The following is a 70,993-nucleotide window of genomic DNA, read 5'->3' on the forward strand; positions in this document are numbered from 1 at the left end:
ACTTAAAAATCCTAGGATTGTTATTCTTCATGGGTTGATAGCGAGATAGTTCTATAAAATTATAGCCTTTGCTTCCTGTTTTGCAGGGTTATCTGAAATCAACTCCTCGGATATAGACCAGCTGCAAAACATGCGCTTGCATTAGCCGATTCAGGGCCCAGGGACAGGACTGGTCTGGTCAGGTGGCCCGGCTCCTGCGTGAATGCAGTTGCTGGACTGTGGGTCCCGCTGTGACCTGCCCAGGGCTGCGTCTCTGGCTCTGACGCAGAAGCTGACTCTCTCACTTGGACGGGAATGTCCCCCCTCCTTCCTTGACCATCCAAGTCTTTGCTTCTGACCCCTGGCCCATTTCTGGATGAAAATCTCAGACCAAGAGGCTGGGCATAAGCTGACCCCATGTTAGGGTCTACTCCTGACTCAGCCTGCCTGCTCCAACCCTGCAAACGTGACCCCCTGTGACTTGAGTCAGGAGGAGGAGCTGGTTCCTTGGATGCCTGCCCGGAGGAGGAGGCATTTCCTTTCCTCCGTCTCCTTTTTACCTACAGACTGCCCTGCCAGGTCCCAGCTCCGGGGGATTTGGTGGCCAGGCAGGAAGACTCAGGAAATCCTTGTCACTCCTCATCTCTATTATGTGGTCCATCTCCTTGGAAACACACTTGGTGTTGGACCAGATAAGCTGTCAGCCTCCAAGGGTCCTTTCACTGATGTGCATGGCCTCTCCCCTGTTTATTTAAGCCCGGCCCGATGGTCAGATTCTGTCAGACCCTGTGGTTCACAGGTTGTCTGCAGCCCCTGGTCATCCCCACCCCCTCAGGTGCATCCTTGAAAGAAATAATAAGGAAACACTCAGGGATGTGCAGGTTGGCTGACCTCAAAGCCAGACGGGAAGAAGGCTGTGCTGTCTGGGCCAGAGCTGTGGGGGGCGGTGTGGGGAGCCCACTGCCTCCTGGGGCCTGCTTTTTTCTGCAGATGGAGGAGGGCAACCACCATCTGGGAGAGAAGCAGGCCGTCTGCTGTGTTTACACAGAGAAGGGAGGCCCATGCAATGAGCACGGGTGTTAGGAGAGAGAAAGGTGCTTATAAACATCACAGCGGCGTCTCTGTGGTCTGGTAGTTTTTCCATTATAAACTCATTGTCAGGGGTTTAAAATCTGCTGTGAAGGCTCCAGGATAGAGCTCAGCATCGGGTGTACTGGGTGCAAAGCTCTCTCCTCCAGGTCTTTACAGCTGCACGTCTGCTCTGCCCGATACTGTCTGCTTCCTTGGGGAGCCGGGAGGCCAGGGGCCCCAGCAGAACCCTAGGGCAGGGATGAAGCTCTGGTCCCTGGGGAGGGGGAGTCCAGTCAGCAGTCCTGTACTGGGCATGCAGCTTGGTCTGCATATAACGCTTCCTCAGCTGGTGTAAGTGAAGCCTGGGATCCAGAGAGTAAGTCCAGACACCGCTGGACAGGGAAGCAGGTAGGAAAGTGCACTTAGCATTAAGACTGGTGTCTGAGAGCGGATGTGCTTTCAGGCCAGTGACTTCAAGCCCGTCACCAGCAAGGCTGCCATCCTGAGACTATGTTCAATGAGCAAAGCTTGTGGTTTCTCTTTGATCCAGAAAGTGACTGGTGAAAACAAAAGTGATCAGCAAATTCAGCTCGGGGTTACAGGAAGATAATCGAAATACAAGGAGAGAGTTTTCAGAATTAATCTGCAAACAATCTTAGGCTAACAAAGCCACTTTGGACGGAAATGCTTTCCTCTCATTTATTAATAGCACCAAGTGGGCAGTTTAACGGATGGGCTGTCTTTGATGGGTCTCAGCCTAAAGTGAGGACAAAATTGATGGTTAGCAAAGCTTTGGCCCATTGCCAGGGCCAGCCCTCCTCGGGGTAGGCCTGCAGGTGACCCACTGGGACCCCCCAGGGCTGCGTGAGGTGTGACCCACCTTCCCCTGTGATGTCAGCTCCTCTGGTCCCAGTGACTTCTGCTCTTTTGTCACTAAATCCTCCCCGATTCTGTCACATTCCTGAACAGCTACACATGACACCTGTCCCTGGAGTAACAGCCTGTCACCAGAGATATCCAAGTAGTTAAGGGAGAAGAAAGATGCTTCAGACAGTAGGCCAGGAAGCTTAACTGAGCCTGAGAAGTGTGTAAGAGGCCTCAGGGCTGAGAACATTTAAAATGAGAAGGAAAGACCACAATGAGCTGAAGGTTGTGCCCGGGGCTGGATGCTCTGGACTCCATTCACTCATCCAGCCGTCAGCGTGCATGGTCAAGGGCGAGTCCCAAGATTAAGGACCAGCCTTCAGTCCTCAGACATGGGTTGTTGGGCTGCAGCTAGTGTCGCCTCAGAGTCACTATCATTTCTACACTGGTCAGTCTTATCAAAGGAAGGATGGCTGGCAGTCACCACTAATTCAATGCTGTCAGGCATAGGGCTTGACGCATGTATAGGAGACTGACTGAGCTCCTTTAGGAAGTAGGTCACTGGGAACACTGGCCCTTCAGTCCCAGCTGAGGCCAGAGCCTCAGAAAGTAAGAAACCCAAGGTGAGTGTTCTCTCCATGGCCCTGGCCAGTGTGGGTCCTGGGGACTGAGGACTGGAGACTGTTTTAATGCACAGTTACCTTCCTCCCAGAGCCATGGGGGGAGCCCGTAAACCAGGGGAGGTTCGAAACGTCAACAGTGCAATTTACAGTTCCCTTCCCAGAACAAAGCTAGTGGAGGTGATGGAAGTCCAGTTGAGCTGTTTCAAATCATGAAAGATGATGCTGTGAAAGTGCTGCTCTCAATATGCCAGCAAACTTGGAAAACTCAGCAGTGGCCACAGGACTGGAAAAGGTCAGTTTTCATTCCAATCCCAAAGAAAGGCAATGCCAAAGAATGCTCCAACTACCACACAATTGCACTCATCTCACACGCTAGTAAAGGGATGCTCAAAATTCTCCAAGCCAGGCTTCAGCAATACGTGAACCGTGAACTCCCTGATGTTCAAGCTGGTTTTAGAAAAGGCAGAGGAACCAGAGATCAAATTGCCAACATTTGCTGGATCATCGAAAAAGCAAGAGAGTTCCAGAAAAACATCGATTTCTGCTTTATTGACTATGCCAAAGCCTTTGACTGTGTGGATCACAGTAAACTGTGGAAAATTCTGAAAGAGATGGGAATACCAGACCATCTAACCTGCCTCTTGAGAAATCTGTATGCAGGTCAGGAAGCAACAGCTGGAACTGGACATGGAACAACAGACTGGTTCCAAATAGGAAAGGGAGTATGTCAAGGCTGTATATTGTCACCCTGCTTATTTAACTTCTATGCAGAGTACATCATGAGAAACGCTGGACTGGAAGAAACACAAGCTGGAATCAAGATTGCCGGGAGAAATATCAATAACCTTAAATATGCAGATGACACTACCCTTATGGCAGAAAGTGAAGAGGAACTAAAAAGCCTCTTGATGAAAGTGAAAGAGGAGAGTGAAAAAGTTGGCTTAAAGCTCAACATTCAGAAAACGAAGATCATGGCATCTGGTCCCATCACTTCATGGCAAATAGATGGGGAAACAGTGGAAACAGTGTCAGACTTTATTTTTGGGGGCTCCAAAATTGCAGATGGTAACTGCAGCCATGAAATTAAAAGACACTTACTCCTTGGAAGAAAAGTTATGACCAACCTAGATAGTATATTCAAAAGCAGAGACATTACTTTGCCGATGAAGGTCTGTCTAGTCAAGGCTATGGTTTTTCCTGTGGTCGTGTATGGATGTGAGAGTTGGACTGTGAAGAAGGCTGAGTGCCGAAGAATTGATGCTTTTGAACTGTGGTGTTGGAGAAGACTCTTGAGAGTCCCTTGGATTGCAAGGAGATCCAACCAGTCCATTCTGAAGGAGATCAGCCCTGGGATTTCTTTGGAAGGAATGATGCTAAAGCTGAAGCTCCAGTACTTTGGCCGCCTCACGCGAAGAGTTGGAAAAGACTCTGATGCTTGGGGGCAGGAGGTGAAGGGGACGACAGAGGATGAGATGGCTGGATGGTATCATGGACTCGATGGACTTTAGTCTGAGTGAACTCTGGGAGATGGTGATGGACAGGGAGGCCTGGCGTGCTGCGATTCATGGGGTCGCAAATAGTCGGACACGACTGAGCGACTGAACTGAACTGAACTTCCCAGCCAGGGCATGATGTTTGGGTGGATCATAATACTTTAAAAGAAAACCAAGTGCCCTGAAACACCCTCGTTGTCTCATCTGGCACAAGGCTTTCTGGAGCAGTGAGACGCTGTCACTCACGTGAGTGACAAGAGGCTGGGCACTTGAGCAGTGGAGCGTCTGCTTAGTTTTGTTTGGGAGACACGTGGATACACAAGGGGAAACCTGGGGGCTTGCCGGACCCTCCTTTCGATGGCACCTCCTGCAAGGGTGCTTCTTCCTCGCCCGCTCTGCTTTGCGGCCCCCCGTCATCCCACAGGGACCACAGGCAGCGAGACCCATTACACGTGTATGTGCTCAGCTGCTCAGTCATGTTTGACTCTGCGACTCCATGGACTGCAGGCTCCTTTGTCCATGGGGACTCTCCAGGCAAGAATACTAGAATGGGTTGCCATGCCCTCCAGGGCATCTTCCCAACTCAGGGATTGAACCCAGGTCTCCTGCATTGCAGGCAGATTCTCTGCCATGTGAGACACCAGGGAAGCCCAAGAATACTGGCGTGGGTAGCCTTTCCCTTCTCTAGGGGATCTTCCCAACCGAGGAATCGAACTGGGGTCTCCTGCATTGCAAGCAGACTTTTTTAATCAGCTGAGCTGCCTGGGAAGCCAGCGAGACCTGTAAACACACATCAACTATTACTTTCAAGTGAAACAACAAGCCAATAAACAAGGAGATGCCTGCCCTCCCAGGCTGCACGCGGGCCGGGCACTTTACAGTCTGCACTGCTTCCTCCCATGGTGTCGGGGGCCTGGGACTGGAAGAGCCCCAAGAGTTTGAAGACCCTTCACTGACTTGGAGCCACAGATGGAAACACAGCATCACTGCACTTCCTTTATAATTAACACTCGTTTGAGAAGCTTGTTGCTCATTTTGAATGAATTCTCTTCAGGAGGCACACTTGAAATCTTTTACTTCATTTTGAAGTCTCACAGACTTATGTTGGCTCCTTGCAGCCGTTAATTCTTTTCTCCCAAATTAAACAGGACACGCAAGTTACTCAGCACAGCACCCAAGAATACAGAGTCCTCCTGTGAGCGGAGGTCGACACAGCTTTCAAACAAGCCTGCACTGACTTCTCCTCTTACTGTCGTTGCTGATTAAGCTCCTTCACTGTTGGTTTCTTTCTCTGTTCAACTTTGATCTTGAAGTGCCAGGGCCTCAGGCTGTCCACAGCGGGAGGATCCACTCAGGACAGTTTTTAGTACATTTTTTCTTGGTAAGTCGCCAAGTTGGGCACGAGGGGTTAGTTTTATCAGTGTGTAAATTTTTAGCAGTTGTACATCTGTGCACAGTCAGGAGTAATCACTTCTCTCCAAGTGGGTGATGGGGGTGGGGTGGGGGGAGCCCGCTGACTTTGGGCTTGGGTAAGATCACAGTTTTCACCTAAGAGTTGGGAGGGTGAGGAGGGGGTGGGTGGGACATCCCGTTGGTGACGGGAGGGGACTTGTGGGTGTCACAGAAGAACAGTTTTCTTACTCGAGGGTCACAGGAGATGATAAGAATTCTGTCGTTGGAAGACAAGACCATTGTTGCAGTAGTAACAATGGAAAAGTACACTTTTCTTACAGAAGTCATAAAAGCTGGAAAACTGCCAAGTACCTGTTAGCTGGGGAGGAAAGCTAACCTCGGGGCTCACTTCCTGCCCTCGTGCGTTTCCTGCAGAAAGAGAGTCGCTTCCCACCGCGGCCCCTGGGCTGCTGGGCGGCCGCGCTCGTCATTAAGACCAGCGCAGGAACTCGGATGAGGCTCTGTTTGTTGATTTCTCTTCATCAGCGATGGCCAGTGGCCAGAAGGCGGCCCTGGCGACGCACAGCAACACAGGACATGGTCTGTGTAAACACCTCCTGCCTGGCCCTGCTCAGACGTCAGCCCTGACTCGGGTATGTCTGAGACGCTCTGATGAACAAGCTGGGCAGTCTGAGATGCTCCGGGTCTGTCCCAGGAGTGTCACAAAAGTGAGTTCTTGTTTCTGTCACATTTAAAAAATTGATAACAAAATTTAAAACAGAACACCTACCTTAAAATAGACAGAAATTGGGGACTCCCCTGGCGATCCAGTGGTTAAGACTTTGCCTTTCAGTGAAGAGGTTGAGGGTTCAATCCCTGGATTGGGAGTTAAGATCTCACATGCCTTATGGCCAAACAACCAGAACATAAACAACAGTAGCAAACTGTAACAAATTCATTGAAGACTTCAAAAATGATCCACAACTCTTTAAAAAATATACAGAAATCATCCACAATTTCAACATTCCTTAACATTTTCCTTTTTTGTTTTTTAAAGAAACTTGAATGTCATATACGAAGTTCTGAAGACAAGAAGATAATAAAATAGCTCAATGTTGGAGAAAAATTGTGTAGATATCCTATGGACGTGGATACGGAAGGCCCAGAATAGGAGAGCTGCTAGCTTGAGCCGTGTTATGTCCTGCTCCTCCTTGGTGTCCTGGGCTGGCCAGGCAGCCGTCCTCCAAGCTCAGGTGTCGCTAGACTTCCCCAGGAGTCAGGGCCGTGATGGAGCAGGAATGAATACGGAGTCCTCGGGGGACGGAGAGCCACCCAGACCCAAGGTGGACTAAGGCTGATGGAGGCCACACAGCCAGCCTCAGCATCTGTCCCCGAGGATGCACAGACCACCTCCAACTAAAGGAATGGGGACAAGATCGAGCAGCTGGCACGTGGGTCTGACGAGTGACTTCCAAAGAGTGTAGCATGTATGGAGAAAAACTTGCACGTCTCTACTGAGGCTCAATAGTAATACTCTACACAACTGCCTTTCTTGTTGAGGCATGTGAAGAAATGGCTATTTTTCTTTACTGATTAGGGATCTGAAATTAAATGAGCCAATAGTTTTCAGGGGCAGGCGTATTATCTTGTGCTTCCTCCACTTTATCCTACCGGAAAGCCAGAACCCTTGAACAGATGTTGCTCAGATTTCCCCAACATGTGAATAAGTGACCCCTGGAGAAAGAGAAAATCCTAGCATGGGAAGTTTTCAGGGAAAATGCTTTGTTTTTCAGAAAACTGTACATAAAGAAAAATGAGATAAATGGGATTTAGGGAGAAAATATTTATGTGACTTTAACTGTTTTTTCCCAGTAGCAAGGTGATAGTAAGGATTTACCCTTTTGCAGTTTTTCCTTTTGTGATTTTCGTCATCAGAAGCTACTCTGTGTTCATTTGTTTCTGGCTTGACACTGCTTTTTTTGTACTAAAAGACTTAAAAGATCTCTTCCTTTTCACCATATTCCTGTTTCCATGACTACATAAGATTTCCTAAAAAGAAAAACAACCACAGTATTTCTAGAAGTTGTAGAGTGTTTTCAATAGCACACCTAGGAAGAAATTGGGCTTCCTTGGTGGCTCAGATGGTAAAGAATCAGCCTTTAGTGCACGAGACCCAGGTTCGATCCCTGGGTCATGAAGATCCCCTGGAGAAGGGCACGGCAACCCACTTCAGTATTCTTGCCTGGAGAATCCCATGGACAGAGGGGCCTGGCAGGCTACAGTTCATGGGGTCACAAAGAACCAGACACAACTGAGCGACTAACACTTTGACTTCAGGAAGAAATTATTATTTCGGGAGATGACTTGAGGCTTAACCTACCTTAATATTTGCCGTTAGACTTTTAAATATGATAATTCACTAAAAGCCTTAGATTTTATTTTCCCCATCCCACATATAATTTTACACTGTAGTCAAAATCTTATCCTCCATAACCTGCCGATGCACTTGGTCAGCATCTCACCTGTGAAGAGATGCCGGCTTGTAAAAACCTGGGAAGGAAATAGGAGTTTGGAAAGATGAGCAACAGTGAGCCACCCTCTGACCAATTTGTAACAAAGTGATTCTGGTGATCTGAGCAACTTGTATCTGTCCTCCCACTGCCCATCGGGCCACAAGGAGATGGAGATAGCGGGTCCAATTAGGAGATGGGAACTCTGCGCTCAACCCTGACCACACTGCCCTCGCTGTGGGTGGTGTGCGCCCCTCGGGGGTGGAGAGGGAGGGACGATGGGGAAGTAAAAGAGAGCAGCAGAGATATAAGAAGGGAGGAACCAGCACAGACGAGCAGGACGAACAAACCCAGTTCAGACCAAGTTGGCCGCCCTGGGTCTCGCTGACCTTGGCAGACTCAGAGGGTCATATTTTATGTGGACAAAGCTCGTCAACTCCTCCTACATCTCTGGAACAGGCAAATGTTTTCCCTTGATGCTTGTTCATTACATTCTTTATGTTTTATTGTATTGATAGATGTTTAGTAGTGTGTTTAGTTGAATTCATCCTGACACTGTATCTTTCATCCTTAAAGAAAAATGGATTTTTTGTTTTTTGTCCAGTTGATCCTCTGGCCTCTGCTGTTGAAGCCCCAGCCCCACCATGGTTTAGAAGCAGAACAACATAACTAATCGGTTTATGAGACACGTGAAGTCATTCTCATCAAATGCATCATTAAACTGGAGGGAGTGCCCTGGGCATCATTTTACTGTTGGACTCCTGCTGGGGGGTCAACCTGTGGTGAGCCCTCATATGCACAAGGCAAACATCACAGAGCTATCTCGTCCTGATCTCTGTTCCTTGCTGAGAGTTTTATTAATTTAGAAAAATACACTCAGATGGCGCTAAAGACAGGAGAAGGGAGTGGAAACGCTCTGCTCAGAACTTCTCTCGTGAGCAGGGGAAGGGTGGGACAGCTCCCCCGTGTCTGGTGGCCCTGGCCTCACCGTGCTGTCTCGGGAGCCGTGGTGGCATCACAGGGGTCCCTCTCGTCTGCCTTTCAGGCTGGGAGCTCTTTGCCCGACAGTGACAGGCAACACTCCTGATACAAACCCACTGACTCTCAAAGGATGCCTTTGCTGGCTCTGCTGGGACCTCGCAGCGGTGGACAGATGTGATGGTGGGCTGGTGTTTTCCTAGTGATACAGCATGGAGGCAGAGGAGAGATACGGGGTGGAGCCAGACTTCATTTGTCCTTGGATGGGACATGGCTTCTCTCCAGATGGAATGGCAGGCGGGCTGGGGGCAGTGGGCTTGCTGCATCACGGTGTGATGGCCACAGAAATGCGCGCCTTCAGGTCTCATTTGCAACATAAATGTTTTCTTCTTCTTTTCTTCACTTGGGACTCAAGCTCTGATCTGTGATGTTTGCTGTCGTCTATGGTGTCAGCACCCCAGCTCAGACCAGCTCATTCACCTACGAGATGTGAATGAGCTCAGGCAGGACTCCACATTCAGGAGCCTCTGACTTGCCACCTGCCGTGATCCACACGTGGCCTTAGGGATGCCAGACACAGTGAAACAGAGTGAATATTTAGGAAGTGGTGAGTTTTGAGTTCTTACCATTTTTACACTGAATATAATTTATTCAGGTGCAAGTTTATATAATTTAATATTCAATCATTTGAAATTTAACAAACAGCTAAAACATTCCTGAAGATCGAACACGGGAGTTTCTTTTGAGGCTCCCTGAGCTTATGAGAGACCACCTCTGCTCCTGGCAAAATGTGTGATCTCCGCAGATACGGCTAATCACCCAGCTGAGTCTGGTGATTGGTTCAACAATTAAAGTTAAATATAAGCTTAAAAGGCTTCCCAGATAGCACTAGTGGTAAAGAGCCTGCCTGCCAATGCAGGAGACGTAAGAGACGAGGGTTCGATCCCTGGGTCAGGAAGATCCCCTGGAGGAGGAAATGACAGCCACTCCTGTATTCTTGCCTGGAGAATCCCTTGGACAGAGGACTCCAGTCCATGGAGTGGCAGAGTCAGACACTACTGAACCTACTTAGCATGCACACATGCATACATTTAGAAAAACCTTTTAGAATAGAAATATTCTTTTTGCAGTGGCTCCTGAGCAGATCAGTCCCTTACACTCCTTTCATGGAATCACCTTTGAAACTCATGATGTATGTGGTGACTTAATTGAAAGAGATCAAAACAGGATACATATTACAATAGTGAGCCAGTAAATTGACCTATTATTAGATATTGGGAATTGCATATTGACAGTGAGCATGGTATTACTCAAAACATGGACTCTAAATCCATGAGTGTGGACTGGGCCCCTCTAAATTCTTATATAGTAGCAAGTATTATTCTGATCATTTGTATCTGAAATTAGTAGAGTCTATCACTAGGATAATGTGTTGCCCAGATTTATACCATGTAACAAAGGTAAAACCAATCCTGAGGTTAATATATAAGGTAGAACTTGGACCCACACAGCAATTACTGCATAAATACCAATCCCTGGGTGAATCTAGATATGAAGGCAGCACAGAATATGTCATTAGTGTGAAATCTTTGGGTCTCCAGGTCACTGCTCAAACTTTCTAGGGGATTTTCTATTCAAGTGAAACCAACACAAAATAATTCTTTCAACCTCTGCCTTTGTTCTGCCGCCACACAGATCTTTGCTGCCTGATGCTGAATCAGGACGACGTGTGCCCTGGTGCGAACACCCTGTGCGTAGCCCTGCCAGTTAGCACACGTCTGTGTGACTTTCCAGAAGACAGGAAGTCATAAATAAAGCATACAGAGCAGGTGAACCTCAGGAGGTGTGGCTAGAAAAGAGACAAAGGGGAACCCCGTGTGTGGGGCAGAGACTCCCAGCAGTCCTGGCCAGGGCCCTCACAGACTCCTTCCACGGCTTGGTGGGGGTCTGTGCCCTCGGCAGCTGGCTAGAGTGTCATTGCCTCGACCTAGCCACCCATGTCCTGCCCAGTGGGACTTAATGTCCATCTGACTGTTTAAGCAAAGATAAACAACTTTTTCCCTAACTCAAACCTGTTTTTCCCCACACAATTTACTTATATTTATAAAAGCGAATCTCATCTGTACCTGTGGCATGGGAAGCACTGGGCAGGCTTTCTCTGGGCTGGGGGGCCTCTTGGAAAACCTGGGACTGGAGCTGCCTCTTTGAACCCGAGGAACAAGGCTCTGTCACCAAGGTGACACAGGGGACAGTTGATGAACCCCTGGTGCCATCCACCTGCAGCTCCATCACCGAGAAGCCCACCCGCTCCCAAGCTGCCAGGGGTCCCCATCCCTCTGCTAAGGGTAGCAGCTCCCCTCCCTGCCTGGGCCTGCACGTGCACACAGCACACAGTCCAGTGATGGTCACGGGAGGGAAACACGGTGCCTCTGCGGGACTGGGGTCCTGACCTGGAGCCTGCGACTCCCAGACTATGGTCCCGATGCCAACCTCCCCTCCAGCCTGAGACAAAGCCCACACAACAAAATACTGGCACCCAAGCTCAGGCCCCGGCACACGCAGGTCCCTGCGGCCCTGCAGAATCATTAGCTATGCGATGGCCACGTTTCAACACACTTCATTTGATGACTGTGGTTTTTCAGTGGGACTAATAAAGAAAAAGTCTGATGACTTAAATTCAGGGCAAACATAGAATTAACAGCCTCCCCATGAAAACTGCATAAAGGTATAGGAACAGCATGTAAGGAGCTGAAACAGCAGAGAAAACGCATCAGGACACAATATGCTGATAACATCAGTGGTGATGCAGACAAGAGCTAATGCAGGCACTCTGCTAAGGGCACACAAACCAGGGCATCACTGACTCTTCCCTCAGAACAATCCTGGCAGCTCAGGCTCGTCTTCCCAGCCTGCAGACCGGCTTGTGCATGCGGCCCTCTTGAAGCCTGGATCACATCCACTGTATGAGTGAGCCATGCTTCTCTCTGCTGATGGGTGAGAGTCTGCTTCCACAATCAGCACCTGTCACCTTGTCACCCAGCTGCCTCCGGGTGATGAGCTGACATCGGGTCCACAGCAGGACCACGGCTGGGAGCCCCAAGTTTGGTGGAGGTGGAGGAAACTTTCAGTCTATCCTCCTCCAGGTCCCACTGTGGCTGTCCTGCTGCGGAAGCTGTCACATCTGCTCGCGGTTTGTTCAGAAGATGCAGGGGGAGCCCAGGGCTGGCCCTGCAGGTGGGGCTGAGGCGGGCTGTTCTCTGCATGGAATCATCCCCCCACCTTCCCCTCTCCCAGGACGGCAGGATCCCTCATCCACACCCTGCCCCTGGGTGCTGCGTGCTGCTGGGCAGGGGCTGAGGCTGGGTGACTGACGGGGCCACCCTGTGGGAGGTGTGACAGGTATAGACCCAAGACTCAGCAAGCAGACTGTCTTCCAACTGTGTCCAGACTGAGGCCACTATCCTGGGGCTGCGTGGTGCAGTTGCTGGGCTGGGTCAGACCACAGGCTGTTTCGGGGGACTGAGGTGGGGGGATTGTACTGCTGTGATGTTTATCTGCTGGATCTGACCTCAGGCTCCTTACCTGCAGAAACAGGTGATGACGGGACGTGTCTCTTTCCCGCCAGGCCCGTGGGCCTCAGCAGCTTGAAGCAAGGCCCTGTTCTCCTAACCCCAGACGACAGCTGGTGACGTCTTAGTGACCGTGACACGTGTGGAAGCACTGCTCGAGATCTTTTCTGGGTGTGTCACCCTCCAGTCTGCAGGAAGGGGCCGTGACGGCTGTCTTCTACCTCAGCTGGTGCAAAGCTGGCCCTGCCAACGTGCTTGTTGTTAATATTTGAACTGTTATTTAAATTTTTTGCTGTGTGTGCTTTTTTTTTTTTTAAATTGCTGTTCTTCCAGAGCCTTTTTGAGTTCTGCAGATTTTCTCAAGTTCCTGATAAGAACCAGGTCCTTGGATTCCACAGCTGCTGGAATTTCCCTTACATCTCCACACGGAAAGGAAGAATGAAGCACAGAAGTTCGGAGCCCCTCACCAAATGGGGCTCTCCATGACGTGCTGCTGTGGGGAACCCCTCCGTCCACTCCTAGGAGCCCCACGTGGCTGAGGGGGGGGCTCAACTCTATTCATACCGGGTCTGTGTCCACTCCTCCTCAATGATGGCAGGCTTGTTTTTCACTTAAAAGACGCTGGGTACCGTGTCTTGATGAAGTTTTGTGAGGGTGCCCTTTCTGAGGAGGTGGACATGAGAAGGGGAGCCGCGGATGCTGGCAGGACAGGGAGCAGAGTCTTCGTCAGGATGGTTTCCGCAGAGAAGGCTTGTCTTCACGGCCTCTCCTCCCAGCAGGTTGCTTATTAGACAGGTGTGTGTGTGCATGTGTGTGCACCTGCACAGGCATGCGTGTGTGTGCTGTATGAGTGTGCACGTGTGCAGGACACACACTGAGCTTTGGGGCCCCAGCTCCAGGAAGTCTCCTCACCCGCCGCAGCTGATGCAGAGGGAAAGGAGCCTCAAGGTCAGCTCTCTGGTGGACGCTCGCAGCCCTCAGTATCCGTGCTGGTGATAACGACGCAGCCAGCTCTTCAGCCTTTGAACTCTCCACATCCCTTTGTGTTTTCCTGGCCGCTCCTGGCGGGCGGGCGGGCGGGCGGAATTTGGGCAGGCTGGTGCCTGCTCCGGCCGCAGGTTTGAGCAATGGTTAGCCGCGTCGTCCAGCTTCTCGCTGTGTGTTTTTCCTGGTGGTGGCAGTGAGAAGTTGGACGAGTTTCTGGGTACATCTTGTTCTCCAGGCAAATGAATGATTTCCTTTCAGCTGGGTAGGTTTGCAGCGAGTTCCTGCCACAGGCTCCAAGTCCGCAGGGGAGCTGATGTCTATGTGAGGCTGGCAGTCCACCCTTCTGCTCTGTCTGGTCCCCTGGGAGCTGGCCACGCCCCAGGAGGGGGGCTCTCTGCCCTACTGCCCTGCCCTCGAGATGTCTCAGGTCACCTCTGCTCCGATGTCCTTGGACACGAGGGGGATGCTCCTGGCAGGAGCTGCTGCTGGATTTGACCTGTGTTAGGCCTGTGACCGGGCCTAGAGGGCCCGTAGCCAGAGATGCGACTTTGTAACATCGAGCATCACCTCTGCCAGGTGGAAGCTAAAGGTTGCATTAGGGTAATTAGGCCTTTGCACCAGAGCATGCAGCATGCCGTGAGAGCAAGCACAATGACCCAGAGCATGTTTCAAAGCCGCTTTCACTCTCAAAGCTGCCTTGCTGGGGAGGTTCCGTGTCTTCTGCGCTGGAGCCAGGCCTCTCGTGGCGCTGTCCGCGCTCTGATACATGCCGCCTGTGGATTCTGTTGATCCTGCAAAGCTGGGGTGACTTTGGGCTGGCGCTGGGACCCTGTCCATGGCACCGCCTGGTGAGCACCTTGCAGCTGAGGTCTGACCTCTCCCTGCCTCGGTTTGCTCACCATTAATCACCCTGTCTACCCGTCCACTTCCGGGACGGCTGTAAGATTTTATGAAGTCATGGGTATAAAAGTGATTTGCAAAGTATAAAAGTGCCACTCAAATAATAAAAACCCCGCAGGCACAGGGTCAGGGCACGGACACCAGGGAGCCAGCCCGCCAACTGTGACTCAGCGTGTGGCTCCTCACTGAACACTTCAGGGAATGGGCTCTGAGTCCTGGTGGCCGGGGGGCCTGTGTGAGGAGTGATGGGGCTGTGCTCTGGGGCTTCGGCATCCTCAAACTAGTGGTTGGTGCTCTCTCATTGCCAGCATCCATGGGACACCTGGTTTCTGGAGGGCAGGTGCCTGTCGGCGCTGAAACGCAAGGTTGCAGGAGCCTGTGGGGGTCGGGGGTGAGCTGCAGAGGTGTGCACGGCGTGGAAGGTCAAGTGCAGTGGGATGGGCTTGAGAGGCAGCCGCTCAGAAGGCCGTGTCTGGAGGGCAGAGTAGTCAAATGGAAGGTTCTGGAGGAGGGGGGTCCCACGGTGGCCAGGCTGTGGTGTGGCTGCTCCCAGAGGGCATGAGAGGCTGACAGAGATGGATAGCTGTCATTCTCAGGGCAGGAGATCTGAATTCTGGGATCTCTGGGGAATCACCAGAGTCCCCCTTAGAGTCAGCGAGTCTGGTCTGAGAACAGTTGTCACACATCCATCACCTGACTGAGGATGGTCACCTTCCAGACAGGGGCACTGCAATGAATTATGTGCCCCGGGCCCAGGGGAATCAGCTGAGGAGGGGGCAGGGTGGGGGTCGGGGCTGAACTCTCAGCAGACACCGGGGAGGTCTGCGGGTGGAGGACCAGCGGGAAGGGAGGAGGAAGAGGTGTGAGGCTGTGCAGACAGCAGGGGTGTCATCTCCAGGCCCCTTGTCGGTAACATGGAGCCAGGCAGCCAGGCAGCCTCTTGGAAGCATCAAGTTGCCAGAACACTTTCTAACAGGCCCAGACGGTGCCCATTTCTGAGCCTGTAACACACAGCTGTGGGGGAAGAGAGACTTCTCGGGATCATGACTTCTCCAGGTAGCTTTTTACCTTGTTGATCTGCGCATTCTCAGCCTTTAAAAGTTAAGATCTTGGTGCTGAATACACGTGAGTTTTGAAAACCTCAGTCTTATAATTTCACCCCAGTCTGGGTGGAACCCTGCAATGCCCACCTTCAGGGACTCAACTCAGGAATCAGAAAATATCTGACGTTTAAGTTTCATAAGGATGTCAGTTTCTTAGAAGACTGTCTTGGCTTGATCTAGCCTCATCAGCAGGACACTGTGTATTGAACTCCAACCATACTTACTCTGTGCTTCAAAAGGAGTCTGTTTACATTTGCTCCCTTTTTGAAGACATATTTGATGTGATAAATTTACTCTGTGAACTTCAAGTAAAGATGCTGAATCAGCCGTGGGCAGAGACCTACTCATGTCAGTGACTTTCCAGATACCCAAGTAGCCCTGGTTCACTGTTCTTTGTCTCAGAGGGACATTTTTAATTTCGTTTGGTGACCAACATAAAAGGTCAACACTGATGCACCTGAAATGATGGGTGGGTGAACTGCTGGCCAGGCTCCTCGTCTCCTGGTGAGCTGCACGCAGTCAGAACCTTGGGGAGCTGATCCTCCCACTTTGCTGGGCACCTGCTGTGGCCTGATAACTTTCTCAGGAGTCACCATTGCCCTGGGTGCACAGACTAAAACAGAAAGGGGTTTTCCCAAGACCCAGCCTTGGGATTCAGTCACCAACTCACCTAGCAAACATTTATAAGTGCCAAGTATGTGCAAAGGCAGGAGAATAAGAGTAAAAGTGGCCAGACCTATGTGTTTATGGACCTACGTTTGTGTAGAATAAAAAAAGCAGAGGCTGGCAGCAGGGTGATGGAGGCTGTGCTAAGCCCGCTTCCCTTGGGGTGAGGAGGGTTAGTCTTAGCGTGGCTGCAATAATGGGATGGTTATGAAATGCTGTCCTCCAGGACTCCAACCCTTAGCTTAGCACCACATCTCCTATCTCACAATGCAACTGATAGAAACAGTGAAACCAGTCTGAGGATCCAGGTCTTTGGAGGAAGCAGAGGGAGAATGTGTGTCAGGAACAAGGGACCCTGTCTGGTTTCTGAGGTCACACTGGGGAGGGGATCCCAAAATCCCAGGGGGCGGAGCAGTCCTTCAGCAAAGAACTGGGAGTCCCCTCCCCATGGTGGGTATGAACCTGCCAAGGAGACAGGCGGGAGCTGGAGACTCAGAGAGCCATGTGCCCAGGGATGGCCAAGGGTGGACAGACAGGGTGCTGGTGTGGGGGCAGAGGGGCAGCACTGAGTGTCCGGCAAGACCTCTGCAGAGATGGTTCCCTGGGAACCCCCTTGACCCACACCCACTCCCAGAGGTGTCCATGGGTGTCACCCTAGCCGCCCAATCCTGGGCCTCCTGGACCCCGCCCCCACTGCACCCTGGGACCTGCAGACGGAGGGTGCTCAGAGACTGGGGCGCCGCTTGGCTCTGCAGACTCGGGCGTGCCCTGACTGCACCTGCAGGGCTCCTGTCCCAGGGCTGCGGGCGCTGGCCGAGCTGCACCTGCCGTGGGCGCGCCCTCCTTGGGCCGCATACCTGGCGCTGGGCTGCAGGCCCCGGCCTGCTCACATCCTGCTGTACCAGCGGAGGCGAGACTGCAAGGCCAGGATTTCCTACCTGACGGGACGAGGCGGGCTCCCCACCTCCCCCTCCTGCATGGCCCAGGTGACCTTACCCTTGTCCCTCTGCTGCCTTCAGCTCCTCTGCTTATCAGGGTTTCTCAGGAGCAAACTGACCACGGCGCCCGTGGGTTGTAACTGTGCAGACCCCAGGGGTGACCTTGGAGGAGGGGACAATGGTCATCAGGGAAATTGGGCTTTGCTGAAGCTGGAAGGCTCCTTGGAGGAGGTCGCTAGTCATGGGTTCCTATCAGAGCCAATGCCAAGCTTTCTGTAAAATCAAGTGCTGTTTGCTCCTGGACTTTGAACACTGTAGTAATTTTTCAAGCTCTGAGAGGCAGCTGCAGGAACAGGCTTGTTCAGAGTGACCGGGAGAGGGTGCTGAGAAACCCACAGCGGGCTGTGCCCCACCCCTTCACACCTTTCTGGGCTGCAGATCCTTCCAGGTAGAGGGGATTACAGGACCTCCTGGGGTGACCCTGTGTTTCCTGAGCCAGGCTAGCTCCTCCATGCTCTCTGCCTGCAGCCCCGGGTGCTCTGAGGTTTGGCTGCCTCCATCCCAGGGAAGTGAGCCATGGCGGTGGGGTGCCCCCAGGCCCAAGGGGCTGTGTGGCCCTTGCCCTCACCTTCTCTTGAGAGGGGACACCTGTGCCACCAAAGAACAGGAGGGGAGGGCAGGCAGGGGGAGCTGACGGCAAGTGCGCCGAGGCAGAGGGAGGCAGCCTGAGTGTGTGTGTGGGTGTGTGTGTGTGTGTGAGGGTGTGTGTGACTGTGTGAGAGTGTGTGTGTGTATACGTGTGAGTGTGTGTGTGAGCACAGATGTATCTACACACAGACACAACCACAGCGCACAGTGGAACCAGAGACAAGTGTTCTGACCACACAGCAGTGACAGAGTCAGAGGTCAGGGCAGGTGCAGGATGTTGTCCCTGGGCCTCACCTGTCACCTGTGAGCTCCTGGGACTTGGTGGTGCTGAGGAGGGAGCCTGGGCAAGAGAGCGTGCCCCCTGTCTTGATTCACCATAGTATCCCCATGTGACCATAGCATCCCCGTATCACCTTGTCACCATAGTGTCCCCATGTCACTACAAGTTGTGCTGTTTTCCCTTGAGTCCAAGGACACGACACTCCAGCGCCTTCAGGGACCCCCCTGGACACTCTGTCCCTGGAGGCCCTGTGAGCGAGTCTGCCTGCTGAGGGGCACCAGGGAGACCTGCCTCACTGCCATCCAAGCACCTTCGGGTCCGGGTCCTTGACATGTGGCCAGAGCACCAGGTCTTCACTGGAGGCCGTCTGCACGACTGAGTCTGGGGCTGACCCGGACCGAGTGTCTCTCCTGAGCCAGGTGCCCTCCAGGTGTCCCTCTCCCCGTCTGTCCCTTCCTGTGTCTCCACACCCTGAGGGTGGGCATCTGGGTTGCCCTCATCGGGCACGTGGTGTGAGGCCCAGAGGGCCCTGGGCACCTGGCTGAGCCCACCCTTTTGCGGGTGCCCGGCGGCGGGGCATGCAGAGGGGCCGGACCAGAAGCAAGCCTGCTGACCCTGGGGAGGCAGGGTGGGGCTGCGGTGGGGGGGGGCAGCTCAGAGGCGGGGCTGAGCGGCACCTACCCCCTCCCCCGCCCCCAGACCAGGCCGGCACCGCCTGAGGCTCCGTGGGCTGCAGGAGCCCAGTCTCAGATCACAACCTCGGGGGCCTGAGTCCCAGAATATCTTGACTGACTTTCTGTGACTGCTCGCCCCGGCAGCACCTGAGGGACGTGACCGCCGGCCTTCCTCCCCCGCAGGAGCAGGTCCAGGCAGGGCGCACGGTCGGAGCGGCTGCCCCGGGGAAAGGGGGGCTGTGGGTGCCAAGAATGCAGGGGTGGGGCCACGCTGAGTGTCCGGCGAGGCCTCTGCAGAGAGGATTCCCTAGGAACCCCCTCTGCCCACACCCCCTCCCAGAGCTGCCCCTGGGCGTCACCTGAGCCGCCAGGTCCATGACCCTCCCCTGCACCCCCCTGGGCCCCGCCCCACTGCACTCCGGGGCCTGCAGGCGGAGGGCGCCGCGTGGCTCTGCAGACTCGGGCGTGCCCCGACCGCACCTGCAGGGCTCCTGTCCCGGGGCCGCGGGCGCTGGCCGAGCTGCACCTGCCGTGGGCGCGCCCTCCTTGGGCCGCATACCTGGCGCTGGGCTGCAGGCCCCGGCCTGCTCACATCCTGCTGTGCCCGCGGAGGCCAGACTGCATGGCCAGGATTTCCTACCTGACGGGACGCGGGCAGGGGCGAGTGCCGCTCTTAACTCTTCATCTTACCTGTTATCTTAAAAAAAAAATTCATGATTTTAAAACCATGCCGGTAGTCAGAACATCTCTTTCTTGCTACCCCATCATCCCTTCGCCCTCCCCCTTCCTCCTGGTCCTCCCCTCCCCCCACTGTGTACTCCTGCAGGTGGGCACTCCCTGGGGTTCCAGTCCCCTGGCCTGTGCTCTGCAGGCTGCACACTGGGGCCTCTGTGCGCAGACCTAGACAGGATGGTGCGCTTGGCAAGAAGGAGGCGTCCACCCTTCCTGGCCGTCAGCTGACCCTGGTTTCCTGAGGTTGCTATGCTCTTCTGCATTTACACGGGTCAAAATCAGCAGGTCATATTTAGAAATTCAAAGAGGCAAGAAGCTTGTTCTCTACTTAGTCAAATTCACAGTGTCCCGTTCAGGAACATGGCGGGCACACCCAAGGGTGGACTGGGCTGGTTGGAGCTCACATAACCTGGATGCAGCGCCTGTTTGCTCAGTAGCCTTCAGACGCCTGTGCTTCCATGCAACCCTGTATCCTACTGATTTCTATTTCAGCACCCAAGAGCCAGTGAGTGCCACAAGCACTGGAGCCTCGAGTGGGGTTGACGGGAAGACAGACATTAGCGGGACAGCACCAATGGCTTCGGGATTAGCAGGGTCATGACAAGTGAGATATAATGGTCGTCTGAATTAAATGTGCCCATTATGGTCCATTTTGGTTCACTGAGTACTAAAATGTTGATGTTCACTCTTGCTATCTCCTGTTTGGCCGTGTCCTTGATTCATGGACCTGACGTTCCAGGTTCCTATGCAATATTATTCTTTACAGCATTGGACTGTACTTTCACCACCAGACACATCTACAACTGGGCATTGTATCCACTTCGGCTCAGCCTCTTCATTCCTTTTGGAGCTATTTCTCTGCTCTTTTCCAGTAGCATATTGGACACCTACGACCTGGGGGGCTCATCTTTCACTGTCATATCTTTTTGCCTTTTCACATCATTCATGGAGTTTCAGGGGACTCGAGTGTGTCTCATAAACAGAATAAACTACTGTGTGTTTCTTTGAGTCTGTGGGGAGGATGCATTTGTGGGTTAACAGGGGGGAACTTCACAAAAACAGACCCCAAGAGTGTCACATTTGTGAAAATCCTAGTGACACTTCTTTGGAGCTTTATCCTGGCTTCATGAGCTCCGTTTCTCTAAATACACTGGATGACTGAAGGGTTTCTAGGGGACCCTTCACAAGACTTCAGCTCCGCCACTCAGACGACGCTCCACACTTGTCAAGGGGAGGACCCAGAGCTGGATCTTCAAGTCATCCAAGTCCACTGTGTTCTTATTTATTCATCAGCTACGAGATCCTGGTGAGGACATTGCCTGTCCTAGACCCCTGTGTCGACGGTGTACCCCTATTTATCTCGGATTTCTGTCACACTTCACAGTTTACAAAATGGCAACATAAACTTATTCTCACTCATTCTCAAAGTCCCTATGCGAGGAGGCAGAGAGTGGAGGTGTTTTCCCATTTTATATGAAACACACTTGGTAGAGTGTTTATAGCCTATGGGGATTCCTTGGGGGCCCTTTGGTAAAGAATCTGCCTGCCAATGCAGGAGAGGTGGGTTTGATTCCCTGGGTCAGGAAGATCCCCTGGAGAAGGGAGTAGATACCCACTCCAGTATTCTTGCCTGGAGAATTCCTGGCGGGCTAAAGCCCCTGGGGTTCCAAAGATTCAGACAAGACTTAGCAATTCAATAACATTATGGGCTGAGAATATGTGACTGTCCCACTGTGACCACAACTTCTCCGCGCAGCCCTGATGGATGGTGCATATTCCAGTCCCCACCAGCTCACAAATCACCTTTCACTTATGTCGGACTTTCAAGTCCATGTGGCCTGTGTGAGGCAGTCAGAGCTGGACCGAGGTGGGAGGGCCTGGTGCAAACCCATGGCCCCGCCCCATACTGGGGTCCTTGGGCTGCGTCTCTGCCTCTGTAAGGCCACACGGTCACTTCTGTGTGTGCTGCAGGATCACGTGGCCTCTGCTTCTCCTTCTCTACACGGAGTTCTGTGTCTGGCACCGCTCTGTCCTCTGTGTGAGGGTTCAGCTCGCCCTCTCCGGGAAGGACTTCCAACATTCCCCCATGACCTCTCCTCACGGCCTCCTTGTGGCAGGGCGGGGCCCAGCTGTGTCCTGAGCTCCGGGCTAGTCGCTCCCACCAGGAGGCAGTGGCTCCACTCAGAACACCACTGCAAGGGGGGACATGCCCACTCCCGGCCTGCCTGGGGCCCCGCTCCAAACCTGGCTTTCTGTCCCGGCTCTGAGGCCCCGAGGACTGTCCACGCCGAGACCTGGGCTGGGGACAGGAGACGGTGTGCACAGGCCGAGGGCAGGACGGCTGGGACCTCACCTGGTTTCTGCAGACACCTCCAGGTGGACTGTCTCTCCCGTGGAGATGCCAGGGCCGGTGGGTCCATCCCAGGGCCGGATGGGCAGGCAGGGCAGGAGGAGGTACAGGCAGACAAGAAGATGCGGGTCCTGGGGAGGAGTGTTTTCCTGGCAGATATGGTGGGAGGCTTGGGCCACAGGCTTAGAACAACGGGACCTGGAGCGGTGTATCCCCATGGGATTGGGATGGGGAGAGAGTCTCCTGGGCTGGCCCCACCATGGCTACCCTTTTCTCTGCTGGAAATCTGGCATCTAGGGGCCGATTCTTGTTCCAGGGTGTGTTCAGGGTCGGCTCCTTCTTTACTGGTGACCAGACTGGAGCCACTTCAGCAGGTTGTGTGCTCCTGAAGAGGGAGGGGTGGTCCCCCAGGAGGGGGACACATGTGACTTCTGCACTTTCTGGGTATCGCCAGGCAGTTGCACAGTTAGGGCATCATGACCAACACGTCATCTGGGGTGCATGTCTGTTCCTTTCCCCAGTAGCTGCATGTGAACCCCGACGACTGGGAGGTCAGGGATGCTGAGAGGGCTGCTCGGAAGAACCTTCGCTAGAGGGGCTATTGGTACAGTTTCTGAGCCTGTGTGATGGGAATTCCCTTGAACCATCTCTACAACAGGGCTCTTGCTGGGGGAGGGAGGAGGGACTCCAGCAGAGGGGGACAGCAGGGGCGTCACAGGGGTGTCACAGGGTGCAGAGCCTTCGTCTACACCGCGGACTGGGCAGAGGACTGATTTAGGCTGGGTTACCCACCTCCCCCGCCCCTGCCAGCTTAGCCCGAGGTGGGACTCATGAATGTTTTGGATGATTTTATGATGCAGGCAATTGCAGGCTTGGCTTCTCACAAGTGCAATCTTGTTCCCAAAGATATTTGCAGGTTAAGAATGCAGGACTACCAGTTTTCAGTGGTAGCTTTTAAATCCTGTGGCTGAAAAAAAAAAAAAAGTTACTTGTTTCCCAAACAGAGTCTCTCTGTGCTGCTCAGGGGCTGTGCAGCCCTCCCAGAGGGGCCTCCCAGGGCGTGGATGGGGGAGCATGTTGAGGAGCCAGTGGGAGGAAGCCTCCAGGTTACAAGTGTTCCCCGCAGCCCCCACCCGGCCACCCCGGGGCAGACGCAGTTCTGAGCCCCCCTGAGCCTGGAAGGAGGAGGTGGGGAGGCAGTGGGGCTCACACGGAGTAGGAGGAGAGGCTGGTCCTCAGGGGGACTCGTGTGCTCGGAGGACCTGCTATAAAGCTGAGTGAACCCTCGGGGCTAAAGTCATTCACAAGCTGCCACAGAGAATCTAGACATCTAAGAAAGCCACCGGAGGGAAGAACAGGGCAGAGGCGCAGGACCCAGCGTGTCCTGGGCTGTGGAGAGGCTCTAGCCACTTCCCTTGGGTACCCCACCCTCAAGTCCCACCACAGTGTTTTAAAGGCTTTTTTAGTTTTAAATGAAGTCAAGTAGTAAAACAGGGTTATTCACATGGAGGTTGACCTACAGGGAAAGGGTCAGGGACAGATGTATAAAATCAGGGTTTTGCATGATCCATTAAAATCACAGTCGATTATGTCCCGCATGCTGGCAAAGAAGTAAATAGAGCGGCACAGGGCAGGGTTGGTCCTCACGAGCCCGCCCTGCCGGCCTCCCCAGGACCGTGTAGTCACACGTGCCGGAAATCTCCTGAGATGCAGGCCTGGAAGCCAGCACTCTTGCTCACAAAGTCACCCCACGTAAGGAAGTGATGAAGCTTGTGAGGAGATTTATCTCCGAGGACAGTTCATTTGGAGAATTATTCGTAAGAGCAAACATGGGGACATTCAAATTGTGAAGGGCAGGGAAAGAGCCTCTCAGGATGGCTCTGGACAAGGATTTCCTGACCTGAGGGAATGTTCCTGACACAGTGGTTCATAAAAAAGCAGCTTAGAAGAGGAGGTTCAGTGGCATCCCCTAAAAATATGGGTGACTCTGTACAAAAACGTAGATGTCCTCACAGAGGCCTTAAGAAAGCCTGAGAGAGTCTATAACAGAATATTAATGTTTTAGTTTCATCTTAAAATTTCTTAAACTTCGGAAATATTTTTCAGTGATTATTATTTGTGATTGGAAAAATACAATAAAAATTACAAGCATATTGTGTTGCATTTTTTATATGCCAACTCAAGACAGAAAAATTGTATCAAAGTCCATCTGTATGAGAATCCAAAACTTTAAGAAAACACTTGGACAGTAAAATGTCTTCTATTTCATGAAATTGGAGATTTCACTTATTTATAGCACTTCATTTTTAACACTAGGTATTCTTTTGCTAAAATGTAATAACGCATATGCAGTAACAAGAGGAATTTGATAGGCCGTGTGGCCTTACACATCTGCACGTGGACCGGGGATTCCCACTTGACGTCCCGCGGCTGCCCTGGAGTTCGCAGGAGGCAGACGTGGCTCAGCAGCAGAATGAAGCCCGTCTTTCTCGAGCTGCGTCTGATGCCCTCAGCACGCACTGGAAACAGGGGCAGGGGAAGGCAAGGCCGGCTTTGGGGATGCCCGGCCGGTGGGCACATGTGACGTGGCCCCGGACGAGGGGCTGCACAAGGGGCGCCCCAGGTGGGGTGATGTGGACTAAGCCTGGGGGCAGAACAGAGTGGAGGCTCTGCATCTGACCACAAAGTGGGTGTCTGGGCTGACTCACAGCCAGACCTCACCCCAGACCCAGGGAGGAGCATGCCTTGCCCCTGCGCACCCACAGATGGGTCAGCCTCGTGGTGCCCGGGGCCCCTCTGGGCAGCAGGCTGAGCCTTCAGGCACTTCAGACAGCGACAGAGAGCATATGAAAACAGACCCAGCCTCTCTGACTGTTACCCAGGGCACAGCAGGAAGGTGTCTCAACACTGAACACCAGAATGATCATTCTTTGGAAAACGTCTTGGTTACTGATTGCTCCAAAGGGAATTCAGTAGTTTCAGTGATGTTCAGATGGGTGCCCACCATCTTTCCGTCATGAAGAAAACAGCTCATGATTACATGCTCTCTCTATTCATTTCATTCATGGAGATATTTTATGATAGTTTGTGCCAACAGATGGTCTAGGTGATAACTCCTCTCTGCAGCGATAACCCATTGGGCCAAACCCAACCACAGCTAATAAGGAAATCTGTGTCTGCGTCTATCTTACTTGATCTTACACCAAAGGTGATGATGTATGTTAGTCAACCCTGACCCATTCCCCCTCAAACACACAATTCACCAAATTTGCCCGCACCGTCCAGGCTAAGCAGGAAGAACACACAGTATGGGTGAGCCTCCCTTTTTACTCACTTGAGATGACATTTAGGAATTCACACCTCATTGAATTCATTTGGATCTTTGAATACTTGGGCTTCAAATTCTTTCTGGCTCTGCAAAATGGAAGTGCTCGAATTAGTACAGACTAACAAAAAGTGTTCTGTGTGTCTGCCTGACATCCGAAGAGCCTGGCAGCGATGAGGAGCATGAGGTGGGGGCCTGGGATGGGCTGTGTGCTCATTCTCAGGTGCTGACTCTGCTCCAGCCCAGTGCTGGTTCAGGGACCGCCAGGAGGGTGAGACCTGGCTCCCATGGGCCCCTGCCCACAGGCTTAGTCCCAGAACCAGGGGCTGGTTCACAGGCCAGAAACAGGGGTTCAGCTCACCACAGTGGGACTGTAGGAGGGTGGGCACCCTGGGGATCCCAGAGGGCTCATCATGGCACAGCCAGGCTGCAGTGGTAGCTGAGATGCTGGAGGGAGACCTGGGGGTGGGGAAGGGACAAGTTCGAGGAAGACACGAGCCCAGCTGGAGATACAGATGAGAGACTGGGATGAGAATATGGCAATATTCATGTATCGCATCACTCCACCTGCCTAACACCTTTCAACAGATCCTCATGACCTTTAAGACAAAGGCCAAGCTCCGAGCTCCATGCACTGGGCCCTTCCGTGTCCTCCAGGCTCATCGTCAGCCTCATGACTCCAGATGCTCTTCTAATCCTGTCCCCCTTTCCCTCTCACACATGACACTCCCTCTGTGTGGGTGGGCCCTGCTGCCCCTGTGCATCTGGTTCACCACTGGGTCCACAGGACCCACAAGCCTGCCTTGTCCCTCCAGCTGTCCACCCAACTCCCTGCAGCAGTTTCCACGTCCCCTCTTGGCCACACTTGCCCCTCTGAGCCCCAGCACCTGGGTCCTGGGGACTCTGTAACCCATGATCAGTGAACCCTGGCAAGTGACCTACACTCTCTGAGCCTAGGTTTCCTCATCCATAAATTGAGGACAATGATATTGCCGACTTCACGGGGTTGTCAGACGACAGGTGAGGCCACAGGGGGCTGCCAGGACTGCTCATGGTACTGATTAGCAATGCTGGTATAATAATAATTATTATCATGTAATCATTTTCTGTTGTTTTTTTTCCCTGCTCTGGAGTGCAGCCCTAGAGTTTTTCATCTGGGTTTCTGGCCCATATTATGCTTCAATAATAGTTTCTTGCAGGAACAAACAAGTTAGTGAATGAAAAAGTCACAGCGGACTACCCAAGTTCAAAGACACAGACCAGCCCTATTTCTTGGCTGCCTTTCTCTTTTAGAAGCCGTCCTCTATGGGTGAATGTGACTCATCTGATCACTTGCTAAACCAGGGAGTCCTGGGCTGCTGTTCCTATAGGATGCTTTGGTCTCTGTTCCGTGAACACACGCTGTTACCTTTGGGTCAGGGAGACATGGCCCAAACGCTTCCAGTAGAAGGGTCTCCTCCCTCACGGCCTGTTCATAGTCCGCGAAAGACAGCTTCCCATCATGATCATGGTCCTGGGGGCAACCGCCACGTGGCAGTTAACATGGAAACACTGATCACAGACACACACTATCTTCTCGTGGTCCATGGTTCAAAGAAAGATGTTAGAAAAGTAAAAGACTAAGTGATGAAATGGAAAAGGTCCTTTAATACCACGGTGAGAGAGAACAAGCTGGCGCTTTCTTTCACCAGGCAGGAAACTGATTCTTGTTTAGTTGCTAAGTCGCGTCAGACTTTTTGTGACCCCATGGACTATAACTCGCCAGGCTCCTCTGTCCATGGGATTTCCCAGGCAAGATTACTGGAGTGGGTTGCCATTTCCTTCTCCAGGGGATTTTCTTGATTCAGAGATTGAACCTGGATCTCCTGCATTGGCAGGCAGATTCTTTACCACTGAACCATCAGAGAAGCCCAGGAAAAGAGTTTCTGTAATTTGAATTCTTATTTCTAGCCCATCTCTGGCTTGTGAATTTCAGTGCATGCTAAATCACTCAGTTGTGTTTGACTCTTTGCAGCCCTATGGACTATAGCCCTCCAGGCTCCTCTGTCCACGGGATTCTGCAGGCAAGAATACTGGAGTGGGTTGCCATTCTCTTCTCCAGTGGATCTTCCCCACCCAGGGATTGAACCCATGTCTCTAATGTGTCCTGCACTGGCAGGGAGGTTCTTTACCACTAGTGCCACCTGGGAAGTGAATTTCAATAGAAAAGTCTGAATGATCCATCTCACCATTTTCTTCAGTGTGATCTCCACCAAGTCTTTGATGCCTTCGTCAGGGTCTTCCTCAGACGGCTGCTTCAGGAGGCTGTTCTTCAGCATGTGGAACATCTCCTCCTTGGAGATGAAGCTGTCCCCGTTCAAGTCAAACACTTCAAAGCAATCTTAAAAAAAAAACAACCGATACAAAAGTGCTGCCATTAGCAAGGTAGAGTTTGCTCTGATGGTTTTCAAGGCCCAGGGCTCTAGGGTGATGCTCTTATCAAGCCCCAGGACTCAAAGCAATCAATTCTCATAATAGATGCTTAACGTCCACTTACTGAATAGACTCAACAGTCCTAGAAAGGTTTCTTACACTTACCTATGAAGAGCAGGCCAAGGAACAACAAGTTGACAATTTCATCTTGGAAACCTTGGAAAACTGATTGAAATGTGCCTCTTAAACAGAGTTCACTGGGGGTGAATTAGGAATTAACTAAGAATCAGAAACTTGAATCAATGTTTTTGACTTTTATGATTATAATTCAAGTAACAAAATGTGTAAAATACTCAATACTTTCATCCCTAAAGGCATGCATATATGGTTAGCATGTGTGCCACATGCCTGTGTGGTCTTGCTTGGCATGATTCCTCCTTAGAGTGTCCTGATTTGTCTGTTTACTACTTTTCCCCACTCTTATTATTGAGTTGAATTTGCTCCCTACATGAGGTCAATGGGAGTTCAAATCAAGCAAACAACAGAGAAACCCACCACACTGATGCACATTCTTTGCACCTGCTTATCATAAAGTACAAACCAGTAGGATGGCGTGAAATCTTACATTTCATTTTTTCTTCCAAAGTTCCTCGGAGAAACACTGATAATCCATAAACCCACTCTGTTACACTTATGCAACCATCGTTGTCTTTATCAAACCCTCGGAAAACTAAAAAAAGAGAGAGACATACAACATAACACTTGTGCTGAGATTGTATTCTCAGTGAAGGCCTGCACCACACTGCTCACTCTTCATGTTCAAGCAAAACTTCAGGACCATGTGGTCCCATGTTCTCATTTGACAAAATGGGAAACTGAGACATCATAACACTGGAAAACTCTTTCACCTAAGCTTTTACATTCTCCCTTCATACTTTGTGAGAACAAGCACACTGAATATCTAAAGACATGAATCAACAATTAACATATAAACAAGTTGGTATATTACATGTTGGTATGTTAACATGAAATATATAATATTTTGTATTTTTGTTACTCAATGAAAGTAATGCTACTACATGACAGGCTATATCTTAATTTTTACTAAAATACTCTCAATGGTATAAGGACATTTAAGTGTCCTTTTGAAACTATTTTTAAAATATTATTCTATTTACTAAGTAGAAATAGAAATGTTTGGGGTTTTCTGATATAAGGTAAAGGAAACCTAGTTATTCAGGCTGACTTTGTCCTCTTCTTAAATACACAAAAAGAGTGGTCGCTATCTTCTTCCCTACAAATATGAAAATTAAATTTTTATGTTCAAGTAGAATTGGGATCACAGAACATGAAGGGTCCATCCCAGGGTTTGCCTGAACTCCAAACTGTTTTCCTCAGTTATGGCTGGATCTGGCCCGTCAGGATGCTGGCATCTGCTCACCCCTGTCCATGATCATGTCATCCGTCATCCCAAACGTCCCATGCAGGATGTTCCGAAAGGCATTGCGGTCCAGCCCGATGATCACGCCCTGCCGCTCGGTCACTTCTCCCACCAGGTTATAGAAGAGGTTGATAAGGCATTTTACTTCAAATTTACTAACTGGGAAAGAATAAAATTAAGACATAACAAAAGGCATTTTAACCTTTAAAGTCCAGCTTCAACTCTGCATGAATGAGTCTTCAAACAAACAACACTGGAGCCGTCCACAGCCAGCTGTCGACAGGAGATGACCCTGCTTTGAGACTCATGACCCCCAGGTTAACAGAGGACCCCACCACCCCAGAGTCTCGCCACAGCAGAAACAACAGCCATCCTTCCCATGTACTGAGGCTGTCATATTTAGAAAAAAAAAGATAATATCAGCCAGGTCACCTGAAAGGCAACTCTGGGGTCTGATTATAACCTGAACAAGGCAGCAGAGGTGAGCATGGTGATGTGAAAAATGGTAATTTTCCCCATCATTAAAAAAAATAATTTTATTTATTTGTTCATTTTTGGCTGTGCTGGATCATCATTGCCACGTGCAGGCTTTCTCTAGTTGTGGCAAGCAGGGACTGCTCTCTAGTTGCAGTGCATGGGCTTCTCATTGCGGTGGCTTCTCCTCTTGCAGAGAATAGGCTCTAGGGCACAAGGGCTTGGGTAGCTGTAGCACCCCGTCTCTAGAGCACAGGCTCAGTAGTTGCAGCGCACAGGCTAAGTTGCTCCATGGCTGTGGGATCCTCCCAGACCAGGGATCAAACCTGTGTCCCCTGCATTGGCAGGCAGATTCTTAACCACTGGACCACCAGGGAAGTCCTCTGCAGCATTTTGATTATAGGCATTCATGAGATTTACAGTGTAGCGTTCCCCTGGAGATAGATACCAATCTCCCCCAAACTAGGCACCAACTTGCATCTCACATTAGCTTTTGTGAAGCCATGAGTCAGATATTGGAAATCAGAATCACCTATTTTCCAATAAAGAAGGATTTAAGCATATGCTAGCACACAGGAAGTGTGGGTTGTGGGTGATGTGAAAATGAACAGGCAACCATGCAGCAGCACCTTGGAGGAAGAACACTTTTGTCTAAAGCATGTGCACACACGTGCCTGCTCGCAGTGTACATGACTGTGGAAAGCGTGGCGCAGTAAACACAGAGCTGATTGTGTCCCGATCACCGTCTGAGGTGCCTCGCTGGAAGGATTAGTGTCTGGCATTAAGAACATAAAAAGGAGTTTAAATATGAACTACAGGTGGAAGATGGGGAAGATTTTATTTCAAAACATGACAAAATTGTGGTTGAGCATTTTTAAAAACAAAGAAGATGTGTCCATGTACAAGGAAACAGCACAGAGAAGCGGGTAAATTCCATCTTGTCTTTTAGGCCAGGAGAGGTTTGAGGGTGATTTCTGGTTTGGGGCACCACAATTTAAGAGGAACATTGAAAACTTCAGAAAATAAATGATTTAGTAAATAGATTGATAAATAGTAGACAATGATACAGTGGTTATAATTTTTAAAAGAGCTGTTAGTTGCTACAGAAAATGGTATGAATAGTATGTCACTTCCTCAAAAAACTTAAACATTGAAATACTACACAATCCAGTGATTTCACTTCTGGGTATTTTCCCCAAAGGATTGAAAGCATGGACTTTGATACTTGTGTACCAGTGTTCATACCAGGAGTATTCACAACAGTCAAAAGGTGGACGTAACCCAGGTGTCCATGGAAGGATGAGTAGATGGGTGTCCATCCATACAATGGACTATGATTCAGCTTCAAAAAGGAGGGAAGTTGTGAATCATGTTACCATATCATAACTCTTGAATACAACATGCTAGAGTGAAATAAGCCAACAAAGATGACAAATATTTTATGATTGAACTTATGTGATGTACCCAGAGTAGTCAAATTCACAGAGACAAAAAAGTAGGTGGTGGGTGCCAGGGGCTAGGGGAGAAGGAAGGGACCAATAGTCTCATGGGGACTCAGTTTGGGAAGATGCGAAAGTTCTGGAGATGATGGGGGGCATGGCTGCCCAAAAATATGAATGTACTTAATGCCACTGAACTGTGCACTTCAAAAATTAAAGTGATACATTTTGTGTATTTGTGTAATACACAATTTGTGTAATACATTGTGTGTGTTTAACCACAATAAAAACTCTAAAAATAAAAAGTGATGTTAATGGTTGGAGAAGAGAGACTTGCATGAAAGATGATGCGATCTGTTGTTCATGTATATTAAATGCTAGCTGAGGGGGTGTTGATTAGCCATTTTCCCATCTCAGCTGAATAAAAATGAAAGAATATTAGCTTATTACCCAAAGTATCAAAGCTGAGTAATTTTTCCACAGGAAAAATTCTCTTGCTGAAATGTTTCTTAAATTCAAGAATACAATACTAAATGAAATTAGGGACATCGGAGAAGGGATTTTTCATCTTTTCGGATTGGTGTAAGTCTGCTCTGCAGATCAGATCTGCCAGGTGGTGGATTAACTAGACCACCACTTAAGATACTTTCTTCTCTGATTCTGCAAAATCTACTCACTTCATCCTGCTGGGAACATCACCTGGCAACTAAAAGGAAATCTGACTTTAGAAGAAAGGTCTTCTGTGTAAAGTTTCAAAATTATTACAACGTCTATGATTAGTTGCCTGGCCTGGGATTCTCACTGTTTCTACAGAATTTAATCATCAAGTTTCTTAAGACTTACTTGAAAAATTTTATGTGAAGGACAAAAATCAAAACCGTTGACTGGTTTTCTTGTCCCGTTTTCACTTATCTTTTAATATGTTCACAGAATGTCTGCAATACATTTGCAAACACACTGGAAAAGGAACTAAATCAAATTCAGGGTTTGCCGTGTATAGTAGTTATTGCATTGTTCATTCAATATGTGACTAGATGTTTTAAGAAAATCTGGTCTTTTCCAACAACTGAAAGTATTTTAAGAAAAACAATAGGACAAAACTCTCAGATTATAGTAACCATAATAATAGATTATAGGACAACTTTTATTTTCAGAGTTTAAGATGCTTATACATACCATAACTTTTATTTGCAGCACCATCCTGACAGACTTTCCTACCTCTCATTATATAATATACTAACTCTGATTAGAAGGCACTAGATTCCATAAATCTTTAAAACTACATCAAAACATGTTTGCTCTTCTTTCTTTGCACAATGGAAATAGTCTTGGGATTATGGTTTCTTCTACTTTTTAAGAGGCCAGTAGTTTTGTAATAAGCACATAACTTATAAGCTGGATCATCAAATATTTATACCAGATCCATAGCTTCCTTGCCCAAGCACAGTTCTGGTTTTGAGTCTGAATATAATTATAAAGTTACCTGTGAAATTCTAGGACCACTTTTCAGAATATGTGTGAGATGGGAGTAGGGAGGTTATTAACATTAATATCTTTCATAGGTGTTCATCTTGTCACCTGCCAAGTCTCCTTCACTTTGCAGGAAAGTGGGGCCCCAGAGATGGGAACAGATACTCTATTGTGTGATTAGCTTTTTTGAGCTCCTTGGTGTCCAGGCACATTTCCTTGCCCTGAGATACAGGTTTCTGTACCACTTTAATCCACCTTTCCTAAGGACGTTCAACCATTGATAACCACTTTCCCATAAGGTTCGCTTAGTAATTTCCAGAACTTGGACCTTGCCAGTTGGTTTGCTCTAAGAAGAGCTTTTTGTTGTGCTACTTCTCTTGATTCCAGTGGGTTTTTAGTGCTTGTTTTCCACCTAAATCTGAGGCTAGGGCCACATATGTCTTCAGGGTAATTAAATCGCATTTCTTATAAGGTAAGGGGAAGTTAAGAGAAGGTTTGAGAAGCAAGCACGTGCATGCATGAGTGTAGAATTTGGTGCCTGGACATCTGGAAATGCTCCCTAAGATCCTGGGCTCTGTGGGTGTCCACCCAAAGTAGCTGATGCTAGTGTTCCCTTCCAGTCTTCTCTTTAGGGTCAGGCGTGGAGGGCCTCTGCAGACCGGACTCTAGCACCCGCAGGATAGGGCCTGGCCCGGGAGTCTCTGCCCGCCCGGCACTTGATTCTTACTTACAATGCTTGCAATTTTTAGTTAAGGAGTCCGTCAGCTTCTGCAGCTTCTTGCGGTTCATGTTGGGAGCTCAGGAAACCGGGAAGAGGCCGGTGTCCTGTGGCGGCTGCCAGGACGGTTGCGAGCCCTGGGTCTGGGGCTATAGGCAGGTCTCCCCTGTGTGTGTACGCGGTCCTAACACGCGGCGTGGCCGGGGCAACGGCTGGGCTGCCGCCGATTGGCTGCTGGGCAGGAGAGGGCGCGGTCCTAACAGGCGGCGTGGTCATGGCAACCCTCGGGCGGCCGCTGATTGGTTGCTGGCTCTGCGCTCTCTCACTGGGCAGCGGGCCAGGCTTCCTCCGACCGCTTTCCGACTGTGACGTTGGCGAGTGACAATCCAGGTGTGTCTGGCTCGGATTCACAACCCCTTTGCTGTGCTGCACCGTAAGTCAAGGTCTGAATTTTGTTTTGCGCTCCGTGCGGGGATGTCTTGGGTGGTGAGCGTGACCCCAGGTCCTCAGGGAGGTCTGGGAACCTGGGGGATGCAGGAATGAGCAGGCGTGGATCCGGACGACAGCTGTGCAGGAAGGGAGGGTGAGGGGCTTGCTCTCAGGTTGCCAGTCCTTTTGCTCTGATGCCAGAAGGGAGTCTGCAGCAAGATATCTTCAAGGTTTTGATGATGTTACTGAGAGCAAGAGGAACTTGTAATAATTATTTTTTTCCCTTCCCTGTTCATTCTTGAGGTAGCGGTGGAGGCTGTCAGTCGAATATGGGGAAAACCCCTAGCAATTTTTTAAGCTGGATAAAGAGTCAACCTTCCAAATAAAGACATGTTGACAAAGGACAGTGGCTCTGGGGTACAACCTGAATTTGCTTTTCTGGAAGGATATCCCAGCAAAATGAATCTTTTACTTATTTGAAAGATAAGTTTTTTGACTGCAAACAAAGGCTAGTTTTTACATCTTTACTCTGAGAGAAGTTTCTGCTTTTAACACAGATAAGACACCCTGTTTGAATTAAGACAGTAACAAGGGTTAGCTCAGCCAGAAGGAAAAAGTCCTACAATATTCTCCAACATGTCACTTGGTTCACTTCAGAAGCAGTAATTCTTTTTAATACAAATTATTTTATAGTGTGTGTACTATCACTGTGAAATGGAAAGCAGAAAAATTCTACCGACCATGAGTAACAATTCCAAATCAGGTCTCTGATTCTGTTTTCTTATTTCATTTGTTATGGAATGGAAGACTGGGATACTGTTTGAATCCAGAGTCAAGGATGCTTGAGGAAGGCAGGCACTGTGTTATCCTGAAGCAGAGTCCTTGAGAACAGTAACTAATATGAAATGATAGTGATTGTTAGTTTGCCAGTTAATGGCTAACTGGTATTCCTATGCGTAGTCTTGTCGGGCAGGTGTGGCATTTCTAACAGGATTGTAGGGAACAAATAGGGGTGGATGTATTTGGATACATTCACTGTGAGACCTTAGGGACTTGTCAGATGTCAGATATGGCAAATATTTAGTCCATAGAGATTGCTGGGGTGCTCATCGTAGAGATAAGCAGCTGGAAGAGTGGTTGTGGTTAATAGGAGAAGCCGCTGGCCCCTCTCGTGTCTACCAGGTGTGCTGAACAGACACCCTGCTGGCACATCTGGTGTGTCCACGCATCTCTGCACACTTCATGTGCTGGAAGCTTCTTAAGCACCTTTGGGGAGCAGATCAATTCTTCCTTCACAGCTTTCAGGCCTGGGTCCCACCATCCATGTTCCCTCAAAGTGGAAGAGCCACTGGAAGGCAGTATGACAGAAGCCTGATTAGGAGTCAGAGCTGTCCTACCAGCAGAAATCCCGAACCTGCCAAGAAACCATGGTGAGGCGTCCTGCTCCCACCCTCGCTCCCAGGTCTTTCTTCTGTGTTATTCCTTTAGCCAGAACTTTACAAGTGCATCATAGCATCTCCCTAGTATCTCAGAGGGTGGGTTGTGGAACTGGCCTCACACCTGTACAGTCTTGCAGACCTTTCTCAGGGAAAGCAGGTATTTATCAGGGGTGTGTTTTGTCCACATGTTGGCCAGCTTCAGAGCATTCTCTACATTCTTGTGCCTTTTTGAACTTAGTATTTTTATACCTTAGAACAAGCTGTGGGCCTGATGGAGTCTGCTGAGTCTGTTTTGAGACTGGTTGTAATTTCTGTTCTTAGGTTTAGTTGCTTGTGTGAAAGAGATGCAGGACTGCGTCCCAAGGGCTTTTTCTGAGTGAAGCAATTAAGCCTGAACAGTTACCTCATATCAAGTCAATCAGTAATAGAATAATCAAAAACTGGGCTCACTCTGTGCTTTGTAAGAAATAGCCATAGAACTGTCCAGAGTTCGAGCAGCTTTGGGATGGGTACTTTTGTGGATACAATGGTGTATTAGAGTGATTATGAGTGTTTCCTTTAATTTTGTGTGCAAAACAGCCTCCTCTTAGACTCACAATTAACTGAAGTTTTGCCATGATAAAGAGCTCGGATGTCAAACTGATGACAGTATTTCACTTAATGTGGACCTTTTATAATGGAGGCATTTGGAAACTGTGGGAGATGACGTCACAGAATCGATTTCCAAGTATATTACAAATCTACTATGAAATTACTTTAATGAAAGGAAGATATAGAGGTTACTTATCTACATAATTTATATCTAGTTGTACCAGTTTTAGGTTGTAGGGAGAGTGCTGAGAAGTTCTGGGGGGACTGTAGCCAACCTTTTAGACAGGTGACCATCTCTCACCACTTTCTCTCCCCTCTTCCACTCCCCACAGCCCTCTGACAGCACGGAGCTGTCTCCCCACTCCAGGACTCCCACCTGTCCTTCCCCCTGTCCCCTAGGACAGCTCTTCAGAGAGGTGAGTAAATCGTTATCTGCCTGGAGACCATTCTGTTCCAGCACTTCCCACAGTGAGTGATGGCTCTCTGATATGTCTACCCACTGGAATGTGAGTCACATGATCCTGCTTTCCCCCCATATTTGTGTCTGTTTTATCTCTGAATCCCTGTGTCTGTCCGCTGTCACCCTTCTGCAGTTCGTAGCACAGCCCATGCTCCGTGGTCCACACTTAGGGAGAGGGAGCTGGGAGTTCCTGAGCAGGTGGAGCCTGGAGCCCTTCCTCTGCAGCGCCTATCCTGGAGAATGCAAAGAAGGGACATTAAAGGGCTGGGGAGTGAGGAAGACATTTTCCTGAAATACATACTCAACACTCACTGCTATTAACACATTTCTGTGTTAATGGAATCTTAAGCAAGTGAGTGGTGGGGAAGCCAAATGCCTGAGGTTTAATGAGGGTGGCATCAATTCAGTTCAGTCACTCAGTGGTATCTGACTTTTTATGACCTCATGGACTGGAGCACTCCAGGCCTCCCTGTCCATCATCAACTCCCAGAGCTTGCTCAAACTCATGTCCATCGAGTTGGTAATAGCATCCAACCATCTCATCCTCTGTCATCCCCCTCTCCTGCTTTCAATCTTTCCTAGCATCAGGGTCTTTTCCAATGAGTCAGTTCTTCTCATCAGGTGACCAAAGTATTGGAGTTTCAGCTTCAGCATCAGTCCTTCCAATAAACCAGTTCAGTTCAGTTCAGCTCAGTCACTCAGTCATGTCCGACTCTTTGCAACCCCACGAATCACAGCATACCAGGCCTCCCTGTCCATCACCAACTCCTGGAGCTTACCCAAACTCATGTCCATTGAGTCAGTGATGCCATCCAGCCATCTCATCCTCTGTCGGCCCCTTCTCCTCTTGCCCCCAATCCCTCACTGACATGGTAGGTCTTTCTATTTAGGTCTTCATTAGTTTCTCTCAGCATTGTTCTGAGGTGTGATGTGTACACATCCGAGCACCTATTGTTACTTGTCTTCGTAAGTATTTTTGATGCTAATATAAAGGCAATGTTTAATATTGCAGTTGTTCTTTGATAGTACATAAAATATACCTGATAATTGTATACTGACCTTGTATGCTGTAACCATGCTAGACTCATATATTCTTCTACTAGATTTTTTTGTAGATTATTTAAGTTTTTCTGCATTGATGATCATGCTCTCTACAAATAGGGGCATTTTTACTTCTTGTTTCCCAGTCTGTATGCCTTTTAAAATCAACACTGGGCACATCCCTCCAGCACAGAGGGCAGCAGGCATGCCTGCTTCCGCCCTTCCAGTGTGCTGTGAAGAGGAGTGGGGAGAGTGACCCTTGCTCTGCCTCCCATGTCGGAGGAAAGGTGCCATTGTCTCACATCACACGTGCTCTTTGCTATAGGTTTCTCACAGATGGCCTACGTCAGAGTAGGAAGTTATCTCTTCCAAATTTCCTGAGTGTGTTTGTCATCTGTGTGTTGTTGAGCTTGTACTGCTCATCTACCCGTCCCTTGCTGGCAGGGTCAAAAGCGTGTGTTGGATGCGCCGCACATGACCGAAAATGCCGGCAAATCCAGAATGCCTGTCTTTGAGGAAAATAAGTGATCTTGCTCATCCTGGACTCTCACAGCGTTTGTTTGCTCCAAAGTGCTCTGAACAGTGAGCGTCACTGATGCACAGAAGGTCCACCTTTATCCCCCACCCTCCTTCTTGTGAATTATTGTCAAGTAGCATTGTAAGTCACCGCTTTATAAAATTACCTACATTACAGACTTTGTTCTCCTTGAATTAACTTCATCACTAAAATACTTTGCCCACAAATAACCCACTTAATGGCCTGCTGTTGTCTCTAGAGTATTACTCAGGAGGATTTGTTTTGTTTTTTCACTGTGGTCGAAGTTTCACAGCTTCACATTTTATCTTCGATGTAATGTTTTTTTTTTTTTTAATTACTACTTCCTTTTATGTGAGAACATACTTCTCTGGCATTTTTGTTACTGAGAGACTCACAGCATTTTGTTCTTGAAATACAGTTGATCAAACAGTGTAAGCTTAGAAGTGTTGAGATGCATTGTGATGGTTCAAAGCACACCCTTAGTGGCCCTCCTGCTTCTGTGGGGGGACCACCCTTCTCAGTGCTTTGCATCAAGATGGGACCACATCGCCAGGCCTTGGTCAGAGGGACGTGGGCAGAAGTGGGAGGGGCTGGCCAGCCTGGCCACAGCACATCCCTCCTGACTCTGGAGGCAGAGGACGTGTGCTGCACTGGGTGGGTGGGGCAGAACATGTGTCGGGAGCCTGGGGGTCCGAGGTTGATCTTTGGAGGACAGACACGCCTTCTGTGGACATTGAGTAAGAAGGTCTTCAATGCTCTTCCACCCTGAAACTTGGGGTCTTGTGTTGCAGATCACCTACCCTGAACAATACATACTGTCCAGCAAAATAGTGCAGCCAATCCCCGATAGGAAGGGGATATGCTCCATTGTTTAATGGAACATACATGGTTGTTCATGTGCATCTTCCAGTTGTGCTTGCTGAAGAACGAATGGTTTATAATCTCGACACGTTGTCTCCAGGAACAGCAAGAGTTTCCCCAACTGTTTGGCTGTTTGTTTTTTTTTTTTCTCTTCCTATGAAGCGAGAGAGCCCAAGAGAGATTTACAAGTATTTCTCAAGTTAAAAAAAAGTTTGTAAAGTACTACGTTGAGTATACCCAACCTTAAATACCTTAAAAGTTGTAAAGATTTTTACAATTTACTCTCCCTGTTCTACATGCTTATTTTTAATTGTCTTACTGTTTGTGCTGTCATTAGTTCGTATTTTCAACCACAGTGCACTCTTAGTTGCAGCTTCCTCTCCAGTGATTCATTTGTAATCTCATAGATCAGAGAATACATTCATTTGTGGCCATCTTTCTGCAGATCTGACGAGATCACCCTGCCATCCTTCTCTTGATGGCAGAGCCCCGTGGGCAGGGGCTGAAGTGGCGCTGTGCTTTTCTCATGGGCTTATGCCTTTCCTGTTACCATTACCCTCAAATCAGTGTTTCTGTGAAGAAATGACTTTAACCTACTTGTCCTTTTTTTCACAGTTAGTTCAGTCAAAACCAGATAATTTAATCCATGTTAAGGGCAATGCCCGTGATGTTCTGAAAGCAGATAAGTGCATACAGCAGATAAATGAATGAAGGGGTCCTGTGTTTTCCCCCGCTTCTCTGAACACTGGTCTTGGGACACACATGTGACTGTTCTACAAAAAGGAGAGCACATGGTTTTAAGAGCCTGCCTTGGAACACACGTCATCACCTAAACAACAACAAAAGCTCATTCTAATATAACAACTCGGGGTAGGGAAGTTGATCTTCCGGGTGATGCGGGAGAGCCGTCGCTGTTTTCCTTTGTTCCTCTGGGCACTCTGCGGGTGTCACACCTGAGCATGCAGCCTCATCACCCCCTTCAAACGGAAAACAGAACGGGTCCTGAGGGAACCTTCTGAATTGTCACCTCTTCCCCATGGCTGCCAGGGCGTCCGCCTACCCTTCCTTCCTGTGTTAGCTGAAGGAAGGGTTTTCTCCCCAGGCAAGAAGGATACTCTTCATAATGTTTCCGAAAAGCACATCACATTCCTTCACTTTTTTTTTTTTTTTTCGCTTAAATCCACGTGTCCCTTGCAGTGACATCCTTGGAGCTTTGAAAGCAGGCTTTCTGTTTTTTTGCCTCGCCTATTGTTTCTGAGCATCTGCCTACCTTGAACCATATTGTGTTCCGTGAGGTGATGTCATGTCCTGTGCTGAGGAGAGACCCAGTTAAACAATGAAGAGTCCCGCCAACGCTTCAGTTATAATGACATCATCGACACGTTAGTGTCGGGTTCGAGTTTGTAGATAATTAGCTTCCTAAGATTTTCCTGCTGTTCATCATCAAGTTTCAGGACTCGGTGGGTTTCAGCCTCAAGATCAGCAGAACCTTCACTTTCTCTTTCACATCCCACCCTGGCTTTTATACTGAGTAGAAACAGCACAGATTGCTTACATGTGGAAGGTCAGAGTCAGTGGATTCTTTCCTTTAATAAGATATTGATTTTACACATTCGAATGTACTTCCTTCAGGGAGAGCTTAGAAAGAATCAGATACCTCCTTCTTTTTGGTTCATCCCTGGTGAAATCATTTCCTGATGGAGGTCAGGTTCTAAACCGGGAAGATCTAAGCATCTCTTACTGAAGCTCAAGTGATTGATCAAGACTCATTGTATGCAAGGGGTTCAGGGACCCAGCCTGCTGTTGCTTCTACTTATTTTCCCCCGGAGTCTCCAACCAGGGGAATTCCTGTCAATGAAACTTCACGACTCTAGTGCTTCTTTGGAGTCCCCTGAAGCACGTCCATTCAGTTCAGACCTGGGAACCTATGAAGCAAAGTGTGACTAACCCTGATCTTAGAGGATGCGGTTAACGGGATGACCGCTCTTGATGACTTGGGAGAGACAGCCTAGATCATCGGCTAAGCAGATCATCGGCTAAGCAGCCTTGTTTTATAATCTCCGTGGGCTGATGGGTTGGTTTTCTGTAGAAGGCAATGCCTCATTTGAGAAGCTGGCTTTGTGGCTGGGAGTGTAGCTTCTTCTGGGTTAGGGATGGGGTGGGACCAGCAGGAACTTGGGAGATGAGAGGAGACAGAAATCTCAGTCAAAAGAGAGGGAGCCAGGTTAAGTCTCCTTGGGGTTGATGGAAGGATGGTTGGTATGGGGTTCTCAGGGTTTGGCTAAGAACCCCTGCATTCACTGGGGATCCTGCCATTTCTCATTAAGTCTGAGAACTTAGGTATGGCCTCTCCTCAGTGCTCTGCGAACCTTGCATTTATACAAAAATTGAGCCTGGTTGCAGAGCTTTGATTCGGTTCTGAAGTGTTTCTTCTTATTCTGGAAACCAAGTTCTTAAATGTCTCTGCTTCAAAGTCTTGTTTGAACCATGGATGTTTCTCATTGTATGTGTGTGTCCACATAACCTCGGAATTGATAAATCAGTCCTTATTTATATTTAAAAATAGGTTCATTTCCCTGATTCTGGATCGTGAGCAAAGCTCTGGGAGGTGGAGAAATGCCATGCCGGAAGGGGACATGGAGATGTCCTTGGTGATGCCCGGAGTGTGGTCCAGGGCCTGACTCTGCAGAAGGTCTGGTGTGAGCTGAGTCCTGCTCTAGGAGGAGGACTGTGAGTTCCATATAGACAGATATACTTTGAAGCATTTTCAAGTATTCAACACTTGCTGAAAAGATCCTCTTTGATGAGGATTTCAGGGGGCATCTCATGAAGGGGTGTCCTCTGCCAGCTGTGGCTCCCCCCGTTTTACTCTTATGGGGGACTTGGCTTCCCTCCCATGTGGGCGGTGTGCTGAGCCTGGCTGGTCCCCCACTTCTGCCGCCCTGATTGCTGGGCCACCTTCGGGACCCAATGAGCTCCTTGGATGGGGCCCTGATCCTTTCTCCCCGAGGCCACAGCCTTCAGAGCTTGCTGGTCTGTGTGAGGGTGTCAGATAGAAGTGTTTACATTTGCAGCAGCGTTGGAAAGCAGGGAGCTGTGAAACAGTCCAAATGTTGTCTCTACGATGGTCGCAAAATGCCTACATGTAGTTTTCTCCTTGGCTCACTCAGAGAAGCACAGGTTCCTGAGTGCCTGAGCTGGGCTCACTTGACCTCTCAGTCATTACTTCATTTCATCCTCGGCAGTGGCCTCGGGATATTTCCTGATCTTCTCAGGGAAGAAGCCCATGACCAGGAGGATGAACCAACCAGCCAATCAGAGGCCAGGATGGACCTGAACCAGGACTGCCCGCATCCGTTACATTCTCCCCGGCTCTCTCCTGCTGGACGCAAGATCAGAGGCTTGGACCCCTCTGCTGGCCCTGTGTGGTGTGGACTGACTCCTTCATGGCTCAGCTGAGCCCAGGGGACATCCCATAAACCTCTGCATGCACCCTCTCCTTTCTCTCCTTTGTACTGTTAGTTTGGACATCAGTTTTTTTAAAATAAATTTATTTTTAATTGAATGATAATTACTTTACAATGTTGTTTTCATTTCTGTCATACATCAACATGAATTGACCATAGGTGTACATATTTCCCCTCCCTTTTGAACCACCTCCTACCCTTTCCCACCCCTCTAGGTGGTTACAGAGCCCCAGCTTGCGTTCCCTGGGTTGTGCGGCAAATTTCCATTGTTTATCTGTTTTAACATACAGTGGTGTGTTTGCTTCCATGCTTCTCCCTCCAGTCATCTCGCCCTCTCCTTCCTCTCCCCCAACCTATGTCCCTAAGTCTGTTCTCTACGACATCAGTTTCGTTATTTTTTTGATTCAAGTTCCTCGAGAACTGTTCCTGGGAAATCTGCCCATCTCTTAGGGGGCTCCCTCCTGGGGCCAGTTCTTTTCGCCACCTTCCCATGGTGACAGGCTTGCAGCCAGGCACGGGGCTGCTTTTGTCAGACCTTGGCCTTGGTCTCCCCTGTGGGTGCGTTTGTGCCACCTCAGGAACTGTGACATAAGGTATCTTGGGAGTCACATGTCCTTTTCCAGGAGCTGGGGTGGACAGACTTCCTGCCCTGGACCCAGTTCTGTGGGTGGAGGGAAATTCACATGATGGGGGCTCAGGTCTGAGGGGTCCCATGGAGTGGAGCCATGCATGGCTGGGAGCCCATCCTGGCTCCAAGGGAAGCAACCATGTCAGTCTGAACCTGGCAGGTGTTACTGGTCTCTGCCCATGCGGTGGGCGGGTGGTATTCTAGGACCTGCTGGACACCAGCCATGAGTCAGAGGGCCACATGTAGAGCCTGAAGGGCGTCACAGGGCCAGGGTCAGGGGAGAGGCCTCCCAGGACCAGGTGAAGGCATGTGTGGGCACCGCAGGGAGGGGAGCAGACACCTGAGGCCCGAGTACATGGGGGAAGCTGTTTGGAGGCCTGGGCTGCCACCAGGCTGAATCAGCTGTGTCCATGGACACCTAGACCAGTCTCTGTGGCTGAGAACCACGGCCAGCTGTCTGTTCCCAGGTCTGTGCTTGGTGATCTGGGCTCAGCTTGGCTCAGTATCCTCTGTGGGTCTCCTGGGAAGTGACGATGGTGGCCCTGAGGGTGCGAGGTGGCCTTGCTCTTGGCTGGCGCTGCCTCCAGGGGAGGTGACTTCTTCTCCCCCATGAAGGAGGCTCAGCCTCATCCTGTGGGAAGAGCTGGGGTGGACACTGCTTCGAGGCTGCCCCTCCTCCAGCCCCAATCCCCTGTCACAGCAGGTCCGCAGCAGTGTGACTCAGGGAAAGAGAAGTGGCATCTCTTTCTGGGGGACATGGCTCTGTGGGACAGCGGGGGGCAGGAGGCAGCCTGTGGCCTCCAGCGGTTCTGTGGGATGCACTTCCGGGGGTCTCGGCCAAGAGTATCAGGAAACCTCCGAGGATGGTTGGAGGTGGATCTCTGGGAGACTCTTATATAATGGGGCATGCCGAGCTGAGGCCGCCTCTCACTCCAGGGCTGTGTCCAGAACTCCCAGGCACTGGGCTGAGGCCCCTTCTCTGTGGCCGTGATGCAGAACTGCTCTGTGGGGAGAGGACTGAGGCCTGAGCCGGCCAGTGCCTCCCAGGGTGGCACACACGGCTTGGAGCCTGAGCCTCGCGGGGACCCCGTGGCCGGGGAGCCATGAGGTCACAGCGTCACCCTAGGGACACGCTTGCTTCCTCTCTCTCCATGGCTGGTGTGGAGAAAGGAACTGCTAAAAATAACCGGGAGAGAGAGCCAGAGGAAGGGCCGGGAGGCAGTCCCCGTGCTTTTACTAATATGGACTTTCTCGGGCTCAAGGAAGTACTTTGTTTCAAAAATAGCTGGTGCTTTTCCAGGAGGAGCTGAGGTGGTGAGCGGGCCCTGCTGCCTGGGAGCCTTGCTCCTGGGCCGGCTGCTGGATCCTGCCCTATGCGGCCCAGATGTGGGTGCCCAGAGCCGGGACAGAGACCAGCGGGAAGGGAGTTCCACCCCTTCCCATTCCACCCCTCCCTCTCCCAGGGGTGGAATCCAGGGTGTCGAGCATCTGGAAACACAGCCGAGGGCCCAACAAGCCAGTTAAGGATAAAGATTGTGAGCTTGACAGCATTGGAGTTTGGCAGCATTTATAATGGGGGAAGCGTGTTGTGACAGGTAGAAAGCTGGAGGTGGAGGGTAGGCACAGCTTTTGAGGATCAGCTGCAGTCACTGAGGACTGACCGCGTGCCGGACGTCACTCTTCGCATCCTGCCTGTCCTGGAGCGTCTGAGCCCAAGTGGGCCCAGGGAGGCAGGCCCCGTTCTCCTCTCAGAGCTGTGCTGGAGGGACTCGAGGGTCAGTTGCCATTTTCATGCTGGAGCGAAGGGTGAGCGCCACTTCAGAGTGTGCTTTTCTAGCGCCCTGTTTCTGTGTTTCTGCTCGTGTGTGAGTGCAGTGCACACTCGTGCCATGTTTCTGGCGGGTCTCTAGTGGCCGGCTGAACTGCAGTTGCCATTTCGTAGGCTCTCCTGTCCCCAGGGGCCATTTGTCCGCCGGTGCTGGTGCCTCATCTGTCACTTGCCGCTTCTTATCGGCCCGCGGCCCCTGGACAGCTATTTCCCCTGGAAGATGGATGTGGACAGTGCTCTCTGGGTGGAGAACGCGGCCCCCGCAGGCCCCTCGGCCGGGAGTTCCCAGAAGACACGGATGCTGCGAGGGGAGCCCAGGAACGACGAGGCTTGCTCTGCATAGGCCTCGACGCCTCAGCTGAGTGCAGATTCAGTTTATGTTATTATACGCCTTGTCAAGCAGACTTCTTCCTGCCAGAGAAGTTTAAGGCGAAGACCAGAATCTGAAAAGTAAACATCTGTTTTTGAGGGTACATGAGCAATTTGATTACTTTGTGCTCTTTATCACATTGTATCTGATGTTTTACACTTGACCTCACTTCGTTGGAAGGAGTCTTCTTTTTTCAAACAGATCAAAAATTCACTAGTGTTTATAGCAAAACCTCATGCACTCAGGCTGTCCCATGTCATACATCCTATGAAGCTACAATTTCAATTTCTAAACACATGGCGAATTATTTGCTTAAAATTGATAAATTGATAACACACCCAGGGCTTGTGGCTACATAGACACGTTTCTGTGCTCAGCTATGCTTTACATGCAAATCAGTGTGCTAATTACAACACAGACTTGGTCTTTCATTAATATCCTCCAACCTTCTAATGGTCAGATTATTATTAAATACATGTGCAATTCCTCAAAAGATCTGACAACAAAGCACTTTAAAGTTTATTATAATCCAAAATGTTTCTATTTTACATCTTACCCCCGCCCCTGTTCCCATGGCATCCTTTATATACTCACTTTGGAATGCTTAGCAGATTTTATATTAACTATTTTCTTCTGCATCTGCTTTCTCATAAACCCTGTGATTCTGTCAGCTACTTGAAAGGCCTAACATAGCCCTGCCTGAAGCTGTGGCTCAGAAAGCCTGTGTCTTCTTGGCCCCTGGCAGGAGCTCAGACACGGCTGTTCATTCTGCCTAGGGTGTAACTTGGTTCTTCTATTTTCCAGAATAGAGTTTAAACAGTTAATGTTAATTTTTCTACAAGGTTTGGTAGCATTCTTCAGGGAAATGCTCTGTGCCTAGAGATTACCTCTGGGGGATGTTTTTAGTAACAAATTGGATTTCCCAAATAGTTAAAAGGCTATTCAAATTCCATGTGTCATAATGGGTAAGTTGTGGTAGTCTGTGTTTTTCAAGGAATTGGTCCACTCATCGAAGCTGTCACTTTCTCGTGTAGACTTGCCCGTGTCACTTTCTTATTACCATTTTGATGACTGCAGGATCTGTGGTAACATCCCCACTTCATGCCTGATAGTGGAAACTCGTACCTTCTCTTTTTTTTTTTTTCCTGTAAGTCTTTTTAGAGGTTTGTCAGTGTTGTTGATCTTTTCAAAGAAAAAGCTTCTTGTTTCATGGATTTTCTTTCCCTTTCTTGTGCTTCTAATTCCAATGGTTTCTGGGCTTTTCCCTCCTTCTGTTTGTTTCGTGTTTACTTTTCTAGGTGCTTGAATGGGAAGCCTAGATCCCTGACGTGGGGATTTCCCTCTTTTCTGATATAAACATCTAGTGCTATGAATGGCCCTCCTGGCACTGCTTTAGCCACATACCACACATTTTAATATGGACCATTTTCATTTTCATTCAGTTCAATGGACACTTTCTTTCTCCCAAGACTTCCTCTTTGACCCATGGACTATTTAAAAGGACACTCATTAGTTTCAAAGAAGTATCTTCCCATTTTTGGTTTCTATTTTGACTCTGTTATGAGCAGGAAGCATTCTGTATGATTTTAATTCTGTTAAACACTTTGGTTTTATTTTCTGACCAGGGTATGGTGTCTCTTGATGTGTTGACTAGATCCTGTTGGCTGATGGTGCCACTGAGTCCTTCCATATGGTTGGTGGTTTTCTGAGTAACTGTCCATCAAGTGCAGAGAGAGGGGTCGTGGCATCTCCGCATAGAGCTGTGGGCTTGCCGTCTCCCCTGTTGGCTCCATCATGGTTTGTTTTATAACTTATGCAACCCTGTGGCTGGGCACATACACATTCGTGACGGTTCTTCTTGGTGGCCTGACCTTTCACCATAATGCACTGTTCCTCTCTGCCGCTGTGCTTCTCTTTGCTCTGAAGTCTCCATTAGCTGATAGGAATATGGATGTTGATAGCTCCTCTCCTTGGATTAATGTTTGCAGGATGCATCTTTACTATATAGCTTGTCATAATTTATAATTGTGTCATAATTTTCAATCCCCTGGGCCAACCGTTGTCTTTTAAGTGATGACCTTTCACTTAATACAATTATTAATTGCTATGGCTTAAACCTACCCTTTCATTTTTCTTTTCTATCTATTTATTTATTGTTTTCTTTTCTCTATTTCTTTTCTTCCTGGTTTTCTCTGGGTTAAGTTGAACACATCTTTTGAGTTTCATTTAGATTTATCTTAGTGTCTTTAAATGTAACGCTTTCTCTCTTTCTAGTTGTTATTACTGTTGTTTTAGTCACGGACTACTGATGTCAGTATTTTCCAGTTTGAATAAAGTTTGGAGACTACCTTGTTTTACATCCCGTTTATAACCTTGTTTAAAATAGAATTGTCTTATGTATTTTCTTTATGTATTTTTAGAGTCATGCCAGAAAGTGTTATAATTCTTGTTTTAATCATCAAGAGTAACTTGGAAAACTCCGTAGGAGAAGGACATGCATTGTCTAGATACATATTTTTACTCTTTGCATTGTTCTCATTTCCTGCTGCTCCGAGTCTCCTGTCAGACATGCCTTTCTGTCTAGAGAACTTCACTTAGCCCTCTGTTGGGTCAGTTCTGCAAGCAGCACTATTTTCTTTATCTGAGAAAGTCTTGAATTCCCTTCATTCTTGAAGGGTGTTTTATCAGCATAGGATTCTGGATTGATAGTTCTTTTCTATTACATCTTAAAAAACATTGTGGACTCTAATTTCTGGAGAGAACTTCACTCTCATTCAAGTTGTTTTTCCCCTAGAGAAAGAATGTTCTTTTCTCCTCCTATTTTCCAGATTTTTTTCTTTGCCCTCACATGTTAGTAATGTGACTAGGATGTTTCTTGGAAAGGATGTTTTAGGGTTTATCCTGTTTGGGATTTTCTCAGCTTCTTGAATCTGTAGGATTATGTCCTTTGCCAAATTTGAAGATTTTTGAGTCATTATTTCATTGAATAGTTTTCCATACACTTTCTTCCTCCTTTCTTTCAGGGACTTTTCTTTTTTAAATCCACCTACAGGCCCTGTGACTTTGTTCTCTAGCTACCTGCCTTCTCCTTCCTGCCTCTGTGCTTGTGTTAGACATACTGTTTATTGCTTTTATTTGTGCTTAACAGGAAGAAAGGGAAAAACTTGTCTGTGACATCTTCCTGGGAGCAAAAGTCCAATGGAAGGCTGCTAGATTATTAGTTTTTATTTTAAATATTTTATAAGCATCTTACTTACAGAATGTTTTTAGAACTCAGTACATTTTTTTAGTTTTCATAAAATTCCAACTCTCTTTTTCACCCTTATATTTCTTCTGTGTATATCATGCTATATGATGCATAGTGTTATATTACATAATGTATTATTCTGTATTACATAAATATAACATATACATTACATAAAATTATACATCAATTATGTTACACGAGACATCACTGTATTAATTTATCTAATCTATATGTATTGTATATACTACATATGTCATTACATATATTTACGTTATTCAGTTCAGTTCAGTCGCTCAGTCATGTCCAACTCTTTGCAACCCCATGAATCACAGCACGCCAGGCCTCCCTGTCCATCACCATCTCCCGGAGTTCACTCGGACTCAAGTCCATCGAGTCCGTGATGCCATCCAGCCATCTCATCCTCTGTCGTCCCCTTCTCCTCCTGCCCCCAATCCCTCCCAGCATCAGAGTCTTGCATGAGGTGGCCAAAGTACTGGAGTTTCAGCTTCAGCATCATTCCCTCCAAAGAAATCCCAGGGCTGGTCTCCTTCAGAATGGACTGGTTGGATCTCCTTGCAGTCCAAGGGACTCGCAAGAGTCTTCTCCAACACCACAGTTCAAAAGCATCAATTCTTCGGTGCTCAGCTTTCTTCACAGTCCAACTCTCACATCCATTCATGACCACTGGAAAAACCATAGCCTTGACTAGATGGACCTTTGTTGGCAAAGTAATGTCTCTGCTTTTGAATATGCTGTCTAGGTTGGTCATAACTTTTCTTCCAAGGAGTAAGCGTTTTTTAATTTCATGGCTGCAATCACCATCTGCAGTGATTTTGGAGGCCCAAAAAATAAAGTCTGACACTATTTCCACTGTTTCTCCATCTATTTCTCATGAAGTGATGGGACCAGGTGCCATGATCTTCGTTTTCTGAATGTTGAGCTTCAAGCCAACTTTTTCACTCTCCTCTTTCACTTTCATCAAGAGGCTTTTTAGTTCCTCTTCACTTTCTGCCATAAGGGTGGTGTCATCTGCATATCTGAGGTTATTGATATTTCTCCCGGCAATCTTGATTCTAGTTTGTGCTTCTTCCAGCCCAGCGTTTCTCATGATATACTCTGCATATAAGTTAAATAAGCAGGGTTACAATATACAGCCTTGACGTACTCCTTTTCCTATTTGGAAACAGTCTGTTGTTCCATGTTCAGTTCTAACTGTTGATTCCTGACCTGCATAAAGGTTTCTCAAGAGGCAGGTCAGGTGGTCTGGTATTCCCATCTCTTTCAGAATTTTCCACAGTTTATTGTGATCCACACAGTCAAAGACTTTGGCATATTCAATAAAGCAGAAGTAGATTTCTTCCTGGAACTCTCTTGCTTTTTCGATGATCCAGCGGATGTTGGCAATTTGATCTCTGGTTCCTCTGCCTTTTCTAAAACCAGCTTGAACATCAGGGAGTTCACGGTTCACGTATTGCTGAAGCCTGGCTTGGAGAATTTTGAGCATTACTTTACTAGCGTGTGAGATGAGTGCAATTGTGTGGTAGTTTGAGGATTCTTTGGCATTGCCTTTCTTTGGGATTGGAATGAAAACTGACCTTTTCCAGTCCTGTGGCCACTGCTGAGTTTTCCAAGTTTGCTGGTATATTGAGTGCAGCACTTTCACAGCATCATCTTTCAGGATTTGAAATAGCTCCACTGGAATTCCATCACCTCCACTAGCTTTGTTCGTAGTGACGCTTTCTAAGGCCCACTTGACTTCACATTCCAGGATGTCTGGCTCTAGGTGAGTGATCACACCATCGTGATTATCTTGGTCATGAAGATTTACATTATTATGTATTATATAACAGCAAACTGGGTCACCAACAAGCCAGCTTTGCATCTTCCTTTGCCCGAGGCTAGGAGCTGGATGTTATGGAGTGTGAGAGGCTGTTTCTTTGCCAGGATGACTGTAACAAGTGTCATAGATGTGCATCTTCTCACGGTCCTGGAGTTGGGAGTTGGAGATAAAAGGTTGGAGGGCAGATTTCTTCTATGACCATCCCCTTTGTTGTCACACCGTCTCCCTCTATGTGTCTGGGTCTGAATTTCTTCTTCTTATGAAGACACCATTCATACGGGACCTTCTTGTACCTCAACCACCTCTTTAAAGGCCTCTCTCCAAGTGTATCCCTCACTGAGGTCCTGGGGTCAGGACTTCAGCCCCAAGTGTGCGGGGGACTCAATTCAGCCCCTGATGGAAACTGGGGGCACAGACAGCACGGGGAAACCCATAGCCTGGGCTGCAGACAGGCTCCTGGAGAAAGTGGCTGTCAGCCTGGGTCAGGGGCTTGAGGAAAGATGGGCCAGCATCACGAAGGGATGGCTTATAGGCTGGAAGGGGTTCCTGCTTTCATGTGGTTCCACCTCCTGCTCAGAACAAACCAGGGTGCTTTGCCTGCCAAGAAGGGAGCTGAGCTGTGTGTCTCCTGAAGGCCTTGGGCTTCCAGTGTCCACCCTGGTGCAACATTGCTCATGAGCCTGCTTCATAAAAGAATGTGGCTTCTTTTCACAGATTTTTAAGGAAACCAATTCTTATATTTTAATGAAAGTGAAAGCAAATGATATGGTACCTTTCAATAGACCTTTTGTTAAGAATGCACACATCCACATCCAGGAGATATATTCCTGCTTGGTTTTATTTATTTATTTATATATATATTTTACACTTCCTATAACATACACACATGGATTTACCAGCTGAATTTTCTGTGACCTCAGAAACCTGTGTAAATCAAAACTCTAGGCATAGACTGCTTTCTCCCCCTCCCACCTCAAACAAATACCCAATTTCTGTTGGATTCCAGCAGCCCGTCGAGGACTCTCCCAGGAGCAGCAGTTGGTAGAAAAAAGCAGAGGCATGAAAGCCTCCTCCCAGACACGTTTAGCAAATGCTTTCTTATTTTCATGTTTCACGATGATTTACTGAAGCATTCCAAGTGCCTCCCGGCGACCCGTCCCGCGCCCCAGTGCTGGAGATAAATGTCCTTGCCGACTCCCCAGCATTTGCAGATCTGGTCCTGGCCCATTTTTTTGCTGCACCCCCAAGGAAATAAGAGTGTTGTGTATTCTAGGGAAAAAAAACACTCCTTTCAGAGCCTCCCTCTTCGCGGCCTGTGCAGTGGGGATACTGCCGGTGGCCGGGAACAGAGTGGCCTTCTGTGGGCCACTGGCCGCAGACTGGCTGTCTGCAAGGGGAGTTCCTGCTGCCGCGGCCTGCTGCCAGACCCCTCCTGCTCGGCTGGGAGCTGAGCTGCAGGCTTGGGAGCCTGGAGTGGGATGAGCCCAGAGCAGGGAAAACAGGCTCTGTCGCTCTTCCCTGAGTGGACTCACGGCCTGGCCTCTGGGCCTGTGCGTCCCCGATGGCTCTCCAGGCAGCGGGCGCAGAGCAGCTGGCCTGGCTGCTGGCCGTTCTCCTGAACCAGAGGCCTGTGGAAGCGGAACCCAAAGCGAGGGCGGTGGGTGGGAGGACTGTCCACACTCCTTTTCCTCCCCAGGGGGCCTGGAGGCCTGTGTGTCCTGGTTCACCCGGGGTCTGCACAGGGCTCCCAGGATCTTGGCCTGGTTCCGATCGTTGGGTTGAATTCTGATAGCTTGTTATTATGATGCCTCTCTGCTTCATTCAGAAAACTGTGAATTCATTCTGAAATGGAGAAAATATTGTCTTTATGTCTTAAAAATGCCATGATTCTTGCTTGCAAAACAACTAAACCAAACAATCAAAAAGCAAAAGCAACCCCTCTTCCTCTCCGCAGTGACCGGACAGAGACGGAGGCGTTTCCTCTTTCAGGAGGATGAATTAGACGCACTTTTCCTGTTCCTCCACGAAGCACAACTGAAATCAGTGGGAGTCAAAAGTCTAATACACGAAGTGAGAGTCTGACAGTGGAGGCAGGCAGGTGGACAGGAACCGAGAGGCCCCTGAGAACAACACAGAGCAGGGCAAGGGTCCCTGGTTTCTCTCTGCCTCGTGCCCCAGACCTGGGCCGGAATAATCCAGAAGCTAAAACGTGGTTGAGGACCAGGGAAGGGAGCCTCGCAGGACAGAGAGCTTTTAGACAATAACCTGATCCTGCCTAAACCCACCAACACCAGCAAATGGCCCAGAGGGAGCCCAGCTGGAGGGGCCAATGCTGAGTCATCTGAGTCCCAGGAGACTGGGGAGCAGGGCAGGATGAGCGGAAAAAGAGAAAATGTGAGAATGCAGTGTGTTTTCCTTCTCTTGTTGAGTTCTCCAAATGGTGTCTGACAGTCTAAGCAAAACTTATGAAGCTTCTGGGTACAGTGTTATACGGGAGAAGAAATATTTAAGCCACTAATTTTTTTGCGTGATGGAAGAAAAGGGGGTATAAAGTGATGTAGGTTTTCTACACGTGACATCAGTCCTAGTGATGGCAGGGATCTCTATGCACCCACCCCTGGAGGGGTATACCAAGGAGTGTATTTCCACTGGAATTCTAAAATCAAGTTTAAAGGACCTATGAAAAAGTGAAATGTTAGTCACTCAGTCGTGTCCAACTTTTTGTCATCCTACCTGGCTCCTCTGTCCATGGGGTTTCCCCAGGCAAGAATACTGGAATGAGTTGCCATTTCCTTCTCCAGGGGATCTTCCTGACCCAGGGATTGAACCCAGGCCTCCTGCATTTCAGGCAGATTCTTTACTTTCTGAGCCATGTGAATTGACACTTATTTCAAAACAAATATTTGCATTTAGCTAAAATATGGTACTCTGACTGTTGCCAGTCTTTCAATCCCTGCTTTTTGGGGGACTCTCAGACTCATCTGTAGGGACCATGGCAGAAGGAACACTATGTTTTCTGAGTCACTAGGGAGCTCTCACCTGCAAGCGAACCCTTGATTCGACCATCATACAGTGAGAATTTCAGAGGTCAATTCCTCCGATACTGCAGGTGTATCAGCATCAGGCTGCCTCCTTCTCTCTGATCTTTCTCAGCACCCATGTCACAACATTCGTGCTGAGTTGGCAGGTCCAGAGGGAATCGAGGGGTGATGTGTCTTTCTCTTAGGAGACAAACTTCTGTTTCTAGGAGCTACCCTGATCTGCACTCAGTGGTCAGTGTGGGTGCTGAGTGTTTCTGGTCTAAGTGGTGGCCATGTGAAGGACGGTGGAGCCTGAAGTGTCACCTGAGACGAGGAGGACCAGGAGGGGCTTGATGTCAAAAGGACTGTTCTCAGTCGAGGTCATGCCTTACGTTTGGTCCTGTAGCAGCTTCTTGGGTGAGCAGGTTGACAGCTCAGTTTAGGCAAGAGAGTGAGTGTCACAGTTGTTAATTAACAGCCTCATGGGGCCAATGAGTGCAGGCCTGGGGTCTGAAGAGCATTTAAAAACAGAACTGTCTTTACTTTCAGAAGCCCCACTCTAGACAGGGGTTATTTTGTGGATCTGCGCTGTCCAGGTAGGTTTTTTTTGTTACATTATTTAATTTGTTGCTTAATTATCATTTGACAGAAGGGATGGCTTTCGGCCAGTGGGACAACTTGCTCCCCATATTGGAATGGCCTTCAGATGCCTGGCAAGGTCCTGGGACACTCAGCTGTTCCAAACATAGGCTTGTCCTCTGGCCCGCTAGTAGCCAGGCAGCGTGGGCATGGGTGTAGGACCTGGCCGGGGCTCCCAACCCTGCAGGATCTCTGTTTCCCTCATGGTCTTCGAGGTTTGTGGACGGCGCACTGACTGTCCACGGATCCCCACACAGAAGCTCCTTCATGACAAATAGCTACTTGTTTATAAATGTGGTCACAGATTTCTCTAAGAAGAATGCCAAGCTGTAGGATGCCTTTCTGGCAGAGAGAAAACTAGAAAGCGTGGGAAATGTGGAGAATTTCCTGACTCTGCATTCTAAGCAGAATACTGCACTTTATCCCACCTGTATTCTGAGCATTGCCCATCTTAGTGATCCCCGAGGAAGTGCTGGTTGGTTGACTTGTCCCTGGTATGCAGTAGGCACTCAATTAATGTGTGCTGGGCAGCTTGGGGGTGGGCCTGGCATTTCTCTTGTAGCATCTAGTTATTATAGGGGCTCAGAAGTGCAGACTCTGCAGACTAACCCTCATTTAAAAGCAGCAAAACCCAGAGTTAACCCAGTTTTCTCTTCTTATGCTCTTCAAAGCATTTCTGGTTTGGCTTTGAGCATCTGTTCTGGGGAAGGGTTTGGATGAAGTTGTATTTTATCTGTCATTCCTCCCTGTCTTAGGTCTGCAGGGAGGGCCCCCAGTCCCTGTGGGTCTCTGCCTGCCGAGACTAAATAGTGCCCATTGTAGATTTAAAATATGCATCAGAGTCTCAAAAACAAGAGGAGCAGGAGAGATGCTTCTAAATTCTCATCAATGTCTAAATACATTAAAAATATATATATATAATGAGTGTACGTGTGTGTGTGCATGTGTGTGCCTGCATTACATGCATGCATTTATGTGTGGGTGTATGCATGAGCATGCGTTCATGTGTGTGTGTGTGTGTGTGCGTGCCCGAGTAGAAGGGACAGCCCGGAGACCTTGCCAGTGGCTGCAGTCACCATTCCCTGTATCTTGGTTAAAATATCACAGCACAACCCATAGGGCATACACTCACATCGACTTCAGAGCAGTTTCTTTCTGAAAGTTTTCACACAAGGAAAAGTTGTTTAAGGCTCAGCCAGGTTGCTCAACATATTATGTATTTATTCAATTTTATTTATTTGCTTTTAATTTCATAGCTCCTGGGACCTCAGGCTTTGGGCTTATTCCTAAGAAGGCCCAGTGTGTTTCTCTGAGGTTTAGTTCAGGGTGGGAGAAAGTTCTCAATAAATGGGGGATTCTGAGAAGTGTGTATGTTGTTGATGGGCGTTGAATAGTATTTGCACCCATCTGGGAAGATTCTTACTTCAAAACTTGTTTCTCATTTTGAAGCCACAGGTCAGGCACTGTGACGGAGGAGTCCCTCGTCTCTCTCCATCATGTGTGATGGCCTTTGGCTTGGTCACTTCCTAGTTATTTAAATGAGAACCAGTTATTCATCATTATTTTTATTTAAATTAGTTATTTAGATGAGAACCTGCAGTGTTATCAGAAAGGGACTTCTCAGGGGGTAATTCTTGAGGCAAGCCAAGGAAAGAAAGAAACACGTCAGAATCAAGGCCTAAAACGAATTTTACACAAACGTTTCTACTCAAAGGATAGAAAAGTATGTATATATGTTTTCAAAGATATACGGATTTTTTAAGATTTAAAAATAATTGTTAATAACTCTAGAAAATGGCAGTGTATCCATTTTACAAACAGCGGGTGTGAGCCGCGTGCTATGGTGCAGCCTACGGGGCGGTCTTCTGGGCTGTGCGCAACTGGCCTGCCCTGCCCGATCCTGACTCCCTCAGGCCGCTACCGGCTGTGTAGAATACTGACTCCCTGATTTTGTTCTAACAGTCGTCAGTTCTACCTTTGGGGCGTGTATTGAAAAGGCCTACATTGACCCAGAGAGTAGTCTGGACTTCAGACTCCCCCTCAGCCTGGGTTCCGGCCTCGGTCCACGGGCGGCCTCGTCCATCCAGTGCGCGAGGCTCCGCGCGGCCAGCGGTTCCCGCCGTATGTGTTCGGCCCGCTCCTCTGCAGAGACGCTGGGGCTGTGACGGATCTTCTGTCTCGGGAAGGCGGGGCCGCGGCGGAAGCTTCCTCGGATGCGGGGCTGGGGAGGTGCAGTGACCAGCACAGGGCCCGGGGCCCAGCACGTGACTGACACACTTAGCCCATCACACCCAGAGGCTGTCTGCTCACCTGGCAAAGTAATGCCCTCAGGAGGTGACATTCCAATCCAGAGGTAATGCAATTCAAGTTCTAAACGTTTTCAGACTTATCAGTGTCAGGATTCTCTTTATTGCCAAACAAAAACAATGTGGAAAGTATGAAACTGAAAGGCCACCGCTAATAAAAATGACAATTTGTATGTCATTATTCAATAATTCTGCCATCACTTTAGCAGTCAGTGTTTAAAAATATCTTTCTACATACAGAGAGGCCAAGTTTAGTAGCGGTTTTAATAGGCCCCATAACTACAGTTTTTTCCTGATGTGGCTTCTTAAGCTGTAACCTTTTACTCAGCTTATAGACGATGTTTCAAAAAGTTTCATAAATTCTTAAAATTGTTTCTCTTCTATATCTGTCAGAAGGTTAGGAAAAATAATGCATATTCAGGGTTGTATGTGAATTTGTATACAAATGCCAGGAAGGAGACGTGTGTGTGTGTGTGTGTGTGTGTGTGTGTGTGTGTGTGTGCCCGCCCTTTTGAATTGTAAAGATGTTGCATGGCTCTGAACCTCAAACTTACTCCAGGTGTTATGACTTTGGGGTTATTCGCAACTCTGACTGTGTGTGTCAGCTGTCTGATCCATCATCCTGCTTATTGCAGTACCCTGGTAGAAGCTTTAGTGAGCTCTTTATAACCTGATTCATTTCTTTCTTTAGGGCTATGCAGCAATTTGAACAATCCTACAAACTCGTTTTGATGAGGTTTGAATTTTGTATGCATTTTCAATAATATTAAGCCATGAATTCTTTGCACATAAAAAAGTGTTTTGAAAACTGTACACTTTCTGGTATTTTCTATTTCAGGTACACCCCAGGCAGATACCCTGGAACTATTTTTGCAAACTTGTACAAATTGCCTTGAGGACGAGGCGTTTTTCCTCCCACTTTTGGGAATGTTTTGCCATCATTTCTTGCCATTGACTTGGCTGGAAAGTCAGCATCCATCCTGTCATTTCACATATTGTCACCGTGTCCACAGCAGTGAACATTTTAATTTAGTTAATTTAATACAGCTAATTTCATATTAAGCCAATCAGTAGCCTCATGTCCATTTGTACAGTGATTTATTACTAATTTTGCACCCCAGATTTTCAACATATTTCCTTTTTTTCTTGCTTGTAAATGAGTATTTATGTATGTTTGTATTATTTATTTATTGGCATATAGTTGATATACAATGTTGTGTTAGTTTCTGCTGTACAGCAAAGTGAATCAGTTATACATATACATAGTTCACTCTTTTAGATTCTTTCCCCATATAAATTATTACAGAATATTGAATATTGTTCTCTGTGCTATACAGTAGGCCCTTATTAGTCATTTATTTTGTATACAGTAGTGTGTTTATGTCAACCTCAGTCTCCCAACTTATCCCTTCCCCCCTTTGGTTAACCCTAAGTTTGTTTTCTACAACTATGACTAGATTTCTGTTTTGTAAATCAGGTCATTTGTACCTTTTTTTAGATTCCACATATGAATGATGTCATATGATATTTGACTTTCTCTGTCTGACTTACTTCCCTTAGTATGATCATCTCCAGGTCCATCCATGTTGCTGCAAATGAAATTATTTCCTTTTTATGGTTGAGTAGTATTCTGTTGTATGTATGCACCACATTGTCTTTATCCATTCATCTGTCAGTGGAGATTTAGGTTGTTTCCATGTCTTGGCTATTGTAAATAGCGCTGCACTGAGCAATGGGGCGCCTGTATATTCTTGAATAATGGTTTTCTCCAGATATATGCCCAGGAGTGGGATTGCTGGATCGTATGGTAGTTCTATTTTTAATTTTTTACAATATATTTCATATACAATATTGGGAAAATGTAAAGCTGACAACAAGCGTTAAAAGTGCCTTTCAGTTGATCTTGATTTACTTTAGACGGTTGTGTGCCAGTAGGTCTTTACACAGACCGCTGGGAGGTAAGAATGTACCTGGAGAAAGTTTTACTCTGAGAGCAGCAGGGTGAGGACATGGACTCTCCGTGCCTGGTGAGCAGGCACTCGGTGGGGCTGAGCTGGGCAGGGACCAAGGGCTAACAGGGTCCCCAGGTAACCTACCAGGGTCCCCAGGGTAACCCACCAGTATCTCAGGGCAGTGCACCAAGGAAATGCACAGTTTAAATGCTGTAACTCGAGTATATCAATTTGTTTCAACATGTCAACTAAGAAAGGCAACTGGTTCTGTTGGAATCAGGAAGGGCTGGGGGATGAGATCCAGGTTCAAATTCTGCTTCTACCACTTCTAAACACAATGAGACGTTTACATTATTAAAATTCAGTTTTAGTTGATGGATTGCATTTACCAGCCCATCCCAAATTTACAGAGGTTGGAGTATCAAATAAAGGCTGGTTATGAAAAAAACACATAAAGTTGGAGTAGTTTATTATTAGTAGACAGAATTTTCTATTTTATTAATAACAAAGTCTCTGAATATAACTGCTTCTGGTAGATACTTTGTCTTTAGATGAGCATTTAAGTTGTTTACATTTTGTGGGTTATTTTCTTTCCATCGTAGACTTGAGTTTATCATAGAAACAGAGCTAGAGTGGTGGTTGCCAGGGACCAGGGGAACAGAGAGAGACTGGTAGAGTGTATAAATTTCCAGCTTACAGGCAGGATAATTTCTGAAGATTGAATATAAGATGTGGTGACAACTGTTGATCACTGTTTGTATCACTGAAATTTGCTAACAGAGAAGAACTTAAATGTCCTCACACATGATGATAAACGTGAGGAGACGGATGTTGGTTAACCATGTGTGGGAAACCCTTTCACGGTGCACACGAGTATCAGATCATTGCAGTGTACACTTTCCATATCTTACAGTTGTGTCAATTATACCTCAATGAAGCTGAACTTTTTAAAAAAAAATGACTCAAGTTTAAAGATCAGAAAAGAAATGAGCAGTACTGAGACTCCTTCAAAGAACTGATGTAAAAATAATCTTCTCTGTTGTATTCGCTCTTTCTTTCAAAAGTTCTGTTCTCTGGACCGAGCCGAGGAAACAGGCATCAGGGACCAGACCAGTGCTGGGAAAGCGGGACGCAGCTGGCTCCCAGGATTCACGGGAATGTCGGATCTTTCACCTCTGCCGTCTTTTCTCCCTCCTTCTTCAAGCACTGAGGTAAATTAAATCCTGTGTCCTTGCTTCTCCAGTTCAACAGGCTCCCACAATTCGTTACCTTCTGAACTTTTGCTGTTGACCTTTGTGTCCTGGACTCAGGAACAAGGGTGTAGGGAACTGCAGAAAAAACACCATTACATTATTTTGCATCTTTCATTTAAAGAAACCCTCAAACATGATGTACTTTGTTATTACCTTAAAACTTTAGGGTGAAGTTAATAGAACTGAATTTATGTAATTTAAATTAATAGATTGGTTTTTCAAAATGTAGTGCATCTAAGTGGCACGTGCTACGGGGACTCTGAAGGAAATGGACATTTGGCTTTCAGATACTGTGATGCTGTGGACTGGGCCAAAGCAGGGCCCTGTGGCTGTGTTTAATGTCTGGGTCCTCAGATATACGTCTTCTACTCCACAGCAGCAGAAATACTGGAAAATTCACATCTAGTTTTGGGGGACTACGGAATGGAAACTGTGTCTAGCTGTTCCTCTTGTTCAACCACAAAGGGTGTGGATTGCTGTTTCATTACGGTCTGTTTGCTGGGTCAGAACCCTGTCTCTGCAAGGGAGACAGAAAGTAAGGGCTGTGGCGTGCAGCCACCAAGTTGATGTGTTTGTTTTGTGTAATACAATCAGTTCAGTGAGAATTCTGAGCCATTTTGTCAAATGTGGCCACTGTTTACTTCTGCTCCAAATCTTCACTTCAGGGCTATTTCCCCTCCAGCTGGGGAGAGGGTCTCTGCTGTGCAACCCTGGGCTCTCAATAAACTGTCCCAGTTTCTGGGCATCCATGCACCCTTGGCACCTGCCCCATCCTGCCATGGTGGGGACCCAGGCCCCTGTGGTCTCCACCACCACCCTGAGAACAGTTTCTCCTGCGTTTCCTCAACACCCCACACCTGGCTCTGCCACCTCTGCATCTGGCTAGCGCCACCACCATCCTGGCACAGCCTGCCCGCTCCCTCCAGGTGTGCCCCAGCTCTGAGCTGGCACAGCTTCCCCAGGTCATGCTCTGCCAGGCAGCCCGGGGTCCTATGGCTCTGCGGATCTGCCCTCGAGACACATGCAGGACGCTAAGGACTATGCCCAGGCCACCTGAGCAGGTAGTGTTCTAGGTAAGCTGGTCCGCTGGTCTTTCTTCAATTTTGAACACCCCCACTTGGAATAATCAGATGTTCTCCTCCTGAGATCAGATCTGCTGAGGTGATGGGTGGCTCTTAGCGTAGTCTGGGCTTTCAAGGTGATCAATGGGAGACTCCAGGCACTTGGCGTTTGGCAGTTTGTTGGGGGTGGGGAGGGGGAGGTGCTGGAGTCTCTGAGGGCTGAGCTCTGACTGCAGGGGGTGGAAGGAGGCTGCCCCTCCCCGATGGTGGGGAGAACGGGCAGGAGTCCATGAGATGAGTCTGAAGACAGACGAGAAAACTGGTATCCTCAGGGGCTTTGTCTCCAAGCCACGCGCCTCCCTGTGCCCCAACCCCAGCTGCCAGGAAAAGTGGGGCAGGGGGTATAGGAGCCTGATAAACAAGTGCAGCTGTGGACTGAACTTAACTAGAGCTTTTCCTGAGCCATGATGTCTGTCCTCGGAAGGCTAAACAGCAAAGGGCAGGCAGGCCTGAGTGGATGTAGCTCTGCTCCTCGGAGATGGGGTCTGAAGGGATCTGCCAGCCCTGGGGGATGAGTATCATAACTAGGAAGAAAATGTGCGCTAGAGGTTTGCCCGGTGAGCTCTCGCTCATGCTGGGAAGCACATCTATTCTGTGCTCAGGATTTCTCCTTTTACTGTCCATAGAGCTGTTCACAGTGGCCTGATGTAATCGTGGTCATACTTTCCTAGTGTGTCGGCGCCTGGAGTGAAGCTGTGCATACAATCACGTGCTGACTTACACGTTCTCTCCAGATTTCTCATTTGACAAACTCCCACTTACAAAAAGACTATTCTTTTGCCCAAAGGGCCAGAAAATTTTGAGAAATACTGCATTTGTCTGCCCTGATCATAGACTGTTGGTTTTCAAGAAGATGCAGGAGACATCAGTGAAGGTTTTGCTCAATGCCCCAGTTATAGGCACATACTCAGACTCTGCAGCCATCAGGAACCTGGCAGCTGTGTGCACATCATAAGCATGAACCCGTGTTGCTTCCATGCCAGCGCTCTCTTCCAAGCCCTTGTGTGTGCACCATCCATCCTGCCTCATAACTGCCCTGCTAGTCTTAAAGCAACATCCTCCTCAGACACATGTGCTTGAAAGTTTGAAAGTCAAAGAACATGTGCAAAGGAGAAAGCAGCTGATCTCGATTGTCAAGAGGAAGACAGTATGCACATCATGACCACAACCTAGACAGAGGCTGGGAGCCCTGGACTGAAAGTACGACCTGCACGTTCCAAGTGTGTGTGGATTCAGGCTCTCGGCCGGTGCAGCAGCAGCCTGTATCCAGGGACAGGTGCAAACAGACCTTCTAGCTCATAATTGCTACTACCTGAGTCATCTTCTTGATGGAGACTTAAAATGGGCAAAGTTTCTCTCACTGTCCCAGGAAGACACTGCCAACAGGTGATGTGTGGAATTAGGACCCAGAAGAATGAACAGAGATCAATGAATGGAACTGGAAGATCCCATTCTGGTCTTTTTGCTGCCTGAGCCATTAAAACTCTCTTTTTTCTTAAAATTATTGACAGTCATCCCCTAACTTTGTGGAAGTTCAGCCGCTCACAGGTGCTGTAAGAAAATCCCTCGGTGTCACCTCATTTCCAGGGTCGTGTTTCCTTTCTCCCACAGGCGCCTCCAGAGTGAGCCAGGCAAAGATGATTGCATTCCGCTGGTTGTGTGCAGCCTTTTTCCAGCTCTGTGGCCTGTGGTGCAGTAATTCACTGTCAAATGCAATACGTTGTGATTTCCTGCCTAATTCAAATTTTATGAACATTCTGCAGTCTTACTCTTTTGTTTCTCTGCTATTTCTAGCATTTTTCAAATAAGCGGTATTAGAAGAAAAGAGCATGTGCAAATGAGGCTCGCTCACTGTTGCCGTGTCCTGTTTCTGCTCCAAGTGCTCTTGTTAGCCCTGGAGCATCTTCTCTTTCTCGTCTGGAGAGAAAACCCGAAAATCTTCAGGCCTGAGAAGCTTGGGGGTCAAACATTTAAGAAAGAGCCTCCATAAAAATATTTTGATAAAGAGCCTCTCAAAGCTCTTTATACCTTTTTGAGAGAATCGTTTCTTTGAGTCAGTGAAGGCAGACTTTGTTCAAAGCTCCTCATAACTTCTCGAGACAAGAAAATCACTCTAATAGCCATGGAGGTAGCTGCTGGAAAGACCTCTGGCTTGGAGACCATCACGGGGTTTACTCGGCGCCAACCGAGGGCTCCGGTTTTAGGGGGACTTGGCTGGGAAGCAGACTCACCCCAGGTACGCACTCTCTACCTGTCCCCAACTTGTGTGGCAGCACCACTCTGTTCATCTTGTCATTACTTCACCTGGTTCCAGAGGGGGCTGGTGGGGACAGGCAGCCCCTGGCAGAGTGGGCAAAGGGGCCCGATGGGCTGGCAGCTTGTGCCCAGCACACTGACGATAGCTTCTCAGACCTGACTGGGGTGGGCTCTTGGCTGAAGCCACAAAGGTGGCACAAACATAAGATGACAGTGCTGAGAAACCAGGTCCGGCCCAGCAGTGCCCACAGCGGAAACAGGACTGGGTCAGCCTCTGAACGGCCACTGTCTCCTGGACACAGGACCATGGAACTTGGACTGAGAGAAAAGCGTGACACTGATTTTTTTTTTCCCCTGAAATTTTTTCTTCTTTTCATATTGTGGATTTTGTTCAGGGGAACACTTGTAAAAGTTTCATGAGATAATTTATTGTACAACACGTGAAATAGATAATATGTTCTTTTTCTTGCTAAAGCTCTTACATCTCTTATCTAGACTCAGTGAAACCCCTCTGCAGTATAATAATTAATTACTTTTTAAGACTCTTCTATAACTGCATAGTTGCACATATGTTCATATATACAGAGAGTTAATATCTGCATGCATGTAATTTCAAGGAAGAAAAGTCTTCTAACCACATTTATAAATTGAAGGCAGTAAAAGAAAGTTGTTTAGCTAAGTTATCAGTGTCTGGCTCACAATATGGGAACCACTTCAGAAGTATTTATGAAATGAATAAATACAGTCACCGGTGGGGATGAGAGGAGGCATAAGCATTGCTGTTCTCAATTGAAATTATTCTGCGGTGTTTATTTGATGACATAGGAAAGCTTTTATGCTAAAATAAACACTTAAGAGGGTATATTTGCAGGAAGAAAAAGCATTCTACTTATTAAGTGATTTCCAAGGGTCTAGAATCTCACAGGATAGAAAATGTAGAGACTGTTACTCGAGAAAGACACCGAGAGGCTCTAAGTTATGCGTTTGCTGAACAGCTTCTTTTTGACATTAAAACAAAATAAAGCAAAAAACACTGTAACAAAAGAAAGCTGAGAAGCAGGCAGATGGCAAGCAAAATGCCCCTTGTTACTTAAGGAGCTGTTTCCATGTACTTCCTCTGGAGCACGTCCGCTAAGCTTGACTGCATATGACAAAAATTAGAAAGATGCAGTTTTACTGCCTTCCTTCCTGGTGCACTTGGTTTAAATGCGCTACTTCTGTTGGAATCTCAAGTTTTTGCATGAAAAGGAATCTAAAGCATGAATGAAAAGGTTGACATGGAGGTGTGTCTGATATACAGCTTAGTGCCTTCAAGTGTGAATGAGATATTTCCTGAGGGATGGAAGGAAGAAACAACTTTCATTCCTTCCACTCTCTGCCCTGATGTGAGGACACCACCCCAAACTCCTCCATCCGAGCCTGGTAGTCATCCTGGGAGCCTGCGTCCTTGAACCTTCTGCCACATTCCAGTTCCGCCAGCAGCTTCCTCGCCACCTGTTACTCAGCTTGGTGGGGGAGTGGCTGTGTGCTTCCTACAGAACACATTTTGCAATGATGCACAAATGTCCTGTTGTTTGAATAATGCCATTTTTACTAGAGTGTAAGCCTCTTGAAGGCAGGGTGACTTGCTCTCTGCTCTATCTCTAGCACTTGGCACAGAGCTGGAGTGCATAGATCGTGCTCCATACATATTTAAAAATGAACAAATGAATGAAATCACCATAATATTTAGGATTAGTCACAGTGGCCGTGGCTCTCACTTCCTCGGGCTCCAACAGAACTGCCTCAGCTTATGGGTCCTAGGCCCTGAGTCTGTAAAAAGATCTTGATTGAAAACAAACTGCAGTTCATCCTCCTTAGTTGGTGAAACATTAAATGTCTTCCCCCAGAGTCTGAGACTCATGTGAAGGTAACTACTTACACTACTTATACTCAGCATATACTGGAGATTGTAGCCAGTGCAGTAAGAAATGTAAACAAAAAGCATATGATTGAAAAAGAAGAAGTAAAATTATTTCTTTAGCAGGTGATAAAACCTGCCTGCCAGTGCAGGAGACAGGAGACAGGAGACATGGGTTCGATCCTTGGATTGGGAAGATTCCTGGGAGGAGGGCATGGCAACCCACTCTAGTATTCTTGCCTGGAGAATCCCGTGGACAGAGGAGCCTGGCAGGCTATAGTCCATGGATTCACAGAGTTGGACACGACTGAAGTGACTGAGTATGTGTGTGTGTGTGTATGTAATTTTTTCATAGTCTTTCCCCTTACAGGTTATTACAAAGTATTGAGTGTAGCTCCCTGTGCTGTAGATTCTGAAAAGTTTTGTTTCCATAGTTTTCCTGTCTGCACTGTGTATGTCTGTTCCATGTGCTTCCATGACCCAAGCTGCTCCTTTTGTGAAAATCCTTACATTCCTGATTCCTGTTTTTTTAAACAAGTGTATATATCTTTCTAAATTCAACTTTATTTATCCTGCTTTTTTTTTTTTTTAAAAGAACTGCATCTTTTTTTTCCTAAACTCCAGACCCCCTGTCTGTCAAGCCCAAGTGATCCAGAGGCAGGTGGATGTCAGAGGTGCCTATATTGCTCTGCCCCCAGCACCTGGAGTGGGCGTGGCCACCAGGGAGGCGATGGGTGGCTCCTTCCCCGGTAACGCCCCCACACGCTCGCAGGTCCCCTGCGGTCTAGCCCATCTTCACCACACACACCCCTTTGCGACGTCACAGGCCTGGCTGGGGCACAGTCCCCGCCTTCTGGGAACAGTCTGAGACACATGATTCTTCGTTGGGAAGTGCCTGGTGGTGTGTGAATACTTAACAAGGTTTCGCTGAAGGAAAAAAGGGCGGCAGGAACGCAGGCAGGCAGACTGCTCCGTGGAAGCCGCCAAGCAGCCCGGTGGAGACGTCCTGGAGCCCCGTGCTGTGTGGGAGGAGCTGGCGGTCCCTTTCTCCTCCGCGATGGCATGTGGAGGATGGCGTGCCCCCAGCACACCCACAGTCATGGACCAGGCGGCCATCCCCCACCGGCGGAGCTGGTTCACTCTGCCCGAGTCATGGGACACGGGGGTCCCAAGCCCGAAGGGGAAGAAAGCTGCTTTCTCCCCCTGAGACAGTTCTGTCAGTCTGGTTTCGGCCTTGGCCAGATCCATGCCGTTCTTTGGTAACCCCTGAGCCTGGCACAGTGTGAATTTGCCCAGAGGTCAATGCCAGGTGGGCTCGGCTTGTCACGAGTGGGGTGAGGGAAGATGACTGCCTCCCAGGCTGCGTGGGGACCCGTGGTGAGGACCACCAGGTGAGGAAGAGTGACAGGTGCCAACGTCTCCCGAGACACCAGTGAAGCCGTCCGAAAGAAAATGAGCAACTTTTGAAGCAGCTTTGGCTTTCCCCCGGTGTAGTCTGTTAGATTAATTATGAGGATATTTGCCCCAGTTTTGACTTACCGAAGCAGTAATTTCATATACTTTACCCTAATCTTTATTTTTAAACTTGTTTGTAAGTGCACTTATTGATTGTAACTTATTTATTGATTGAAGCAGAGTTGATCTATAATATTATGTTAGTTGAGTTGGACACGACTGAGCAACTTCACTTACCCTAATCTTTACTTTTCAGGGGTGAATGAACTCATGGAATACTGAGCTGTTTTAAGGCTTAAGAAAAGCTGCTTTACCTTAGAAAGAGAGAAAGGAAGAGACTAGGAAAGAGTCACGTGTCAGCACACAAGTGAGCTCATGTCTTTTCCCTGCGTGTGGCTTGCAGGGAGCTCCGAGCTGGGGCAGGAAGTTCAAGCGCAGGCTCTAGGGATCAGGGAGCAGGTGGGCTCCCTGCTTTTCTGCCACCCTCCTGGGTCCCACCATCCTGTCTTCACTTCTGACTTGGTTCCTGGAGTCTCAGGGGGGTCTCGAGCAGGGTGGGCGGGAGCAGTCAGGAGTGCCAGACCAGCCAGGAACTGTCCTGGTCTTTGGGTGGTGGTGAGGCTGGGGTGTGCCTGGCGTGTTCCCTGAGGGCTTCTGACGTGGGGCCTGCTCACGGTGGGTTACTGTGAACCGTGCTGTCGCAGCGCACCCGGCAATTTCCATTTTGAGTCACTTTTCATCTCAGAGTGAATCATGCTCCGCCTTGCTTTCTCAGCCTTTCGTGCCTCCAGGCTCCAGGTTCTTGGGTGGGACACTGTTCTGTGTGAGGGGAGCAGTCAGCAGGAGCCCCTTCCTCAGCGGCCAGCCTTCTACTCCCCTGGGCTCAGCCGTCTAAGCCCAGGGGCTCAGTTTTGCAGGCATGGGGGCTCAGCCATCCAGTGTGGCTGGGGTGGCCCAGCAGGCCAATTGCAGACAGGAACGCTCCCCTTTCCATCTGGGTTTTTCTCTTGACTTAAAAACTCAGAAGCTTGCCCCCCAGGCTTTGTGAGAGGACCTTTTAGTGTCCCTGTGCCTGGGTGTGGGCTGTGCTCTGTCATCAGAAACGTGAGATGCCCCTAAGAGCAGTGGTCAGTGGGCTCAACCACAGGAATCTCTGAAGCTTTTTCCTTTTTCTCATGGTTCTGAAAAGCATATACTTACCAAGAATTTGGCTTTGAGTTTCTGTTGTTGCTTCCAACCACCCTTCTTTTATTCTGTTCCTCTCAGTTTTGAGCCCACAGACACTGGTCAAAACTGAAATTGCTATTTGTACAAGGAGCTGCAGACAGGAATGTGCGGGGCTGGAGCACAGAGGGCTCTTTGTGGGTCCCAGGCTCCGGTGGGTGTGCCGGGCGCGGGCGGGCCTTCCCGCGGAGCCTGGAGGAGCCTGGATGGGCCTGGCCCTGGCTCGGCCTGAGGCAACTCTTCCAGACCCGGCCTCCTCGGGGAGCAGGACCGGAGCCCAGCCCCGGAGAGGATGTGACTAATCCCTGGATCTAGGCGCTGCTGCCTGTGCCCCAGAGTTTGGCCGGTTCACAGGCTCCTGGGTTTCCCCAGGGAGCTGTTGATGCTGAGTGGGGAGCTTGTTCATGCTCTTAGCCCCCAGCTTTGTCCTCCAGGTCACTCAGGATGTGCCCGGAGTTGGAGACAGGGGACATAGCGTTCAGGCTGGGGCCCTCCCCTCTTCTCCCTGCTCTCCACTCTTCGAACCCTGCGATGACATTCTGTGGGTCCTGGGGTTCCTCCAGTTTCCAGGGTCTTCAGGGGGTTGTGTGCTGAGCGTGAGGAGGGCTGAGTGCTGGGGAGGTGGCGGCTTCCAAGTGGGAAGGCCTGGGGCACAGAGACCTGGGGACGACTCTTCCTCACCTGCCCTGTCCCCGCATCCTTTGAACCTGACTTTCTCTCTTGTTGTCCCTGCCCCTCGTCCTTTTCCGGGTATTGGGATCTTAACCGTTTTCAGAGGCCATATACTTCAGCAACTGTTGAGGTCGCTTAGGGCACCATGATCTCATATCTGCTTCCCGTGGTGCCCAGGGTGGCCATCCTGGTGCCTATACAGCAACCGGAGTTCCGTTAGGTGAGGCCCCAAGTCCCCGCCTCCCCTGTAAACCCCACCTCCCCCGTAAACCCCACCTCTGTAGACCCCGCCTCCTCATAGACTCCGCCTCCCATAGACCCCGCCTCCCTACAGACCCCACATTTATAGACCCCACCTCCTCATAGACACCTCCCCACAGACCCCACCCTGTAGACCCCGCCTCCCTATAGATCCCGCATCCCATAGACCCTGCCTCCCCACATACCCTGCCTCCCTACAGACCCCACCCCCGTAGACCCCGCCTCCCCATGGACCCCGCCTGCCCACAGACCCTGCCTTCCTACAGACCCCACCCCTGTAGACCCGTTCTCTCTATAGACTCCGCCTCCCATAGCCCACCTGTCCATAGGCCCCGCCTCCTCATAGACCCCGCCTCCTCATAGACCCTGCCTCCTCATAGATCCCGCCTCCTCATAGACCTCACCTCTTCATAGATCCTGCCCCCATAGACCCAGCCTCCCCATAGACCCAGCCTCCCCATGGACCCCGCCTCTCGTAGTTCCCGCCTCCCCTGCAGATGGGACATGGGAAGTGCTCCATCTCTAGCATCCAGGTACCCCTGAGGTGGCAGCATCCTCGAGGACCCACCCCAAGGAAAGACCAGATTTAGCGGCGAGAAGGCATCTCAGAGGCAGAATGAGCCTCCAGGCATATGGCAGAGGGTGGAGAGGGTGGAATGTGGTTTCCTGGCCAGAGGTGGGGTGTGTGCGTACACACACAGACACACAGACACATACACATGTGCACATGGACCCCAGACTCCTCGCTGGCTCTGAGATGCACAGAGGGAGGAACCCTGAGTGGGGGACACACATGCCCAACTGAGTGTTGCCCACTGGGATCTGGGATCTGCCATTTGTATAAGAAGTCTGGACCCCTGAACTCTGGGGGGACCTGGCAGCAGGGGCGCTGAGTGGAACAAAGGCCCCTGGATGCATGCGGGGCTGCATTTTGTCAACCTGGCGTCACGTTCCTGCCGCAGCAGGACAGATGCCCGGCCAGGTGGGGAGATTCGATCTGCTCCCCGGGTGCGTCTGCACCTGGATCGTGTGATGGGAGCAGGTGCTGAGGCCCCGCGGCTGCAGGAGCAGAAAAGGGAAAAGGCCAGACCCTGGAGCAAGCGCAGCGGAAGCTCGGGGCCTCCGGGGGCAGCTCAGCTTTCTCAGTGAAAGATCTGAACTTTCTCATGGCACAAACCTGCGTCTGGGGGGACTGGGGGTGGGGAGAGGGTGGAGTTCAGCATCTGCAGATGGTCCCTCCAGGGTCTAAGGTCTCTGCTCCTTCCCGTGCCACGGGTGGGGGCCCTGAGGTGCCTGGTCACCCTGGGGCCAAGGCCGGTGCTGCTGGCAGTGCCCAGCAGGACCTGAGGTCAGGTGGCCTAGCTCTGGCAGACTGGTGGCCTGTCTGTCGTCCACCATCCGTCTCCCAGCACAGGAGACCTGAGTTTGCCCCTGGCGGGGAGCCTATGATGGGTTTCACATCCTGCCCCCTCCCTTGAGGTGGCCCAGTGTTGGCGGCACTGAACAATTCTCAGATCAGAGCTCAGAAATTGCCCAGTTGTTTCTCTAGTTGCTGTTATTCAATCCCCTCTAATAACCACACATCTGAGGTTTTGATCTCTTTTTCTATGATTTGTTTTTTTCTCTTTTCTTCCTTTTTAAAGATTGCACATATAAATGAGATTATACAGTATTTGTCTTTCTGTGTCTGACATTTCACTTAGCGTAAAGTCCTCAAGGTCCATCTGTGTCATCACAAATGGCAGTATTTCCTTCTTTTGTATGGCTAAATAATACTCTGACACACATACACACTCACACACAGAATGTATACACACATATATGTCACAAGCTGGCTTAAAACTCAACGTTCAAAAAATGAAGATCACGGCATCCAGTCCCATCACTTCATGGCAAATGGAGAAACAATGGAAACCATGACAGACTTTATTTTCTTAGGCTACAAAATCACTACAGATGGTGATTGCAGCCATGAAATTAAAAGATGCTTGCTCCTTGGAAGAAAAGCTATGACCATCCTAGACAGCATACTAAAAAGCAGAGTCATTATTTTGCCAACAAAGATCTGTCTAATCAAAGCTACAGGTTTTCCAGTGGTCATGTATGGATTTGAGAGTGGACCATAAGAAAAGCTGAATGCCGAAGAATTGATGCTTTTGAATTGTGGTGTTGGAGAAGACTCTTGAGAGTTCCTTGGACTGCAAGGAGATCAAATCAGTGAGTCATAAAGGAAATCAGCCCTGAATATTTATGGAAGGACTGATGCTGAATCTGAAGCTCTGATACTTTGGCCACCTGATGCAAAGAACTGACTCACTGGAAAAGATGCTGATGCTGGGAAAGATTGAAGGCAGGAGGAGAAGGGGACAACAGAGGATGAGTTGGTTGGATACTATCACCAACTCAATGGACGTGAGTTTGAGCAAGCTCCAGGAATTGGTGATGGATAGGGAAGCCTGGTGTGCTACAGTCCATGGGGTCACAAAGAGTCGGACATGTCTGAGCGACTGAACTAAATTGTTTATTCATTCATCTGCTGATGGACACTTAAGGTGCTTCCGTGTCTTGGTTATTGTGAATCATTTTGAGTTAATTTTTGTGGTGGGAATAAAGTCTGTGTCTAGAGTCATGTTTTGCACGTGGATATACAGTTGTTCTAGGATCATTTGTTGAAAGGACTATCTTTTCTCACTGAATTGTCTTTGCCCCTTTGTCAGGGATCAGCTGACTACAATAAAAAACTTAGAAAAGTAGGTTGAAAACTGTGTCTTTGTCTGGTTCCCTTCCAGGCAGTGAGTGCTTTCATAAGTCTGATTTGTTCTTAAGCCTAATAAAGTTAGCCTGGGTACCCAACTAACACAATCAGCTATATAGTACTGTACTATCATAGGTTTATAATATCCTTCACACAAATAACACATAAAAAGCTAACAAACACAAAAAATTAAGAAAATATTTTTAAACCTTACAATACAGTACTGTGAAAAGCACAGTACCACAGAACAACAGTTGGCATATAGGGGCTGGCATCAGGTGAACAGGCAAGAAAAGGTATTGACTGGAGGAGGGAGAGGAGGTGGGAAATGGTAGAGCCAAATGATCATTCACGATAGGAGACAGAGGGCAAGCTGAACTTGACTCATGCCTGTTGTTGATGGC

The 70,993-nt window shown here is 48.7% G+C and overlaps 1 protein-coding gene across 9 annotated transcripts; it reads right to left on the bottom strand.

Annotated features, from left to right (window-relative positions):
• Nucleotides 1-19,230: 19,230 nt before the first annotated feature.
• Nucleotides 19,231-33,213, bottom strand: EFCAB1 (EF-hand calcium binding domain 1). Of its 9 annotated transcripts, XR_005724578.1 has the most exons (9): nucleotides 33,050-33,213; nucleotides 28,936-29,094; nucleotides 28,120-28,224; nucleotides 27,660-27,719; nucleotides 27,311-27,462; nucleotides 26,491-26,595; nucleotides 25,092-25,171; nucleotides 21,761-22,724; nucleotides 19,231-19,372 (listed from the first exon to the last, which is right to left on the bottom strand). XR_005724578.1 is itself a non-coding variant. In XM_040261182.1 (8 exons), exons 1-7 carry the CDS (start codon nucleotides 33,105-33,107, stop codon nucleotides 25,112-25,114), a joined length of 699 nt encoding a protein of 232 aa, XP_040117116.1. In that variant the 5' UTR covers nucleotides 33,108-33,213; the 3' UTR covers nucleotides 23,911-24,276; nucleotides 25,092-25,111. The 9 variants fall into 9 exon arrangements, 5 of the variants coding, with proteins under 5 accessions (XP_040117116.1, XP_040117117.1, XP_040117118.1 ...); XM_040261182.1 differs by lacking the exons at nucleotides 19,231-19,372; nucleotides 21,761-22,724 and adding an exon at nucleotides 23,911-24,276; XM_040261183.1 differs by lacking the exons at nucleotides 19,231-19,372; nucleotides 21,761-22,724 and adding an exon at nucleotides 23,911-24,424.
• Nucleotides 33,214-70,993: the final 37,780 nt, after the last annotated feature.

The sequence above is a fragment of the Oryx dammah genome, unplaced genomic scaffold (assembly GCF_014754425.2).
Source record: "Oryx dammah isolate SB20612 unplaced genomic scaffold, SCBI_Odam_1.1 HiC_scaffold_19, whole genome shotgun sequence".
Classification (NCBI taxonomy): Eukaryota; Metazoa; Chordata; class Mammalia; order Artiodactyla; family Bovidae; genus Oryx; species Oryx dammah.

What these genes read in the sequence shown, in the direction of transcription:
- EFCAB1 (XM_040261181.1), bottom strand. Translation starts at nt 33,107, where the DNA reads ATGAACCGCAAGAAGCTGCAGAAGCTGACGGACTCCTTAACTAAAAAT. An exon ending in TGACATGATCATGGACAGGG is followed by an intron (nt 28,225 to 28,935) that starts GTGAGCAGATGC and finishes CTCTTTTTTTAG; the next exon opens with TTTTCCGAGGGTTTGATAAA. An exon ending in TTTGGAAGAAAAAATGAAAT is followed by an intron (nt 27,720 to 28,119) that starts GTAAGATTTCAC and finishes CATTTCAATCAG; the next exon opens with TTTTCCAAGGTTTCCAAGAT.